Source organism: Salvelinus alpinus, chromosome 25, assembly GCF_045679555.1.
Source record: "Salvelinus alpinus chromosome 25, SLU_Salpinus.1, whole genome shotgun sequence".
NCBI classification, from domain to species: domain Eukaryota; kingdom Metazoa; phylum Chordata; class Actinopteri; order Salmoniformes; family Salmonidae; genus Salvelinus; species Salvelinus alpinus.
The window spans coordinates 24,920,737-24,992,825 of record NC_092110.1 but is presented as its reverse complement, the minus strand read 5'-3'; the positions used below and the strand labels follow the sequence as shown (position 1 = coordinate 24,992,825).

Here is a 72,089-nt window from a genome sequence, read left to right as displayed (position 1 = left end):
TAGGGGAGGGTTTGGCCGGGATTTCCTTGTCCCATCGCGCTCTATTGACTCCTTGTGGCGGACCGGGCACCTGCAAGCTGACTTCGGTGTTTCCTGGTGTGTCTGGCTTACGGGTTAAACGAGCAGTGTCAAGAAGCAGTGCGGCTTGGCAGGGTCATGTTTCGGAATACTCATAGCTCTCGACCTTCGCCTCTCCCGAGTCCATAGGGGAGTTGCAGCGTTAGGACAAGACTGTAACTACCAATTGGATATCAAGAAATTGGGGAGAAAAAAGGTCAAAGTAAAAAATAAAAAAAATAAGTGCAACACAATATTTATTATTGAATTACCTTTGATGTAGTTCAGTCTTATTAATCACTTAAACATATTTAATAATGATCTCTTACCTAGCTTGATGACGGCATACTGGATTGTGTAAAAATGCAGGAATTTATCTTTAGATGGCCCAAAAGATTCTGGGGGAGGACCCGTAGATCCATCGCCAAGTTATGTCCCCCCCCACTTCTCAAACCAAATTTGCACCCCTTGTGTATAGTGTTGAGTCGTAGGCAAAATACGTTGATAATTTTTATCACAGCAGGAACATTTGATTTAAGAATGAGATTATTTTGAAAACCTGAACAAACAATGATAGCTACAGTGCATTCGGAAAGTATTCAGCCTAGTGTTTGGCCAGTAACCGAAAGGTTGCTAGATCGAATCCCCGAGCTGACAAGGTAAAAATCTGTCGTTCTGCCCCTGAACAAGGCAGTTAACCCACTGTTCCTATGCCGTCATTGTAAATAAGAATTTGTTCTGAACTGACTTGCCTAGTTAAATTGAAAAATAATAATAATAATGCTAATTTCTTTCTTCATCAATCTACACACAATACCCCATAATGACAAAGCGAAAACAGGTTTTTTGAAAATTTAGCACATTTATAAAAAGTTCTAAACAGAAATACCTTATTTACATAAGTATTCAGACCCTTTGCTATGACATGCTGATCAGACCTCTCGCACACATGCGAATGTTGATTTTGTCCACCCACCCCAGATGCGATCAGGACACACAGGTTGAAATATCAAAATGAACTCTGAACCAACTATATTAATTTGGGGACAGGTCGAAGAGCATTAAACATTTAAGGCAATTTAACTAGCTAGCTTGCTGTTCCTAGCTAATTTGTCCTGGGATATAAACATTGGATTGTTATTTGACCTGAAATGCACAAGGTCCTCTACTCCGACAATTCATCCACAGATAAATGTGAAAAACCAAGTTTGTTTCTAGTAATTTCTCCTCCTTCAGGCTTCTTCATCTTCTTTGGACTTTATATGGCGGTTGGCAACCAACTTTAAGCTGCATTACCACCACCAACTGGGTATATGCTCCTAAAAACCAATGAGGAGTTGAGAGAGACAGGACTTGCAGCGCATCAAGCATCACAAATAGAACGAAGTTCTTAGCGCCTGGCTACGCAGACGCTTGTGAGCAGTGTCGGTGCAATGATTGAATAACATGTACGTGTACATTTACGTGTACATGTGCTCGCGACGCGAGCAGTGTGGTCAGCATGCATGACTCGAAATTGAGCTCAGGTGCATCCTGTTTCCATTGATCATCCTTAGGAGGTTTCTTCAACTTGATTCACCTGTGGTAAATTTAATTGATCGGATATGATTTGGAAAGGCACAAACCTGTCTATATAAGGTCCCACAGTTGACAGTGCATGTCAGAGCAAAAACCAAGCCATGAGGTCGAAGGAATTGTCCGTAGAGCTCCGAGACAGGATTGTGTCGAGGCACAGATCTGGGGAAAAGTACCAAAAAATGTATGCAGCATTGAAGGTCCCCAAGAACACAGTGGCCTCCATCATTCTTAAATGGAAGAAGTTTGGAACCACCAAGACTCTTCCTAGAGCTGGCCGCCCAGCCAAACTGAGCAATCGGGGGAGAAGGGCATTGGTCAGGAAGGAAACCAAGAACCGAATGGTCACTCTGACAGAGCTCCAAAGTTCCTCTGTGGAGATGGCAGAACCTTCCAGAGGGACAACCATCTCAGCAGCACTCCACCAATCAGGCCTTTATGGTAGAGTGGTCAGATGGAAGTCACTCCTCAGTAAAAGGCACATGACAGCCCCCTTGGAGTTTGTCAAAAGGGACCTAAAGGACTCTGGTCTGATGAAACCAAGATTTAACTATTTGGCCTGAATGCCATACGTCACGTCTGGAGGAAACTAGGCACTGCTCATCACCCGGCCAATACCATCCCTATGCATTGTGGTGGCAGCATCATGCTGTGGGGATGTTTTCAGTGGAAGGCACTGGGAGACTCATCAGGATCGAGGGAAAGATGAATGGAGCAAAGTATAGAGAGATCCTTGATGAAAACCTGCTCCAGATCGCTCAGGACCCCAGACTGGGCCGAAGGTTCACCTTCCAATAGGAGAACGACCTTAAGCACACAGCCAAGACAACGCAGGAGTGGCTTCGGGACAAGTCTCTGAATGTCCTTGAGTGGCCCAGCCAGAACCCAGACTTGAACCCGATTAAACATCTCTGGAGAGTACTGAAAATAGCTGTGTATTGACACCCCTCCAACCTGACAGAGCTTGAGAGGATCTGTAGAGAAGAATGGGAGAAACTCCCCAAATACAGGTGTGCCAATCTTGTACCGTCAAACCCAAGACTCGAGGCTGTAATCGCTGCCAAAGGTGCTTCAAAAAAGTACTGAGTAAAGGGTCTGAATACTTATGTAAATGTAATATTTCCGTTTTTTTATTATTATACATTTGCTCAAATTGCTCAAACTGTTTTTGCTTTGCCATTTTGGGTTATTGTTTGTAGGTTGATGAGGGGGGGAAACGATTTAATCCATTTTAGAATAAGGCTGTAACGTAACAAAATGTGGAAAAGTGAAGGGGTCTGAATACTTTCCGAATGCACTGTATGCCATCATATTGTTAGTCAAATTGAGATGGAAACTAATGTATTTTTGTCATGGTCTACTCCTAACAACCTGTATGCTCTCGTTGGCTGGTCCTGGCTTCATATTTGTCGCCAAACCCACTGGCTCCAGGTCATCTATAAGTCTTTGCAAGGTAAAGCCCCAACTTATCTCAGCTCACTGGTCACCATAGCAGCACCCAATCGTAGCACGCGCTCCAGCAGGTATATTTCACTGGTCATCCCCAAAGCCAACTCCTGCTTTGGCCGCCTTTCCTTCCAGTTCTCCGCTGCCAATGACTGGAACGAATTGCAAAAATCACTGAAGCTGGAGTTGTCACACCCTGGCCATAGAGAGGTTTTTATTCTCTATTTTGGTTAGGCCATGGTGTGACTAGGATGGGCATTCTAGTTCCTTTATTTCTATGTTTCCTATTTCTTTGTTTTCTTTGTTTGTGGTTCCCAATCAGAGGCAGCTGTCTATCGTTGTCTCTGATTGGGAATCATACTTAGGCAGTCCTTTTTCCCTCTTTCAGTTGTGGGTTCTTATTTTTGCATTGGTTGTTATTTTACCTTGCAGAACGTCACGTTTCGTATTTTGTTTTGTTTGTCGGTGTTCATTAATTAAATAAATAGAATGAACACGTACCACGCTGCGCTTTGGTCCACTTCTTCCCATGACGATCGTGACAGGAGTCTTATATCTCCCTCACTAACTTTAAGCATCAGCTGTCAGAGCAGCTTACCGATCATTGCACCTGTACACAGCCCATCTGTAAATAACCCACCCAACTACCTCATCCCCATATTGTCATTTATTTTTTTGCTCATTTGCACCCCAGTATCTCTACTTGCACATTCATCTTCTGCACATCTATCACTCCAGTGTTTAATTGCTAAATTGTAATTATTTCACCACTATGGCCTATTTATTGTCTTACCTCCCTAATCTTACTACCTTTGCACACACTGTATATAGATTTTTCTATTGTGTTATTGACTGTGCGTTTGTTAATCCCATATACAACTCTGTGTTGTTTGTGTCACACTGTTTTGCTTTGTCTTGGCCAGGTTGCATTTGTAAATGAGAACTTGTTCTCAACTGGCCACAGTCAAGATTCTGCATTCGCTCTTTTTCAATGCTCAACTATTCAACCAAAAAGCTGAATTGTTTTTTTATTGATTTTTTTTACATAATTTGCCTGCAACAAAGCCTTGTCTGGCTGAATATTCTGCTGCATTCTTCATCCCTCAAAGGACTGCAGATTTTACACACAAAACATTCAGTATTGTGAGATAATGAAAGAACATTGTATTAAAATGATTTTCTTCAGGTAAAAGACATCTTCACATTTGGGTTGTGTGTGAGAAATGCCATCCTCTTAACAGGCAAAACAAATATTGAATTATGTCTGCAGGTGTAGAAAAACCATTGGCAGTTAGATTTGAATATTCAATATGTTTCTTCAAATGAAAATACAGTGACAGTGCTTTCCCTGGTGGGGAGAATACTACCAGAGGATGCAATACCTATTTACATGTTTGAAGTCATGAAAAAGCTTTGAGAGAGCACTTCAGACCGAAGCCATTACCAAAGTGACAAACTAAAAACGTCCTTCATGTTTCCTTCAGATACTATACATAAGGAGTGTGCAGGTAAAATAAATAACCCAGTGAGCAAAATGACATATTTTAGACGTCAGCGTCAGATATCATACAGGGGAAACCAAAGCATAGAGCTTCTTTAGAATATACAGGACAGTCTGCTCCAAGAGGGAACTCTTTTGAGATTGTCGTGGGAGTGTGAATTTTTCATTTCTACAGCTCTTTCACCTGAGGGTGCCACAAAGTCATATGGGGGCATTTTCAACAGGAACATAGGCCTACAGGGTGTTGCCAATAGAATTGCAAGACGCAAAAATCTAGTCATTCCATTTCTATCTGCACCCTGCTGAAGGCAGGTGTCTTTAACAACGGTGATCTACTCAATACTTGATGTTCAATAGATGCAATTCAAAGCTACTCTTGGTGTAAATGTACAAAATTGCAACAGAAAGAGAACGGTGCTTGACCTATATTGAGAGCAGTTGGCACATAGGAAAGTACAGTGTACGTCTGATGACAGCCATGTCAAGAAATGACTCATATGCTTATATACTACCACAGACTTGATCATTGGATTGCCATTGTTATGGGAACACACACTCTATTGAAAGTGCGTAAGTGCTGGTTAAATGGTTTGTCATATTGAGTGCATTCTGCATGGCCACACAAACATCAGAGGGCTGTAGATAGATAAAAAAATAAAATGGTAGACATATCTATTGTAATACGAACCACACGTTCTATGGCATGTATTCAATCCCATCCAAAAGAGACTCTGGCTTTGTAATTGGGAGTGATGATCGTATGTAAAATGACCCATATAGCAAGTAGCCCATGTTTCATGCTTCAACAACAGAACTCATATTATACACTACCGTTCAAACGTCAACAGTGAAGATGCGACTCCAGGATGCTGGCCTTCTAGGCAGAGTTGCAAAGAAAAAGCCATATATCAGACAGGCCAATAAAAAGAAAAGATTAAGATGGGCAAAAGAACACAGACACTGGACAGAGGAACTCTGCCTAGAAGGCCAGCATCCCGGAGTCGCCTCTTCTCTGTTGACGCTGAGACTGGTGTTTTGCGGGTACTATTTAATGAAGCTGCCAGTTAAGGACTTGTGAGGCATCTGTTTCTCAAACTAGACACTCTAATGTACTTGTCCTCTTGCTCAGTTGTGCACCGGGGCCTCACACTCTTTCTATTCTTGTTTGAGCCAGTTTGTGCTGTTCTGTAAAGGGAGTAGTACACAGCTTTGTACGAGATCTTCAGTATCTTGGCAATTTCACGCATGGAATAGCCTTCATTTCTCAGAACAAGAATAGACTGACGAGTTTCAGAAGAAAGTTCTTTGTTTCTTGCCATTTTGAGCCTGTAATCGAACCCACAAATGCTGATGCTCCAGATACTCAACTAGTCTAAAGAAAGCCAGTTTTATTGCTTCTTTAATCAGAACAACAGTTCTCAGTTGTGCTAACATAATTGCAAAAGGTTTTTCTAATGATCAACTAGCCTTAGCCTTTTAAAATGATAAACTTGGATTAGCTAACACAACGTGCCATTGGAACACATGAGTGATGGTTGCTGATATTGGGCCTCTGTAAGCCTATGTAGTGACCCCAAACCTTTGAACGGTAGTGTATGTTCAAAGAGCTGATGGTCTAATATTTTCTGTACTATCCATTAAGTATGTACATTGTAAGAGGTCTTTGAATCTTGAATCACAATCTCCCCTGACATGTCATGATTCACAGCCTGCTACCATAGTGATTCACAGCCTGCTACCATAGTGTTAAAAGCTAAGAGTTAAACGTGGCGTACAGGCACTGCCTCTCACAGAAGAGTAAATCAGGAAAAGTTCTCTTTAGAAATGTTTGTGTTGTTACATATTAGTACAATATACCTCCACTCTCACAGAGCTATCTGCCGTATCTGTTGACCTGCTCCTTAACATGGATATTATGTTAGGCAGCCTTTTAGCAAACTCCACATTATTCTGCCATGTTCCCTTTCTGCGTGAGGCCAGGGCTGGCTGCAACCATTACTGGTAATGAGTGTGGAGTCCTGCTTCAGAAGGTTCAGGCATATAAAGTCACCTAAAAGCTGACTAATGGAATCCTACTGATGTACTAAATGCCATGGGCTTTTACAATATTACAACATAACATGGCTTTGCAAATGTTCAATATTCTACAGACATGATACAGATGAACTTTCATGTACGATTCAGAAAGACAACCTCCCACAAGATAGGAGTAACAGGATATTTTTAGAACTGGAGAACGGGTTGAGGGCCAGTCTGTGGAGATGCCACACTGATTAGGTGACTTCCAAGGTGACTTCCAACGTATGTTAACTAGTGTAATGAATTTTCAAATCAAATTTTATTCGTCACATGCTTCGTAAACAACAGGTGTAGACTAACAGTGAAATGGGTACTTACAGGACCTTCCCAACAATGCAGAGAGAAAGGAAATAGATAAATAATAGAAAAGTAAAACATGTAATAATAAAAGTAATAATTAATACAAAATGAGTAACAATAACTTGGCTATATACACAGGGTACCAGTACCAAGTTGACGTGCAGGGGTATGATGTAATTGAGGTATTTACATATAACTAGGAATAAAGTGACAGAAAATAAACAGTAGCAGCAGTGTATGTGATGAGTCAAAAAAGTTGGTGGGAAAAAGGGTTAATGCAGATAGTTAAATAGTTAACCAAATAGCTACCTGGACTAACTATTTAGCAGTGTTATGGCTTGGGAGTAGAAGATGTTCAGGGTCCTGTTGATTCCAGACTTGCTGCATCAGAACCGCTAGCCGTGCGGTAGCAGAGAGAACAATCTATAACTTGGGTGGCTGGAGTCTTTGATACTTTTTAGGGCTGTCCTCTGACACAGCATGTATAGAGGTCCTAGATGGCAGGGAGCATGGCCCCAGTGATGTACTGTGCCGTACACGCTACCCTCTGTAGCGCCTTGCGGTTGGAAGCCAAGCAGTTGCCATACCAAGAGGTGACGCAGTCAGTCTAGATGCTCTCAATGTTGCAGCTGTAGACATTTTTGAGGATGAGGACAAATCTTTTCAGCCTCCAGAGGGGGAAGAGCCGTTATCTTTCCCTCTTTACGACTGTGTTCGTGTGTGGACCATGATAGATCCTTAGTGATCTAGACAACGAGGAACTTGAAGCTCTCGACCCGCTCCACTACTTGAATTTGTTCTGGTTTTGGGGACCGTGAAAAGACCCCTGGTGGCATGTCTGGTGGGGTAAGTGTATGTCAGCTGTGTGTAAGTTTACTATGCAAACAATTTGGAATTTTCAACACTTCATGACTTTCATCAAATTTCCATGGCCAACAATTGGCGGCGTGTCCATGTATGTATAAAAAAGTAAACATAACGTGGAATCAACACTGGGAGGCTGCTCTCTGATCCCATGTACCGTCTCCTGTCACTGAGCAAGGAACTTAACCCCACCCCTAAGTAGAATACCTGTTACGCAACTGTATAAAACACATGTGGTCAACACTCAGTCTGGAGAACTACTGTGTGCAGGCTTTTGATCAAGCCCTGCTCAAACACTTCAGAGACAGTTTATCAAGGTCTGGTTGAGCAGTTCAATTCTAAAATGTGGTTTGTTAGAGGGGGACTGGAATAAAACTCTCCTGGAGGATAGTTGACCACCCTTGATGTAAAACATTGCAACATTACGACAAAATACATTTTATGCCTTTTGAAATAATTAACTCATTCAATATATCAAAGATCAAATGGCTATGGAATGCTACAAATATTTTGTTCAGCTGAAGCAAGCCCACAACTTTTCTTTGGGAAATGTACCTTTTCTAGTTTAGTTATATATATCTTAACTACCTTAGAAGTGTTTACTTTGCAAGCTGACTAGCATCTATTGAGTTGCAATGTTCCATACATAGGAAGCCCAAATAAACACGTTTTGTAGCCACATAAACCAAAAGAAAGGCTACATCTAATCTATTTTCCTAAAATGTATGTTCGCGATAAGGGGAAAAGTATTATTTTGATTCACATGGTTCGATTCATCGCAATTGAACCAAATCCCAACTAATACAATGGTAGAGTGAATCGTACATTTCATCAAAAATAATATTTTTAATTAACTTTGTATGGCCTTATTCGCTCGTGTTGGTGGAAAGTTTTTTGGGACATGACGAAAACATTAATACATGGTAATAATAGCTAAACAGTTAACTAGAGGGTACAATATGTGTTTTAAATTGGCTCCTTAGTTAGTCTGTTCTCTATCATATATTATAGGCCTACCTGCTGCTGCAATGTCCGACTGTCTCTCTCTCCTTGAGCAAAGGCACACATGCAGGTGAAGCGTGCAAACACATACCTGCTAAAGTGTCATTCTGATCCTGGCTGATATGTTGGTTGTTATTAAATAAGTTACATTATCAGAAATTATTACATTCATTTTCATGACTTTTTAATGTAATAATTGTCAAAAACTTTTCCAGACCTGGAAAACACCATTTAAAAATTCCATGACTTCTCCAGGATTTTCATGAACATAAGAACCATGTGATGAACTTGGAGGGCAGTATGGTGTTTTCGCTAAGCTGTAGTCAATGAACAGCATTCTCACATAGGTGTTCCTCTTGTCCAGGTGGGAAAGGGCAGTGTGGAGTGCAATAGAGATTGCTTCAACTGTGGATCAGTATGTGATTTGGAGTGGGTCCAGGGTGTCTGGGATGTGAACCATGACCAGCCTTTCAAAGCATTTCATGGCTACAGATGTGAGTGCTCCGTGGCGAAAGTAATTTAGACAAGTTACCTTAGCATTCTTGGGCACAGGGCTATGCTGGTCTGCTTGAAACATGTAGGTATTACAGACTGGGCCAGGGGGAAGTTGGAAAATATCAGTAAAGACACTTGTCAGCTGGTCAACGCATGCTCGGAGTACACGTCCTGGTAATCTGTCTTGCCCTGCGGCCTTGTGAATGTTAACCTGTTTAAAGGTCTTACTCCCATTGGCTACGGAGAGCGTGATCACACAGTCGTCTGGAACAGCTGGTGCTCTAATGTCTGGTTCAGTGTTGCTTGCCTCGAAGAGAGCATAGAAGGCATTTAGCTCATCTGGTAGGCTCGCGTCACTGGGCAGCTCGCGGCTGGTTTTTCCTTTGTAATCTGTGATAGTTTGCAAGCCCTGCCACATCCTACGAGCGTCAGAGCTGGTAAAATAGGATTCAATCTTAGTCCTGTATTGACACTTTGTCTGTTTAATGGTTCGTCGGAGGGCGTAGCGGGAATTTCTTATAAGAGTCCGGATTAGTGTCCCGTTTCTTGAAAGTGGCACCTCTAGCCTTTAGCTCAGCGCGGATGTTGACCATAATCCATGGTTTCTGTTTGGGAAATGTATGTATGGTCACAGTGGGGACGACATTGTCGATGTACTTAATAATGAAGCTGGTGATTGATGTGGTCAACTCCTCAATGCCATCGGATGAATGCCGAAACATATTCCAGTCTACACTAGTGAAACAGCATCCGTCTTCATCGGACCACTTCTGTATTGAACCCGTCACTGGTACTTCCTGTTAGAGTTTTTGTTTGTAAACTGTAATTAGGAAGATAGAGTTATGGTCAGATTTCCCAAATGTAGTGCAAGGGAGTGCTTTGTACGCATTTCTGTGTGTGGAGTAAATATTAATTGAGATTGTTTGACATTGCAGCTGACAGTGCAGGCAACTGCCGACTGACTGATCTACATAGAATATTGCATTATAAATAACAAATCATTATTATTTGTAGATCAGTCAGTCAGTCACAATTTACCCATGACACATTACGGTTTTGCTCCTCTCGAACACAGCCACCGTCACTGAGAGGTACTGTTAAGAGTGAAAAGGAAAAGGGTAGATGGGAGGGAGGGCAGGTTGAGGGGTTTAACAAAGTGAACCAACAAAGACCACATCTTTTTTTTCCTATCAAATGTAATTATGTTTCTGAGTACTGCATGTCTACTCAAATAATAATTGGATCACAAAGCATTATACAAAAATAAAACATGAAAACATGACTGTACTAAAACATTCCTTACAGCAATAAGATATTAGGGAGTTCGAAACGTCATAGAAAATGAAAAGGCACATGTGAAATGAAAAAGAAAACTAATACAGGTCTGATATCATCTTTGTACATAACTACAACTTCACTAAACAGTTCCAAAAACATACATTGTGATCCGTTGTTTCTATTGTGGGTCTGTAAACACGACGACACATCTTTGAGATACCATGAAAAGTGCTATAGAAATGTAATAAATTATATATTATTATTATCTTGTCCTGGGCGATGGGCCACTTCAACAGGTCTGCAGGTCGTTTGGTAACATCCAGAGTGGCCATTGTTCTTTGTCATTTCACAGGTGACTCACATCACTACACTCAAGCATGCTAGATGCAGACCACTCGGAGATGCTAGCAGCATTCAAAATGCATGATTTCCAGCCTAGTTCAAACAAATCGCTTTAAAAGACCAGATTAATCTATTTCAAGCTGTTATTATGAGTTGTAAGAGTCGTTCAGATAAAGAGACTGAAGCAGGGTTAACATCAGCGTGTTTAAAAAAAACGCTTCATATACTTTATCCACAGTAAGAGGCATCAGGTTTATTATTATTATTTTTGTATGATACAGTATGCATACATTTTACAACGTTAAAATAATCTAGCCAGATAAGGGTAATGGATGGAAGAAAAAATAACAGTATGGTGACATTCTCTAATGCGTTCTCAGCAGCTTCTGTTTAGAATCCCTTTTCTCTAGCCTCCTGAGTGGCGCTGCGGTCTAAGGCACTGCATCGCAGTGCTAGAGACCCGGGTTCAATCCCGGGCTGTATCACAAGCGGCCGTGATCGGGAGTCCAATAGGGTGGCGCACAATTGGTCCTGCGTCATCCGGGTTAGGGAAGGATTTGGCCGGTGGGGCTTTACTTGGCTCTACGTGCTTTAGCGACTCCTTGTGGCGGGCGCCTGCAGGCTGACCTCGGTCGTCAGTTGAACGGTGTTTCTTCCGACAGATTGGTGCGGGTGGGTGTTAAGAACTGCAGTTTGGCGGGTCATGTTTCGGAGGACGCATGACTCGACCGTCCCTCCTGAGCCCATTGGAGTTGCAGCGATGAGACAAGATCGAAATTAGGGAGAAAAGGGGGTTTAAATAATAAATACATTTAATTAATAAAATCCCTTTACTCAGGTAGTCAGTCATAATAATCCTAAGAGTTGTCATTGTTCGTATTGTAGGGCTGACGACGTAAGGCAGCATCTATCTTGGAGTTGCTGTCGTCTGAATCTCCCCAAAAATATAAATAATTAATATCACAGAACCAACGACAATGACATTCATAAAAGCAGAGATGGGGGTATTCAAATCCAAACAAGAACTGATATGATCATTGTGAAATCTATACCAATTACAGATGTAGCACCGCTATAACAGAGAGCAAGATCTTGAATAATTGTCCATGTGCCCTTTTCACACCCATTTGTGATCCATGTATAGATGGATGATTCTGTCGTTAGCATAACATCTCAAGTGGTTCATAATATTGTTAACAACTAGCTTACTTCATGATGAGAAACAGAGATAGAGACAGCATTATTTAGGATGGATGTGGCTACATTCCTAACTAACCTTTAGACTGTACTGCAGAGTAGGTTTTCAGTTTTTGTCAATAACCTTGTTAAAAGCATAATTTCAAAAAGCAATAGTCATTGTGACAGTGATCTTTGACATTGAGAACACTTACGACTTAAATAGAGTATGGCAGTTGTGTCCAATAAGTCAGGCACATAGTAAGTAAATGGCCTTCAAGGATAAAACGGATATCATTGTCACAGTCAGTGAAATCACACAAACACCATGAATAAAGGCAGCAGAGATGGAGGACCATTCTAGCTCTATGCATGTCCCATCAATCAAACGTACAACTCACACCATCAAACGCCTAGTTTCTTGTACCAGTGCCTTTACCAAAATGTGTATGTAACACGCATGTTACAAGGATGCCTATCAGGAACTTGAGGAGCCAGACTTCCAAGCCTAAGCCTGTTTTAAAGGGAAGGAACACCAAAGGGAACTTCCTTGACTCCTGTTCTAATCACGTTGAAGGACTTCCACAAGCCCCCTCTTTATTCAGAAGTGGTCCAAAGACAGGGTTGCTGGGTTCCCATAGCATCAGTGATATCGCTATGTAAATGTGTGACCCCTGAAAGGGCTTTGATGTGCCTTGATGCATATGCAGTAGGCTGTTCTACTTTTAAAGGCCTCCTCTTCAATTTACATCATCACAGGGCCTATTCACAACCACCATAATATATCCCCATTATCTGTCGTGGTTATCGTACATCCATATGGCTGTTGTATATACTTTTATGTCCAACAGTTAAAATATTTTATTTGAGATGGAACAAAAATAGAACAGTTTGCACACACACACACACACACACACACACACACACACACACACACACACACACACACACACACACACACACACACACACACACACACACACACACACACACACACACACACACACACACACACACACACACGGTGTTCATCCATCTGCATCCGTGTCCCTCAATTCAAACGCATGACCCCTTTGATTGCCATCCTCACAATTACCCCCTTCTCTCCAAGCCCAGCCAAATGTGACTGCTGTACACTGAGTATATGAACTCAATTATGTTGGCTCTGATCCTATTGAAAGCCACTCCATCTTACAAACTACGTTTCTGCTTTTGCCACACCACCCTAAAAAACAACAAAAAGAAACACTCCCTACACATTTCCAACAGTGAGAAGATTGCTTTCCAATACATGCATTCAATTACATAGCTGGCATTACCATTATATTGCAACCATTACATTGACATATCAATAAGCTTCCCGGCAGATATTTGGATTATGTCTACCTCTATGCCTCAAGGCAAGAAAAGAGAGTATACCGCTGAAAACCTTTGACACTCAGAGCAGGCAAATCAAAACAGAGCCAGTCAAGAAACCAAGGTAAAAAAAAGGGGGAATTGGGGGACGAAGCAAGGATGTAATCACAAATAATCAGCCTGTCTGTCTGCATTTGAAAGGGCACCTTGCATACAGTATGTCCTCCTGAAACCGAGAGCAAGCGTTTTAGATAACACATTTTTTGTTCAAAGGGTACACATTCAGATATGATTAAATGAGATATGCTCTATGCAAGAAAATTCCTATATTTATTTAAAATAATTTGTATTGGGACTTTAGACAAATATAAGTCAAATTCAACAAATTCAAAAAGGTAGAACTTTGCTACAGATATGAAATAATATTCACAGCCCTGAGCCAATTTGTCAACGTGATAGAGGAAGCTGATTGTAATCTTGCAGTGAACATCTTTAAAATCAAAATGTTTTAGGCTTCATTACAGGCTAAAAACAACCTTGTAAGATTGTCTTAGCAGCTATTAAGCCACCTTTAAAATCTGTCCCTTTAGTAATGTTCAAGTCCCCTTTACGTCTGAGAAATTCTTGGCATAAGGGAACTTCAACATCTATAAGATTAGATTAAGTCTCATTAACCTGTTTCCAGAAATCCACTATGATCAAACACTCCAGCAACATTCTTTGCTTTTCATTGAAAGGGTGTTTCATTTAAGGAATACCAGACAGACAAAACATGATCAATAGTTACACGGTCAAGTCATACATTTGTGCAACCTTGTAGCTAGTCCTGACTGAATCGGTTTTCATAAGAACATCCATGAGGTTGTCTTAGTGCAAGTTGAGCTTCAAATCAAATGTTTTTTTTAAATTGTCTGTACTTTTCGAAAAAAGTTCCCGGACATTTCTGGGGGGAATGGCCCTCACCCTCCGATACAACATGTCCCAGACGTGCTCAATGGGATTGAGATCCGGGCTCTGCGCTGGCCATGGCAGAACACTGACATTCCTGTCTTGCAGGAAATCATGCACAGAACAAGCAGTATGGCTGGTGGCAGTCATGCTGGAGGGTCATGTCAGGATGAGCCTGCAGGAAGGGTACCACATGAGGGAGGAGGATGTCTTCCCTGTAACACACAGCGTTGAGATTGCTTGCAATGACAACAAGCTCAATCCGATGATGCTGTGACACACTGCCCCAGACCATGACTGACCCTCCACCTCCAAATCGATCCCGCTCCAGAGTGCAGGCCTCGGTGTAACGCTCATTCCTTCGATGACAAACACGAATCCGACCATCACCCTCGGGTGAGACAAAACCGCGACTCATCAGTGAAGAGCACTTTTTGCCAGTCCTGTCTGGTCCAGCGACGGTGGGTTTGTGCCCATAGGTGACATTGTTGCCGGTGATGTCTGGTGAGGACCTGCCTACAACAGGCCTACAAGCCCTCAGTCCAGCCTCTCTCAGCCTATTGCGGACAGTCTGAGCACTGATGGAGGGATTGCACGTTCCTGGTGTAACTCAGGCAGTTGTTGTTGCCATCCTGTACCTGCTCCGCAGGTGTGATGTTCGGATGTACCGATCCTGTGCAGGTGTTGTTATACGTGGTCTGCCACTGCGGGGACGATCAGCTGTCCGTCCTGTCTCCCTGTAGCGCTGTCTTAGGCATCTCACAGTACGGACATTGCAATTTATTGCCCTGGCCACATCTGCAGTCCTCATGACTCGTGCCTCATGCCACGTTCACGTAGATGAGCAGGGACGCTGGGAATCTTTCTTTTGGTGTTTTTCAGAGTCAGTAGAAAGGCCTCTTTAGTGTCCTAAGTTTCATAACTGTGACCTTAATTGCTGTTAGTGTCTTAACAACCCTTCCACAGGTGCATGTTCATTAATTGTTTATGGTTCATTGAACAAGCATGGGAAACAGTGTTTAAACCCTTTGCAATGAAGATCTGTGAAGTGTTTGGGATTTTTACGAATTATCTTTGAAAAAGGGAGGTTTCTTTTTTTGCTCAGTTTATACAGTGGGGAGAACAAGTATTTGATACACTGCCGATTTTGAAGGTTTTTCTACTTACAAAGCATGTAGAGGTCTGTAATTTTTATCATAGGTACACTTCAACTGTGAGAGACGGAATCTAAAACAAAAATCCAAAAAATCACATTGTATGATTTTTAAGTAATTAATTTGCATTTTATTGCATGACATAAGTATTTGATCACCTACCAACCAGTAAGAATTCCGGCTCTCACAGACCTGTTAGTTTTTCTTTAAGAAGCCCTCCTGTTCTCCACTCATTACCTGTATTAACTGCACCTGTTTGAACTTGTTACCTGTATAAAAGACACCTGTACACACACTCAATCAAACAGACTCCAATCTCTCCACAATGGCCAAGACCAGAGAGCTGTGTAAGGACATCAGGGATAAAATTGTAGACCTGCACAAGGCTGGGATGGGCTACAGGACAATAGGCAAGCAGCTTGGTGAGAAGGCAACAACTGTTGGCGCAATTATTAGAAAATGGAAGAAGTTGAAGATGACGGTCAACCACCCTCGGTCTGGGGCTCCATGCAAGATCTCACCTCGTGGGGCATCAATGATCATGAGAAAGGTGAGGGATCAGCCCATAACTACACGGCAGGACCTGGTCAATGACCTGAAGAGAGCTGGGACCACAGTCTCAAAGAAAACCATTAGTAACACACTACACCGTCATGGATTGAAATCCTGCAGCGCATGCAAGGTCCCCCTGCTCAAGCCAGCGCATTTCCAGGCCCGTCTGAAGTTTGCCAATGACCATCTGGATGATCCAGAGGAGGAATGGGAGAAGGTCATGTGGTCTGATGAGACAAAAATAGAGCTTTTTGGTCTAAACTCCACTCGCCGTGTTTGGAGGAAGAAGAAGGTTGAGTACAACCCCAAGAACACCCTCCCAACCGTGAAGCATGGAGGTGGAAACATCATTCTTTGGGGATGCTTTTCTGCAAAGGGGACAGGACGACTGCACCATATTGAGGGGAGGATGGATGGGGCCATGTATCGCGAGATCTTGGCCAAAAACCTCCCTCCCTCAGTAAGAGCATTGAAGATGGGTCGTGGCTGGATCTTCCAGCATGACAACAACCCGAAACACACAGCCAGGGCAACTAAGGAGTGGCTCCGTAAGAAGCATCTCAAGGTCCTGGAGTGGCCTAGCCAGTCTCCAGACCTGAACCCAATAGAAAATCTTTGGAGGGAGCTGAAAGTCCGTATTGCCCAGCGACAGCCCCGAAACCTGAAGGATCTGGAGAAGGTCTGTATGGAGGAGTGGGCCAAAATCCCTGCTGCAGTGTGTGAAAACCTGGTCAATAACTACAGGAAACGTATGATCTTTGTAATTGCAAACAAAGGTTTCTGTACCAAATATTAAGTTCTGCTTTTCTGATGTATCAAATACTTATGTCATGCAATAAAATGCAAATTAATTACTTAAAAATCATACAATGTGATTTTCTGGATTTTTGTTTTAGATTCCGTCTCTCACAGTTGAAGTGTACCTATGATAAAAATTACAGACCTCTACATGCTTTGTAAGTTGGAAAACCTGCAAAATCGGCAGTGTATCAAATACTTGTTCTCCCCACTGTATATATAGACACTATATCTCTCTTTTAGAGTTGAATTCCGGAGATGGTAACTCTAATAACAACTTCTTCCATGGTGCCCCAAATCCTAATGAGTTAATTATTACATGATTAATTTGATCGGATAACAATTAAACATATTCAATAAATAACAGTCATCAGATTAATGTAAGTCACATCACAACAGTGTTGTATCTGCAGAAATTCAACTCCGCCCGTCACAGACTTTGAAAGACAGGGTCCTGAAAAAGGGACGTTTCTTTTTTTGCTGAGTTTATATTCAATGTGCGGGACAAAATCGAGGCTATGATTAAGAAGCTGGAGCTCTTCTCGGTCTGCATTAACAAGGACAACACACAGGTCTTTCCATCATTGTATGATTTTTTTGTGTGCAAATGAACTCAAGCTTACGGACAATGTCAAATGTGATGTAGCGAAGCACCTGCGTGAGTTGGGTGCGCAATTACGCAGGTACTTTCCCAAAATGGATGACACAAACAACTGGATTCGTTATCCCTTTCCCTTATCCCTCCAATCCACTTACCGATATCTGAACAAGAGCCTCATCAAAATTGCAACAAGCAGTTCTGTGAAAATGTAATTTAATCAGAAGCCACTGCCAGATTTCTGGATTGGGCTGCGCTCAGAGTATCCTGCCTTGGCAAATTGCACTGTTAAGACACTGATGCCCTTTGCAACCATGTACCTATGTGAGAGTGGATTCTCGGCCCTCACTAGCATGAAAACTAAATACAGGCACAGACTGTGTGGAAAATGATTTAAGACTGAGACTCTCTCCAATACAACCCAACATTGCAGAGTTATGTGCATCCTTTCAAGCATACCCTTCTCATTAACCTGTGGTGTTATTCACAATTTTCGATTAACAAATAAAGTTTTATATGTTAGATGGCTAAATAAAGAGCAAACTTAATGATTATTATTTGTGCCCTGGTTCTATAAGAGCTCTTTGTCACTTCCCACGAGCCGGGTTTTATGTTTTATGTTTAATAAATGTATCGTATAGTGTGTGTGTGGCAGGCTTACAATGATGGCAAAAAACAACATTTGAGAGTGCGCTTACCCTGGTTCTAGAGGGGGTACGCAGCTGGAGGTTGAATGTTTGAAGGGATACGGGACTATAAAAAGTTTGGGAACCACTGCTTTAGATGAAGTGAAGATGGAACAGAAAAGAGTGAGACAAGGATGTCTGGTCTGATACTTCTCATTTAGCCTGCTTCTACACTAACATAGCCTGTCAAACACTGTTCCTTTTCATCCATATAGGGACTTATTTTACATAATTCACCATCAGCTGTTACGGCATAGCAATCTAGGCTACGATATTTTAACCACACTGAATTTACAACAGTTGGGTAACACAAGGAAGTGAAAACACAGACATGGTCAATATGTTTATATATTCACATTCCCTCTTTAATATCCAGCCATTTACAGCAACATGTTACTTCTTCTCCCGCCACTGTAATGATGGTTAAAAATCATGTTTCCAGGAATAAATTGGACTATTCTTTTATATAACTTCCCAAAGCAGCATTGGGGTTGATCTATCAGTTGTTCCACTTCAGACAGGGACTGGCTGATTTTCAAGACTGGGCCATTACCATAGTGGGCCCAGGACGCCGCTGACCTTCAATCTAGTATTCCATTTCCATAAACATTTATGTCAGTTCATCTTATGCGGAGTTTGCCTTAATTGAGGCAATGATCTGAATATGTAAGACAGACTGGGCCAGCCACTGTTTAGCAGACTCTGGTAGGCCGGGTTGAATGTAATGTGGAAAATTATAGCTAGCACTGAAATGCCTCCTTTTTGGAGTCTCCTTCCTGGTTTTTGTGATTGTTACATATTACTGTTTACCTTATGTTATATCTACATTACAATAAGGTTTGTGAGCAGGACTGCCATCGTTCAATCACAGCTTCATGCTTTTTTCTCACATTTGATTATTATCTATCATTATGTTATATGCCTTAAAAAAATGGAGAAATGTTGTACGAAACTTTGGCACAAATGATACAAAACAAGTATATATTAATATAACCCATCATGTCTACCCCTTATATGAGAATTCCACAATAACACAAATAAACACCCGTATTATCCTTCTGCATTTCAAAAATACGATTTTATTCTCCGCAATTAGACATACTTATTGCTAGTCTCTATGGTAAAGGAGACATAGGCTTATGACTCTATCCTTTACTTATCATATGCTATCCATCCAAACTGCACTATATAATGATTGTGAATTTGGACTGTTGTTTTGTTTTTGTAATGAGTTAATTGGAATTAAATTTGATGATGTGCTTAAATAATCGAAAAGCTATACAGGGTTGATTCTATCTGGGAAAATGATGCTTACCTGGTATTTAATATACTGTTGGCACAGGCTGGTAGAGAATGCTGCCTTAATTTACCCTGTCTTTTTAAAGCTCCTAACACCCACAAAGAAATGCTAATAGCACAGGCACTCTAGCACAGCGTTAGTCTAAAGGAAAAGGGTAAAAAGAGGGAGACCCATCACCCCATCAACTCCTACTCCCTTCCCAGCTATGACCCATAGCTAAATTGTTTAGGTCTGTTTAGACGTTTAAAACAGCAGAGTACTATAGTAGGATGTAGCTAGCACTCAGAGGGCCAACAGTGTGAGGCAACCCTGGGCATTCACTGCTTCCATTCTGTGCTCTCTAACATGTGAGTGCTCTCTGCTGGCCATAAAGAGGAACTGCAGAGCTGTAAAAATGGTGCCACAGATTCACACTCAATTACATTCATTGAAAGCAGGCAGCTCCTTCATTGGAATCACAGCTGCTTGACAGAACAGAACACAACAATGATTGACAGAAATAAAATGGAATAGCCTAAATATATTCAATTGAATTCTAGACCATTTCAAATTATTCACAAGTTTACACTACATTATCAAATTGTTTTAAACTACCTCAGTTAGACAAATTACTTATCGGAATGTGACAAATTATTTTCTAATAAAATGTTCCTCTTATCAAAAACAAAAAACTCATGAATAGAAATTAAAAGACATGATATTGTGTGATTAACCAGGTATTAGACAGATGGATACTTGATGGTGCATGTTAGGCATGGTGCGAATGAAGAGGAACCCAATGCAGGAGAGTGACCTCCTCTGGCAGTAGCCTCTCAATGCTGCCTGCTATTCTGTCGTTCTCTGTCTATCACTGCCTATTTCTCTTCTCTGGTCCCAAATCAAATCATAGACCATTGCAGTGGGTTACAGTATATGGAGTTACACCCATATTGCTTACACAATGTCGATGCTTTCAGATCTACAAATGAAGGGCCAGTAATAAGTGCCTAGGGGTAGGAGCAAGTTTTGTTTTCAGACTGGGTGTTTGTCTAACTTTGCCAGGAATTTGCACTGAAATAAAGCAGTTTGTCCCTGTGCGTCTTTCACTGCCAAAAGTCCTTTACCACATATCTGTCTAATCTGTCTCTGTTTGTTTGTCTGCATGTTCGTCGGTCTCTTTACCTGCCTCTTTCTGGGGCAATCTCTCTATTTTTCTCCCTCCTGCTCTCCCTCCCTGTGTTCTGCGAGAGCCACACACATCGTTTCCTCTTGCCTCTCTTCGACAGAGGGCTAACTTCTGATTATGACACTTTGTATGAGTGATTGGGGGGTGAATGCCTGAGCACATACTGTTGTCCAAGAGAACGTTCCACACACGAATTGTCAAGTAAAGGTTTTTGTCAAGCAGGGACGCGGCATCACAAACATAGCAGCCACTGATGACTGGAGAGGGAGAGATAAATCAAATCAAATTTTATTGGTCACATACACATATTTAGCAGATGTTATTGCAGGTGTAGCGAAATGCGTGTGTTCCTAGCTCCAACAGTGCAGTAGTATCTAACAGCGCAGTAGTATCTAAAAACAAATCTAAAAGTTAAAAAAGCAATGTCGGAGTGGCATTGCCTAAAATACAGTAGAATAGAATACAGTATATACACATATGAGATGAGTAAAGCAGTATGTAAACATTATTAAAGTGACTAGTGTTTACAAGTCTATGTATATGGGGTAGCAGCCTCTATGGTGCAGGGTTGCGTAAAAGGGTGGAAGCCGGCTAGTGATGGCTATTTAACAGTCTGATGGCCTTAAGATAGAAGCTGTTTTTCAGTCTCTCGTACCAACTTTGATGCACCTGTACTGACCTCGCCTTCTGGATGATAGCGGGATGAACAGGTAGTTGTTCCCCGTTGGAGAGCCCTGCGGTTGCAGGCGGTGCAGTTGCTGTACCAGGCGGTGATACAGCACGACAGGATGTTCTCAATTGTGCATCTGTAAAAGTTTGTGAGGGTTTTAGGGGCCAAGCCAAATCTCTTCAGCCTCCTGAGGTTGAAGAGGCGCTGTTGCACCTTCTTCACCACACTGTCTGTGTGGGTGAACCTACGTTTTCTGTTGCTTTTTTAGTGAGATCATTTCTTCCTAAAATCAAGGCCAGGCCAAAAAAATGAGGAAAAAACTGAATAAAAAATAAAAGAGAAAAGAAACACCATCTGAAATGCCTACAGTAAAGGAAGAAAAACAGCACAAAGATTCTTGCAGAAGAGGAAGCAGAGGCATGCACCCGCAGACAAAGGGGAACAAGTGGTCTTTACATGGAGTGCAGCTGCTTATTAAGTCTCACTCCTTCCTGCATTATTCCTTTCAGCCCCACTCAACCACAAAGTGATTTTGCTTTACCACTCACAATGGCAGCAAAAGATTTTTAATGGATGAATCCTTAAAAAAACTGTTGCAGATCTGTCTGCTTGGCCGTGATTCATAATACAATAAAACAGCACATTCTATAAAGTGTCTTACTGAAAAACATTGTGTGGAGGCGAGAGAAAAAAAACGGAATATGAAAGAGCTCAATTCTCTCCAATGCCATAATAGTGAAATGAGCACATATAAATGTGTTAAGAGTATCTCTTTGTATCTTGTATAGACTGCATATATTTAATCTTTAAAGTGTATTAAGGCAGAGTCATTGCTATGCAAAGCAGCACCCAGCGCTTTTCTCTTGCTTTTCAGCCGAGTGTAGTGCTTGGCCAATAGGACTGGCCCCCGCCTCTCATTCTGCATTCATAACATGCAACATTTGCACAATGTATCTCTCAAAGGCTCCTGAATAGAGAGCCTTAATACTCATGTAAACAACTGCAAACCAATTACTTAATGAATCGGGCCCACACATAATGAGGAGCCACACAAAGGGCTATAAATGCATTTTTTTCACCAAAGCCTCTGCTTTAAACTACAATCCCTCAGCTGTAGTCTAGGCTTAACTGGCAAATCATAATTATTGTCTAAGACAACAGAGTGGAGGCCGTTTTTTATTTTGATTCCAGCCAGAGTATTTTGATGGCATTTGTCGGCTCACTGACAAAATAAAGCAAATAATGAAAAAGGGAGAAGAAAGGAAAATACATAAGGAGATGGTAAGAGAAGGAGTGACAGAGACGAATAGAGGAAGGGGAAAAGAGATGGGGAGAGAGAGACATTGAGATAGAACAAGAGAGAGAGAAAGAGAAGGGCAGAGCATCCTGCAGTGTTATGTTTCCGTTCAAGTGCAGGACTTCGAGACCACTTGTTGAAGCAATAAAGCGCAAGAAGTGACTGTGGTAAGTGGAATGCTTAAAACATAAGCATCCAGGGGGGGGGGGGGGGACATCACAGAGGAGCAGGAAAGAGGTATGATGGTGACCACTCTTAGTAATCGCCCTACAACAGCTCACTCTTTCCCTGACCAGATTAGATGTCAAGCATGCAAAACTACTCATTAGTCCCATTTCAATCATTTATGCACAGGACCACCACGACCCCAGTGGCCAATCAGAGCTGTGATTCTTGCTATTTCCTCTACATTTACACTTGTTTTATCGCCTTAGATTTGGGCTTAACATGCGCCTTAATGACGGTGGAGACGGAGCCATCTGAGAGGGTCTGGAGTCTGAAATTGGCTCATGTTTATTAAAGAGGTTCAGTCATTGGGCTGGCACTGGCAGACAGCAGCGCCTCAATAGAGCTGGGCCATTATGTCTTTTCCTCTGCTAATAGGTAGACTGGGAGAGCCCGCTGGCCTGGACAGGGAGACGAACACATTGGGCCCTTGTGTCAGCGTGGTGCCCAGTAATCACATGAAATCAGAGAAGATTATTCCTCATAACGTTTACGCAGCCATTACCTTCCCAAATGGGCTCCCGGTGAAGAGGCGCTCTGGGGACCGCACAATTGCAGATTTTGATGAAGTCATGTTGATATTCAGATGTGTGAAAACATGGAGCTATTTAGATGTTCTTTTCCTACCACTCAAAGCTTTGATTTGAACAGCCTAAATGCTATTCAGGACGTGTGGAAGCTCTGGAAATTAAAAGGATGTGTCACCTTAAAACTAATCCTTGTGAGTCTTCCTTTAAAAACAGTTATTATTATAATATACTTGATTTTATATTTGTATAAACACAATTTGTACACGTAGTACCACAACGGTCTGCTTTTAAAGCTAGCCTCCTGAAACATGAACCCTATAGTGAGAGCAGACTTTAGGCTTGATAACAGTCTGGCCTTTTGTTTTCATGCACAAGTTAATGGGTGGCATACCGTTGATCTAATGGAAATGAACTGGGAATTATTAGAGCCACATGCAAATGTACATCATCCACTTTGGTGTCTGGTGGCCTATTTCCCATAAAGGGAGTGAAGGAGAATAATAATGTTCTTACCAAGGGGGTCTTGATGAGAGTACTCAACTCTCCCACTATCCACTTCATAGCCATCATTTATTCCTTAAAGAGCAAACAAGACAGATCAAACATTTTGATTTGTGCATCTATCTTCGTAACTAAATTTTAAAAAGAATGTCAAAAGTTGGCTAATGATCGAGCAATATAACAACTTTTTTCATGTCTGTATGTAATGTATCGGTATCTATGTAGTCTAAATGTTGTAATGTTTTTGCACCATGGAATTTAGGGAGTGTTTTGTAATATCCCGGTCACATTTTTAAAATGTATGTAATGTGTATACAGTATATGTGTTTTTTTAACTGGCAAATTAAATCAATCAATCAATAAATCTATTACATGATAAGCTGTGTTGTGTATTCTCATACAGTACCAGTCAAAAGTTTGGACATACCTACTCATTCAAGTAGTTTGGACATACCTACTAATTTTCTTTATTTTTACTATTTTCTACATTGTAGAATAATAGTGAAGACATCAAAACTATGAAATAATACATATGGAATCATGTAGTAACCAAAAAGGTGTTAAACAAATCTAAATATATTTTATATTCAAAAGTAGCCACTCTTTGCCTTGATGACAGCTTTGCACACTCTTGGCATTTTCTCAACCAGCTCCATGAGGTAGTCACCTGGAAGGTATTTCAATTAACAGGTGTGCCTTGTTAAAAGTTCATTTGGGGAAATTGTTTCCATCAAAATGCGTTTGAGCCAATCAGTTGTGTTGTGACATGGTAGGGGTGGTATACAGAAGCTAGCCATATTTGGGAAAAGACCAAGTCCATATTATGGCAAGAACAGCTCAAATAAGCAAAGAGAACAGTCCATCATTACTTTAAGACATGAAGGTCAGTCAATCTGGAAGATTTCAAGAACTTTTAAAGTTTCTTCAAGTGCAGTCGCAAAAACCATCAAGCGCTATGATGAAACCTGCTCTCATGAGGACCGCCACAGGAAAGGAAGACCCAGAGTTACTTCTGCTGCAGAGGATATGTTCATTAGAGTTAACTGCACTTCAGATTGCAGCCCAAATAAATACTTCACAAAGTTCAAGTAACAAAGACATCTCAACATCAACTGTTCAGAGGAGACTGCGTGAATCAGGCCTTCATGGTCAAATTGCTGCAACGAAACCACTACTAAAAGGACACCAATAGGAAGAAGAGACTTGCTTGGTTCAAGAAACACGAGCAATGGACATTAGACCGGTGGAAATATGTCCTTTGATCTGATGAGTCCAAATTTGAGATTGTTGGTTCCAACCGCCGTGTCTTTGTGAAACGCAGAATAGGTGAACGGGTTATCTCTGCATATGTGGTTCCCGCCGTGAAGCACGGAGAATGTGTGAGCTTTGCTGGTGACACTGTCAGTGATCTATTTAGAATTGAAGGCATACTTAACCAGCATGGCTAACACAGAATTCTTCAGCGACACACCATCCCATCTGGTTTGCGCTTAGTGGGACTATAAGACATTTTTCAACAGCACAATGACCCAAAACACACCTCCAGGCTGTGTAAGGGCTATTTGACCAAGAAGGAGAGTGATGGAGTGCTGCATCAGATGACCTGGCCTCCACAATCACCCAACCTCAACCCAATTGAGGGTTGCCAAGATTGTGCAAAGCTGTCATCAAGGCAACGGGTGGCAATTTTGAAGAAATATTTGAATTTGTTAAACACTTTTTTGGTTACTACATGATTCCAAGTGTTATTTCATAGTTTTGATGTCTTCACTCTTATTCTACAGTGCAGAAAATAGTAAAAATAAAGAAAAACCCTTGAATGAGTAGGTGTGTCCAAACTTCTGACTGGTACTGTATATGAAAATGGATGAAGAGGAAAAGCACAGATGAAAGCTGTGTCCTTTGACTTACTCGAAAAAATCTGTACACACGGTGGGTATATTCTCTATACGACACTAGTAACAATTCTTTACGGGACGGTGAGCCATATGGTCAGTGTTGACCGATGATTAGGCCACAGTGGAGTAGTAGTGTGGGGTGGTATGGGCGACGATTCCCCTTATCTGACAGATCCTCCTCCTCGTCTCCAGAGCTCTGCTGCCTCTCCTGCGTGGCAGACTGTTTAAGCAGCTGATATGCTTTTGTCGTCTCTGTTCAAAAAACACAAAATGCCCCACTTAAATATTGACTCAAGACCCAAGTTTCCAACTTTCAGAGGCTGTGTGTTTGATGAGACAACACGCACCGATGGCTGGCTCTTTGGGTCTTCAGAGCAGGGCAGGCTAAACTGTGTATGTAAGTAGTGTACATGGGCACGCCAAGAGGAGAAACAGTTTCCACGACACCATATTCACCCTCCATATTATTGCTGTATCAGGTTGGCAGGCCCCCCTACTCAGAAGAGATTGATTGATTTTCTTTAAATAAAACACTAACTACTTCCATATACAGTGGATTAGGTATCATATTTGACAACTACACAGGCTTTAAAATCAATAGAGAAGCTGAAAGGTCGTAAAATTTGTCCACCATGGTAATGGTAATGGTAATATAGTTGTTTTAATCACAGTTTCAGGCTAGGAATGTCAAAAGTTGGCTAATGATCGAATACTTTGGACTCTGTGGGCAACAAATGAATGTTTGGCCTTACAGAATTGATTAAACAATGTAACATTTATGTTACAAATACAGTGCATTCGGAAAGTATTCAGACCCTATGACCTTTTCCACATTTTGTTACGTTACAGCCTTATTCTAAAATGGATTCAATCATTTTTAATCTCTCCACATCAATCTACACACAATACCCCAAAATAACAAAGCAAAAACAGGTTGACATTTTTGCAAATGTATAAAAAAAAAATGTTTTAACACATTTACATAAGTATTCAGACCCTTTACTCAGTACTTTGTAGCAGCAGACCCAAGAAGACTTGAGGCGGCTTCAACAAGCTTGGCACACCTGTATTTGGGGAGTTTCTCCCATTCTTCTTTGTAGATCCTCTCAAGCTCTGTCAGGTTGGATGGGGAGCGTCAGTACACAGCTATTTTCATGTCTCTCCAAAGATGTTTGATCAAGTTCAAGTCCGGGCATTCAGAGACTTGTCCCAAAGCCACTCCTGCGTTGTCTTGACTGTGTACTTAGGGTCGTTGTCCTGTTGGAAGGTGAACCTTTGCCCCAGTCTGACGTCCTGGGCGCTCTGGGGCAGGTTTTCATCAAGGATCGCTCTGTACTTTATTCAATTCATCTTTCCCTTGATCCAGACTAGTCTCCCAGTCCCTGCCGCAGAAAAACATCCCCACAGCATGATGCTGCCACCACCATGCTTCACCGTAGGGATGGTGCCAGGTTTCTTCCAGACGGGACGCTTGGCATTAAGGCCAACGAGTTCAATCTCGATTTCATCAGAGCAGAGAATCTTGTTTCTCATAGTCAGAGTCCTTTAGGTGCCTTTTGGCAAACTCCAAGCTGGCTGTCATGTGCCTTTTACTGAGTGGCTTCCGTCTGGCCACTCTACCATAAAGGCCTGATTGGTGGAGTGCTGCAGAGATGGTTGTCTTTCAGGAAGGTTCTCCTATCTCCACAGAGGAACTCAAGAGCTCTGTCAGAGTGACAACACCTCCCTGACCAAGGCCCTTCTCCCCCAATTGTTCAGTTTGGTCGGGTGGCCAACTCTAGGAAGAGTCTTGGTGGTTCCAAACTTCTTCCATTTAAGGATGATGGAAGCCACTGTGTTCTTGGGGACCTTAAATGCTGCAGACATTTTTTGGTACCCTTCCCAGATCTGTCCCTCCGCAGATCTGTGCTCTCCGGACAATTCCTTTGACCTCATGGCTTGGTTTTTGCTCTGACATGCACTGTCAACTGTGGGACCTTATATAGACAGGTGTGTGCCTTTCCAAATCATGTCCAATCAATTGAATTTACCACAGGTGGACTCAAATCAAGTTGTAGAAACATTTCAAGGATGATCAATGGAAACAGGAGGCACCTGACCTCAATTTCGAGTCTCATAGCAAAAGGGTTTGAATACTTATTTAAATAAGACATTTCAGTTTTTTATTTTTAATACTTTTGCAAAAAAATCTAAAAACCTGTTTCGCTTTGTCATTATGGGGTATTGTGTGTAGATTGATGAGTATTTTTTTATTTATTTAATCCCTTCTAGAATAAGGCTGTAACGTAACAAAATGTGGAAAAAGTCAAGGGGTCTGAATACTTTCCGAAGGCACTGTATATCTAAGTATCTGTCCATTGTAGTTGTTTTGTCTGTAGAAATAACAAATGCATGTCACTTTAAGCATATACAGCCACACATTCTTAACTCATTACCTTCCGTTTGTGCTGACAGTGTGTGGTAACAGATAGACAACACTCACTGTTGCCCAGCAGTGGCTCTGGACTGGTTCTGTGGGCTTGCGCCCTTGGAGATGCTCACAGATGAAATGCTCAGTATGAAATCTATGCTAGCCAAGTGTTTCTGAGATTCTGGTGTGAACTGGAACCCAGGCCGCTTTCAGCATACCTTCACATCTCGCCTTTTCAAGTATGCTGCTGCATAGCATTGTTTAGAAGATAATGAGAACCAATGGCCGATCTCTAGCTACACCCCGGTGTCCTGACAATGGAACCGCTGCATTATATGGGTGTGAATGATCAATTTGGCCACGCCTCTGCTCTGGCCGGCTGAAAACATGCACTGTTTCTCCAAGATAATTAGAGGAATTGCACAGCTCTTCAGGTGGGACTCTAACCCCAGTTTGACCTTGATCATCCTGCCACAGCCATCCATTTAAAAGAGCCCATTATCAGCGGCTGTGAGAGCAAAACAAACGCCACACAAGAACTCTGAATGCAGGGCTCAGCACTGCCTTTTTACCTCCAATAGGAATACTTTCCACGGGGCTCTCGTCCTGGCTGTCCTCTTCACCACTTTGTAGTCCTGTAAGAAAGGGAGCCCCACACAGAGCTCAGAGACAGGGGGAGGCTGGGACTCTGGGTTTCCCTTTGTCTTAATAGAGGGCCCTATGAAGACAGGCTGCCAGGGATTCAGAAAGAGGCCTACGTTAAAAGTGTTGTGATTCTTTGTCATATGAGGGAAGTTTAATTTCAGTATAGCGATTGCTCATACTTAACAGAAATGGCACCATTCTACCATTGCTCACATCCCGACCCTCTATGTCTCGCTGGGCAATTACTGACTTTTTTCTGTTTGTGATGTTGTGAAAACTAAACTTGCAACATCTGCAAATTGCTTCTGATTGAAATAGTTCTAGTCTAAAAACACAGGCATCATTAGACAGGGTCATACTCCCAACTTCCCTCATTAGTTTTAGTCTTGACTGGTTACACAGTTCACTATCATAACCTGGAGAGTGATGCATCACTACTTGGACTAGCACATGAGTTACTGTACCAAGTGGCCAGCCAGACATGGGGAGAGAACAATAATGACCTTGCATTCCTGCGGCGCGGTGCTCCTGAGCAGGTCTGACTGTGCGGACCTCCACAGCACTGTCGTAGGGGAATGAGGGAAGGCCACAGGATGACGACTCACGCGCCACCTCCACCGAGGGGCACTCCTCACTGGAACGGGACAAAAGTGTCCTCAGCAGCACTTTGGCCTGCAACCATGGCAAATTAAAACCACATTCTAATTGCTTCCACATTGTGAAGGGAGAGTCAAATTGAACTACTACCAATTAAACAAGTAATCTACCAGGCCTGGCTGTGGTACAGAGCACTGCACACATCCTGACAGAGCACTGCACAGCTCTCTCTCTCTCCCCCTCCCATGAGATTAGACAAGCGCCTAAAGAATGCAATCATCCTCACATTAATGTGAAATACGTTAAGATATCTCCACTTGGCAGAGGATAGAGACAAACTGCTCTCTTCCTTCCTCTCCACTTATCTCCTGGGAGACGAGGATACTGCGTGATGACATACAGATTCCTTTCACCGTATCAAACCAGCCATCATCATCTGAGAGATAGGCCCTCTCTTGTCTTCAAAGGCTGCCTCTCAGCTCAGAGGCTGTTCACAACTTTTAATGAGCACTAATATGAAGGGGATGATCAGGAGGATTTTAGACACAGACAAACTTTAAGTACATGTACAATATTAGTTGTTATAGGCAGGTCATTGGGAGACTGACAGTGTGTACAGGCTTTCATATCCTGAGAGGGGAACAAACACCAACTCCAATCTGATCTCCTCTTCAACACTGACAATCAAAAATGTCCTGATCCCTATTCCTGATATTTCTCTTTTTAAATATAGTCAAATGTACCACGGAGCAGAGAGAGCTCTCACAAACCCAAACCACTGCATTTTAAATATCAATGAATGCAACTGTTGGCCCTTGAATACTCAAAGGGCCTCCGAGTGTGCATGCGAGCTGCATGCTCCCGTTTGTTAGAGTGGTGAAGGCTGTGTGGCAAGACGTGAATAGAAATTCAGTTTGCTCTCGTGTATGAGAGTGAAGGAGAATAAGCTGCTGTGTGTGTTTGTGAGAGAGAGAGAAAGAGAGAGAGCGAGAGAGAGACTATTTGCACATCATTACCACACTGTGCATATATACACACATAATATGACATTTGAAATGTCTTTATTATTTTGGAACTTTTGTAAGTGTAATGTTTACTGTTCAGAGAGAGAGAGAAAAAGAGAGAAAAAGAGAGAGAGAGAGAGAGAGAGACTCAAGCTCTTCCTGGTGCACTTGGACATGATGATCAGGATGGCGGCACCTCCCTTCTCTTTGTCAGTTCATATTTTCAAGAGCCAGGAAATTTAATACAAATAAGATAGTTATTTTTCAAAACTGATTATATTACAAGAAATAAACTTATCCTTTGTTGTGAAGACCAAATATTTCCCACTCCTTCATCAAATGTTAAGAGATTAATCTGTATAGACCTACACATTGATTTGGTTTGTGATACAGTTACATGTGTCTCAGTTACAATGAAAACCCTAAGCACACAAACAAAGAAAGTAACAGAGACGATTCAGGAAGGAAGATGAGATGCTCTTATCTCGATATTTCAGCCTCTGTGGGCCTGGTGAATAGTCACTGTAATTTCATCGGCCGTTTAATTAGGCATACTCTGTTGCAAGGTCAATGAGTAGCGACTTTCAAAGACTCCCGCCTCGGTTGTGAAGAAGGTCTAATGCCTGCCTCATTCACACGGGCCTAGGCCACAGCAATACTTCAGCTAATAACAAATTAAAGGCCTGTGTTTTCAGGAGAATAAGCCACAGGATGAAAGGAGTCTGGGCAGAGCCTGTTATTTGCGATTAGTGCATGGGTCAGAGTCTCCCTTCGGTCAAGGTCACCCTGTGTAGTAATCTGATGAATGGGAATCACTATGTTTCACACCCACAGAGACAAAGAGGCCCAAAGTGCGATCGCCTTCTTAACACCGATTGTCCATACAATGGCTGCTATCTTTGAAAGACAACTAACATACGAAAGCCCCTGATATCGTGTTGTCTGAGGTTTAACACTGTATGTGTCGCTAAATTTTTTAAAGATATCCTTGTAATGCATGACATGTGCTTGCAGGGCTCTAAATGAACCTTTTCATTGGTAGCAATGGTGTCCTAACGTATAAAATGTAGGAGTACCAGAATTCTTTACTTCTATCGATTGAGATATGGCCTATATATATCACTTAGAAATGTCCTTGTTTTTTAAATAAAAGCAAATATTTTGTACATTAAAATAACATAAATTTGATCAGAAATACAGTGTAGACATTGTTAATGTTGTAAATGACTATTGTAGCTGGAAACGGCAGATTTTTTTATGGAATATCTACATAGGTGTACAGAGGCCCATTATCAGCAACCATCACTCCTGTGTTCCAATGGCACGTTGTGTTAGCTAATCCAAGCTTATCATTTTAAAAGGCAAATTGATCATTAGAAAACCCTTTTGCAATTATGTTAGCACAGCTGAAAATTGTTGTTCTGATTAAAGAAGCAATAACACTGGCCTTCTTTAGACTAGTTGAGTATCTGGAGCATCAGCATTTGTGGATTTGATTACAGGCTCAGTAACCATTAATTGTAACTTTATTCTCAGTTTCAACTTTATCCTTGTATTTCAAGTTTTCAAAGTACTATACGTGCAAAAAACCTAAAAACTGGTACCACCACCTATCCCTTTTTTTCATCACTTGGCCCTAATACTCTTCCGTACAACCATGATGCTAACGAATATGCGCTCGCTTTTGTCTTTAGGGCACTGGTGCTCCCAAATAAAAATTCCAGGTCGCAAAACAACATTTTTAGAGCATATGCAACCAAATCGGTAGCACTTTAGAGCCCTATGTGCTTGCAGTGCATGATGACTGCTTCAGTAACAAGCCAGAAGTGGAAAAAAACTGGGATTCAACCCCCTGGAGTCTGTACTGTATGTAACAGAAACTGTACTAGTGTATTGTGAGATGCATACCGTGGTGCTATAGGAGGCATTGTGCGGCAGTAGCAGTGGAGTGAACAGCTGGACGAGGCGCTCGGTGGTGAGGACATGGTGGTCCTTCAGCAGAAGGGTGTGCTTGAACCAGGGATCCCACAGAGGAGCAGCGTCAGGTGGGAGACAGGAGCTGCAGTGTGGAGGACAGGGGTGGAGACACACAGCATCGTGAGGAACACAGGCCTGTCGTCTGAATGGATATGTAACATAGTAAGATACAACATAAACATCTTTCCTTACAGTGAGAAAATGTACTTATACTGTCTTATCTATATACTGTAAACACTTCACAAACCATCATGTTCTTCATGTTTTTTGCTCATTCATGCATGTATGGTGAAAAACCTTGTAGATGGAAAGAAAAACACATGGTACACACAAATAAAAAGTGGTATAGTTTGACATCTTGATATATTGACAAGAATTGGAACTTAACTGATATTTGTGAATGGAAGTTAACCTAACGACACATAAGTTGGCTACATACTGAGAAAAAGTCAAGCGACCACAGTAGGGTATAAAACATATCAGGATACTTTATTTAGCAGACCATAGCAGAGCTTGGAGCTATGGTTCAATGTGGAGCTCCTGATTATCAAAAGAAACCAAAGTCACAGATAGAGTTTAATTTGCTCATCACATTCACACACACAGAGTTAGGCTTCTGCTGGAGGTTACACAAATTTCCGTTACATTTGTGGAGGATGGAGGCCAGTTCACGGCCATTCGATCCAATCTCAACCTGTTCTAAATGTGTTCTCACCCCCGACATCTAAACTCCACTCTAACTACCAAGAAAAACACACAGGAACTAATCTGCTCTTTGTCTGGAATTCCTCTTTGAATCAGTTCACTTTTCATTTCGACGGTAAGATTGGTCTATTGAACTCGGTCACTTGTAGAGCACTGATATCTCTGGTCTGAATGACTCAATTATAGCTCACATTTATTACAGGAACAGAGAGTTCAAAATATCCCCATCTTGACTCACTCAGGCTAGTTGCAAGATTTAGCAAATATAACACTGAGGGACCCTGAAACAGCAAGACCAATTAAAACAGTTTTCTACCTGTGATCTTATTGCACATATTTGCATATTATTGCACATATCTGGTGCAGAGTTCACAGAAGCCTTACCTTATTTTCTTGGGCTCGGTGGTCAATAAGTTAAAGCTAACTATCTCTTCAGGTAACAGGCAACCAACCCTTTGACGTGGTCTTTGACAACCTCTGAAGCTGGTGAAGGACGACTGCTCCACATGTATCAAGGTCCTCTCCATTCAAGCCTTCCCTGGCGTTACAAAGGCTGCCGAACAGATAGAGCGGAGTGAGCCATCGCCATGACCCCGGGGCTCAGTCCAGCAGCCCAAAAGGTCAGGGGTATAGAGCACAGCAGCTGTTCTCAGTACACTCCACAGTAGGGATGAGCCACACCACACACAGTAAACACATGGCAAAGGCCATGGCAGAACTAACACTCACAACTCACAAGCTGACAACTAGGTGACAGTAGTTCTGATCAATCTGGCAAAAAGGACATAATTGGACAAGATGTTATTCCCTTTCCTGCTTTCGATGGCAAACACTTATTGACACATGTTTTTAGATCTTTATAGTGTACACAAATGGAACATCACAAGACAAGTGGTCACTTTAGTTCCAAATGCCACATAGCCGTTGAATTTACCTGACTCTCAAAAGCTAGAACAACCATGATTCAGCTGCAAAGTGTGGTTATTATGACAATCCAGTCTTTCAAAAACCCTTAGAAACCAAGATGTGCTGCAATGACACTTAAATGAATGACACTTAATTTAAAAGTGAGAGCCCTTGGCGGCAGGATAATACATTTTCCTCCAGCTCCACAAACACTGGTTGATAATGAAAAGAATTGCAGCCAAACTTAAGACCAATATAATTTCTAATGAAGGAAACAGCTTACCTGACCACTTTTTTACGTTTGCTATCACCAACTAATGAGACCCAGTACACATTTCTTTATCTTCTGTGGAATAGTTCTTCGATGCTCTCCAGTAGAAGGAAGAACACCTGGATTGACAGCCTAAAATAACACATAGGTCAAATGAACACACAGAGACAAAAGTGGCTGATGGATTTCACAGATTTTTTCAGTTAATTTGATTTCAATTTGGTACTCAAGGTATGCTTGTACTTGAGGTGTAGGTGTTACAGGAATGTCCTAATGTACAGTGGGGCAAAAAAGTATTTAGTCAGCCACCAATTGTGCAAGTTCTCCCACTTAAAAAGATGAGAGAGGCCTGTAATTTTCATCATAGGTACACTTCAACTATGACAGACAAAATGAGAAAAAAAATCCAGAAAATCACATTGTAGGATTTTTAATGAATTTATTTGCAAATTATGGTGGAAAATAAGTATTTGGTCACCTACAAACAAGCAAGATTTCTGGCTCTCACAGACCTGTAACTTCTTCTTTAAGAGGCTCCTCTGTCCTCCACTCGTTACCTGTATTAATGGCACCTGTTTGAACTTGTTATCAGTATAAAAGACACCTGTCCACAACCTCAAACAGTCACACTCCAAACTCCACTATGACCAAGACCAAAGAGCTGTCAAAGGACACCAGAAACAAAATTGTAGACCTGCACCAGGCTGGGAAGACTGAATCTGCAATAGGTAAGCAGCTTGGTTTGAAGAAATCAACTGTGGGAGCAATTATTAGGAAATGGAAGATATAGAAGACCACTGATAATCTCCCTCGATCTGGGGCTCCACGCAAGATCTCACCCCGTGGGGTCAAAATTATCACAAGAACGGTGAGCAAAAATCCCAGAACCACACGGGGGGACCTAGTGAATGACCTGCAGAGAGCTGGGACCAAAGTAACAAAGCCTACCATCAGTAACACACTACGCTGCCAGGGACTCAAATTCTGCAGTGCCAGACGTGTCCCCCTGCTTAAGCCAGTACATGTCCAGGCCCGTCTGAAGTTTGCTAGAGAGCATTTGGATGATCCAGAAGAAGATTGGGAGAATGTCATATGGTCAGATGAAACCAAAATAGAACTTTTTGGTAAAAACTCAACTCGTCGTGTTTGGAGGACAAAGAATGCTGAGTTGCATCCAAAGAACACCATAGCTACTGTGAAGCATGGGGGTGGAAACATCATGCTTTGGGGCTGTTTTTCTGCAAAGGGACTAGGACGACTGATCCATGTAAAGGAAAGAATGAATGGGGCCATGTATCGTGAGATTTTGAGTGAAAACCTCCTTCCATCAGCAAGGGCATTGAAGATGAAACGTGGCTGGGTCTTTCAGCATGACAATGATCCCAAACACACCGCCCGGGCAACGAAGGAGTGGCTTCGTAAGAAGCATTTCAAGGTCCTGGAGTGGCCTAGCCAGTCTCCAGATCTCAACCCCATAGAAAATCTTTGGAGGGAGTTGAAAGTCCGTGTTGCCTAGCAACAGCCCCAAAACATCACTGCTCTAGAGGAGATCTGCATGGAGGAATGGGCCAAAATACCAGCAACAGTGTGTGAAAACCTTGTGAAGACTTACAGAAAACGTTTGACCTCTGTCATTGCCAACAAAGGGTATATAACAAAGTATTGAGATAAACTTTTGTTATTGACTAAATACTTATTTTCCACCATAATTTGCAAATAAATTCATAAAAAATCCTACAATGTGATTTTCTGGATTTTCCTTTCTAACTTTGTCTGTCATAGTTGAATTGTACCTATGATGAAAATTACAGGCCTCTCTCATCTTTTTAAGTGGGAGAACTTGCACAATTGGTGGCTGACTAAATACTTTTTTGCCCCACTGTATGTGTAAGAGATCAAGGTACTATGGTAGCATTTGAATTGATTGACATGTTAACCAATGTTAACCAATTAACCAACCATTCAATTCAATGTCAATTTATGCAGAGTACCAGGCAGGAAAATAAAGTGCCTCAGCACTGGAAACATTAAAATGTCAACTAATAAACAAACAGAGGGGTTTATAAACAGAGCAAAACTGGTTCATAACTTACATAAAAGTCATACCACTATGACACAAGGTGGCTGCCTAAAAATCTACTTTAGGGCCTAGAAAAAACACAGACTCATAAAACTATTATAAAAAATACCAGTTTCAACCAAATTCGGACAGCTAACATAGCCCAACCCCCGAGTGCCATCAAGAAATTACCCAAAGATGATTTATTTTGGTGGGAGATTTACACTTTAATCTGTCCATGTGAGGTTATGAGAAAAGGGTGCCTAATGCATGTGGATTTTGGGAATCCATTTCTTTCCTGAGCATTAAGCTCTGGGTGTCCCTCATTGAATTCCCCAGAAACCCCAGCAGAAATCCTGAGCCACCCAACATAAAAGGGGCAAAAATAATTTATGACAATCTATAATGGGCTTTGGGGTTAGGGGTCAGCAAACAATTGCTCCTTCCTTTTTGCAGGTTGTTTCCTGGTAACATCCTGATTAAGCTGGCAGCTTGAATTATATCCATGACATTCTGTAGTGCACCATCCATCTGCACTAAGTCCTCTTCAATGCAACTGAAGTAGCTTGGGCATAGTTATCATCTTTCTCTCCACGTTATTTGTCAGTGCTCTTCAAAAAAGGGACCTTTTTACAAAAGAAAAGAGAATTGTTGTGTGCACCAAACCTCTCCATATTGTTGTGAGAGCTTCATCGCGAGGTCTCAAACCACACGTTTGGTGTGGCTGTGTGTGTCTTGGAGTCTCGACATCATCATGAGTGCATTGTTAGTAGGGATGAAAGAGTCAGACTCTTGGGAGCAATATTACACTGCATACAGTGGATATTTAACCATGATTTCCCGCATGTAATGGTCTCACATGAGTGATTGGTGTCTTTCAGGGTATTTCTTTTCACACACAAAGAAAATGGAAAATACTACTAGTTGTATCAATGGTTTTGACCTGGTGGAGCAAATAACACTACAATAAATATAACAATAAACTGTTGTAAGTAAGAACACACAATAACTGTGACCTGACCTGACACCACAAGAACAGTATATACTGTGCCGCTAGGAGAATTTAAAATATTGATTGGGGACTTTCTTACTAAGGAATGTAATTTTTCAAATCAAATCAAAGATTGTCACGTGCACCGAATAGAACAGGTGTAGACTTTACAGTGAAATGCTTACTTACAGGCTCTAACCACTAGTGCAAAAAAGGTATTAGGTGAACAATAGGTAAGTAAAGAAATAAAACACCAGTAAAAAGACAGGCTATATACTGTAGCAAAACTACATACAGACACCGGTTAGTCAGGCTGATTGAGGTAGTATGTACATGTAGATATGGTTAAAGTGACTATGCATCTATGATGAACAGAAAGTAGCATTAGCGTAAAAGAGGGCTTGGCGGGTGGTGGGTGGCGGGACACAATGCAGATAGCCTGGTTAGCCAATGTGCGGGAGCACTGGTTGGTCGGCCCAAATGAGGTAGTATGTACATGAATGTATAGTTAAAGTGACTATGCATATATGATAAACAGAGAGTAGCAGCAGCATAAAAAAAGGGGTTGGGGGGGCACACAATGCAAATAGGGTAGCCATTTGATTAGGGTAGGGTAGTCAATCCGACCACAACTCTATCCTCCTGATTCCTGCTTACAAGCCAGAATTAAAGCAGGAAGCACCAGAGACTCGGTCTATAAAAAAGTGGTCAGATGAAGCAGATGCTAAACTACAGGACTGTTTTGCTGGCACAGACTGGAACATGTTCTGGGATTCTTCCGATGGCATTGAGGAGTAAACCACATCAGTCACTGGCTTTATCAATAAGTGCATCGAGGACGTCGTCCCCACCGTGACTGTACGTACATACCCCAACCAGAAGCCATGGATTACAGAATATTTGTGTTGTGCTGTATTTTACTGGTTTTGTATTTGAAATTGCATAAGCTGGGATACTTTGTGAAAAGAGACCCTGGGCTCAATGGGGACTCCCTGCTTAAATAAAGGTTAATATACAGTACCAGTCAAAAGTTTGGACACACCTACTCATTTCAAAGGTTTTTCTATATTTTTACTATTTTCTACATTGTAGAATAATAGTGGAAACAATCAAAACTATGAAAGAACAAATATGTAGTAACCAAAAATGTGTTATACAAATCAAAATATATTTTATATTCTTCAAAGTAGACACCTTTTGCCTTGATGACAGCTTTGCACAATCTTGGCATTCTATCAACCAGCTTCACCTGGAATGCTTTTCCAACAGTCTTGAAGGAGTTCCCACATATGCTGAGCACTTGTTGGCTGCTTTTCCTTCACTCTGCGGTCCAACTCATCCCAAACCCTCTCAATTGGGTTAAGATCAGGTGATTGTGGAGGCCAGGTCATCTGATGCAGCATTCCATCACTCTCCTTCTTCCTTCCTGTGGTGGTCCTCATGAGAGCCAGTTTCATCATAGCGATTGATGGTTTTTGAGACTGCATTTGAAGAAACATTAAAACTTCTTGAAATTTTCCTTGATTGACTGACCTTCATGTCTCAAAGTAATGATCGACTGTCGTTTCTCTTTGTGTTCTTGAGCTGTTCTTGACATAATATGGAGTTGGTCTTTTACCAAATAGTGCTACCTTGTCACAACACAACTGATTGGCTCAAATGCATTAATGAAAGAAATTCCACAAATTCACTTTTAACAAGGCACACCTGTTTATTGAAATGTATTCCAGGTGACTACCTCATGAAGCTGGTTGAGAGAATGCCAAGAGTGTGCAAAGCTATCATCAAGGCAAAGGGTAGCTACTTTGAAGAATCTCAAATATAAAATATATTTTGATTTGTTTTAACACTTTTTTGGTTACTACATGATTCCATGTGTCATTTCATTATTTTGATGTATTCGTTATTATTCTACAATAATAGCTGTGCTCAAACTTTTTACTGGTACTGTAAAATCTATAGCAAGACCTGAAAATAGTTGTCTAGCCATGATCAACAACCAATTTGACAGAGCATGAAGAATTTTGAAAACGGTATAATCGCCGCCACAGGTGCTTCTACAAAGTATTGACTCAGGAGTGTGAATACTTCTGTAAATGAAATATTTATGCATTTCATTTTTTATAAATTTGCCAAAAATTCTAAAAACATGTTTTCCCTTTGTCACTATGGGGTGTTGTGTGTAGATGGATGAGAAAAAAATAGAAATGTAATCCATCAGGCTGTAATACAACATGTGGAACAAGGGGTATGAATACTTTCTGAAGGCACTGTATATGTTGACTTTTCCCACATTTTGTTACGTTACAGCCTTCTTCTAAAAATTGATTCAATAGATAAAAATCCTCAGCAAACTACACACAATACCCCATAACGATAAAGCGAAAACAGGTTTAAAGAAATGTTTGCAAATGTATTTATAAACAGAAATACCTTTTTTTGCATTAGTATTCAGACCCTTTGCTATGAGACTTGAAATTGAGATCAGGTACATCCTGTTTTCACTGATCATCCTTGAGATGTTTCTATAACTTTATTGCAGTCCAACGGTGGTAAATTCAATTGATTCGACATGATTTGGAAAGGCACTAACCTGTCTATATAAGGTTCCACAGTTGGCAGTGCATGTCAGAGCAAAAACCAAGCCAGGTCAAACGAATTGTCCGTAGAGCTCCGAGACAGGATTGTGTCGAGGCACAGATCTGGGGAAGGGTACCAAAACATTTCCTTGATGAAAACCTGCTCCAGAGCGCTCAGTACCTCAGACTGGGGCAAAGGTTCACCTTCCAACAGGACAATGATGCTAAGCACACAGCCAAGACAATGCAGGAGTGGCTTTGGGACAAGTCTCTGAATGTCCTTGAGTGGCCCAGCCAGAATCCAGACTTGAATCCGATCGAACATCTCTGGAGAGACCTGAAAATAGCTGTGCAGCGACACTCCCCATCCAACCTGACAGAGCTTGAGAGGATCTGCAGAGAAGAACGGGAAAAACTCCCCAAATACAGATGTGCCAAGCTTGTAGCGTCATACCCAAGAAGACTCGAGGCTGTAATCACTGCCAAAGGTTCTTCAACAAAGTAGAGTAAAGGGTCTGAATACTTTTTAAATAAATTTGCAAAGATTTGCAAAGAATTTTAAAACACGTTTTTGCTTTGTCATTATGGGGTATTGTGTGTAGATTGATGAGGCAAAAAAACTATTATTGTTTTTTTAGAATAAGGCTGTAACGTAACAAAAGTGGTAAAAGTCAAGAGGTCTGAATACTTTCCGAATGCACTGTATTCTTATTGTGTACATATTTAAATCGTCACTATTTTTTTTTTAACTAATTTGTATTACTTATTTTTTAATACTGAGAATTATACTGCTCCATTGTAATACATTGAGGAGAGCTTGCAAGTAAGCATTTCACTCTACCCTTTACATCAATATCCTGTGCACGTGACGAATAAACATTGATTTGATGAGTACAACACGACATCCCTGTTTGAAAGCCTAGACTCCAGCCGTTATTAGGAGTACTGAAGAAAACCAAGTGTGTATTTCTGTTCTCTACTCGCTTACCCAGGAGGAAATAAAATGGAATAATGGAATGAATTGCCACGGCTTGTTTTCCTGCCTGTGAGCTGAATGGGTAGAGCGATATAAACTCTGACCTTGACGTTGAGTGAGGTGGCCTGGCGCTGGAGACAGGCTGCTCTGAGCTTTACATCAAAGCCTTGTTTTTCCCCTCATACACAGGGCTCCATGTTAACAATGGAGAGCTCAGATTCTCCCCTCCCCATCACCACCACCACAAGCAAACTCCCTACAGATTCTCTAAAGGGCACAGTGGAACAATTCAATAGAGTACACAATACCAAAACACAAACATGAATTGTTCAGTTTCTGGGTAGAATAATTTGTTAGTTTGATTTATGTTCCATCCAAATAATGAATTTATCTGCCACAAAAATAAAAAATACATGTTAAAATAGTTGGGACTATCAAAAATGCCTGTATTTGTGTGGCCTTGGAAAACATTTGTAAAATACAAGATAATATAAGGCCTATGCAATGAGGAATCTACACAATGCATTGCAAAATCCAAATCACTTACAAGCTACAGTTGTTTATAATACTGTACATATACATTTGAGTTTCACCCCCCCAACAGTTACTAGTCTACCAACACATACAGTATACTGAGAACTATCATAACACATATAGAGGAAAGCTGTATATTACAGCTAGGTCTATAGACTACAATCAGACTTTTTCAGAGGACAGTAAAGGTCTGGATTGATGGACGGAAATGCACACCCCCTTCACAGTGAAATCCATCCCAGTATACGTCATTAAAATGAATGTTCTTGATCCTTAAAATCAGAGGAAACCAAGTGCTGGATTTCTTAGTGTGAGTGCCAGTCCACATGCCCACCCTCCAGAACACTCTATGGAGCCACAAATATCCTCCTCCACTCGGACTTCCTAAGGTCTCTCAAGCAGAAAATTGCTTGGTTACAGCATTATCTTGGATTATGGCAATAATGTTTGTCACGGGTCCTAAACCCTCCCTATAAGTTGGGCTGAGGCTAAGGCCCGTGCTGTTGAGCTGCACTGAGTGAGGTGGGTCGCGTGGAGCGTGACTCCCATCATCCTCTCTGTCAGCTGCAGATGTGGCACAAGTCAACAGTCTTGAGCATAATCCCCAGTACAGCCTACTTATGCAGCCCAATTCAGTTTGGCCACTTTGGAACATCCTAAAGTAGAGCTGTAGCTTTGCTGCTTTAGCTTGCCCCTCTGTTTAATTCACTCAACAATAAACTGCCCAAATTAAACAGATAGTTAGACTGGGAAGAAAATGTAGCAAAATGTATCAACAATGAAAAGAACAGTGTTTGTTATGATGGCTGATATAAGGGGTTGCCTCAATTGAATTTCATCAAATTAATTGACAGCTCACGTTATTTCCAGTATAAGGCAAAACTTGCAACGTAATGTAACTCATACATACCTCTCCGATGGTATTTCTTAAGACGTGGATTCTCTACTTGGTTCAGATCTGTTCCTAGGCTCTGGAGTGTCAAGTGATTCTTGACTGTGTATGCTGATGCTGTGGAGATCCCTGTCCCTGGGTGTAGCACTCCTCTGGCGGGCTGTCTGTCCTCCTGCTATGGCCGTCTACATAGACGACATTCTGTGGCACCTTTGGTACCTCAGCCAGGTCAGACTCCGTCGGGGAGATTGACAGGTCACTGCCAGCCCCCCTGGAACTGGATATACCGAGGTGTTCACTCCTCTCTGAAAACCCATACACAACAGGCTATTTAAATCACTGTGTGTATACATAGCATTATTACTAGAATATAATACAAATTATTTTAGCAATTTCTTAAAAAAGAACACATTTCAATCAAATTGCTAATAAATAAAGTACTATAGAGTACAGTGAAACAATGGAGAACATACAGTCTGGATATCTTCTAGTATGTAATCTAACCTAGCACATCTTGAGATTATTTTCCCAAGTCAGTTTGAGTCGGTGATATTTGCAAGACTCTCTCCAACTTCTTTTTTTATGCTGTCCTGGTGGGCAGACCCTCTACCGAGTGTATTCTGCAGGTGAATTCCTGTCAGACATATGGCTGATACTGCTGGGATGACAGTCTATTCTTCTCAGGCCTCGTCAAGGTCACTCGAGGTGTAGGAGGTTGTTAATCACCTCCAAAAGGCACACCGGCGCTGGCTGTTAAGCTGGATGGAACCACTGCCGCCATCCTTTCATGTTTGTCACTCAAATTACAGCCGTCGGGGGAATCGTTTGAGTCTGAAATGTCATCTGATAAACGCGCTCCGCTGTCGGCAACAACCTCTCTGGAAACTTTGGAGTCCTTCAAAAGGCCACTTTGCCGGTGTTCCGAGGCACGTGAGCGATGATTGGGGCGAATGATGCTCGGCTTCTTGTAAGTGTACACTTATGGTGGCATCTTCAGCCGTGGACTCTCTGGAAGTCTGCCGACCCATGAAGATTACAGATGGTTGGTATAAACCCCTGGCATGTGGAAAGGGGGAATCACCCCGAGGATGGCCATGTAATACATCTCCCTGAAAAACAGGAAATAACCAGGTGCATACAGGTAGATTCATGGTTACTCAATGTCAAATAACAAAATGCTAATAAATAGCAAGGCATTGTTGGAGATCCTTTGTTAGGGATGCAAGTGTATTGTGTGACTCGGATTAAAGTGAAAATTGACTGCTACTTGATATCATTATGCTCAAATAAAATCCTCAAGAGCAAAATGTTTCTAGTCACAGCACCCCTTCCAATTTCAGCTATGCAAATTCCAATGGCCATGGTATTATAATTAAATTGGGATATAATCAAAATACCATATGAAGTACTATTAACAATTAGACAAGATTGGCAAAATAGCATCAAATGGTCAAGGATACCCTCCACAAGCAGCTGCTCTTACAATTTTCTGCCTGTATTATTCAGTTTATTCTCCTTAAATGCAACACTTGCAAATCTGGATATAAGGGCTTTTTCAAAACAAAAACAAAAAACAACTCTGAGTGTTTTAAAAGTATCACTTGTTCTGTTAAAACATTGTTTATTTGGATCAAGGTCATATTTATTTTCAAATCCCTAATTGAGAAGAATGTTACATGATCCATGTTTTAACTTTAATCTTATAAGTAATCCTCTGCGCAAGTTGCGATTCCTGTCTGCTATGGCACTGAGGGGGGAAGAGAAAGCTAAAAAAAAATCTCCCTCCAAACATAATAAAAAGCATGGCTTCTGTTTCTTTTCTGATAAGAGTCTTAAATACCAAACAGTTAGCTGCTTAATAACATTCACTGTAAACCATGCAGCTCTGCCCAGCAGATCCACAAAGCAGGTAAAAAAGAAGAAAAGTTCATTTCTTGGCTGAGTGATTCCATCGGTAGCTGCAGGGCAAAGTAGAAAGTGTTTCACTAAAGTAGCAATTGATTCTTCTATCAATCTGCGGCACGCGCGTGCTCTTCCAAGGAATGTATTAAATATGAAAATCATATCCCGTTATCACATGTCTCCAGCTTTCAGCCCGGTAAGCTTCCCTTAATGAATGCTGTAGCCTGAGGGACATGCACACTGCCAGCAATGGCTTGTATGCATAATGGAGTGACGGTACCATTTTGCTCATTACAATATCGCCAAGCTGAGGGGGGGTTTGCACATAGTCACAAGTGACTGCTCTAGACAGCATGCTCCAAGTTATTATGAGATGTCTTAGACATTTCATCTGAAAGAGCATTACTGCATTAAGTGAAGGAAAGCAGCTATGGGCTTGAACTACATGGCTTGTACCAAGGAACAAGCCACGATTAGACACCTTGCATATACACAGTTAAATGTATACTGCTCTACAGATTTGCTCGGCATAATGTCTACTTTTCTTTGTTGTTCCAAAGCTGAAAAAACAGTTTGATAGAGCTAAGATGTGCATTGAGAAGAGCATACTGTGTGAGTAAAATATGTTTGGGGAAATCTTCAGATATTATACACTATCTGGTATACATTTCCCTAAGTCTATTTTACACTGTTAAACTGTTTATTCATATAAACAGGCGTCCATTATATAAAATAAATTGTACAGAACATAGGGCACCCTGCAATAACAAAACTACTACAACAGCCAGAATTAAACATAGCCTAGACGCAAGTCATGTCTGTTCCTTTATTCATGAGTCAACTTATTCTAATCAAAGGTTAGGCCTAGATGTATTTTCGAATGTACTATTTTATAATTTCCAGAGATTATTTAATTACTATGTTACCTCGTCAATACCTTTTTTCCGCCTCGCTGCCATGAATCTGGAAATTCTATTCAAGCATCGAACCTGTGAAAAACAGGAAAAACACGGTCAATAGATCAATATTCATTTAGAAAATGTCCTTCTCAAAGTGAGCAATTATCCTAACTATTGAACCGTTGCTCAATGCAAAGTTCAACAATATCCAAAATCATAGGATATGGTCCCTATCAGAAAAATTCACATAGTGCACGTCATTTCATATTATCTTGGTAATTGTATACATAGGATATTTCTTCAGTGCGATAAAACTGATTAAACATGCTCTGCAAACACAGGCAGGCATGGAAATAAGAGCTTGTGAGATCCAAAGTGTCCAAACACAAGAAAGTCAGTCACCACATGTATTCTGCCTGCAAACACTTTTAATCAATTATCTGGGTAGCCAGACTGTTTAATTGGAGTTGAGATTAGGGCAGTCAGTCTAATGGTGCAGTTAAGGGCACTGGGTTGAACTCTAACATCCCAGGCCTTTTCTTCAAAACAATACCAATTGCCACACAAAAAGGCTACTTTTTGTTGATCAACATTGCTAAATAAACTTTATCTATTTGCACTGATTCTACATTCAAAGATAATAATGAAGTCACAAATTATCATGATTACAGTAATATATGATAGCATCGTTTGTAAGGGTGTGTGGTCGTATTGTTTTCTGCTCATTGGAAAAACAGGCTGCATTTTGCTACAAAATACAAACAACAAATTGGTCTAGTAAAATGTTCACATCTGAATGTAAATGGCACATTTTCATAGTTGGTGTACTGCTTAACAATTAAGTCTTAGCACACTAGATGAATGAAACACAGTAGTTTTTACAAATGAACTAAACTCAGCAAAAAAAGAAACGTCCCTTTTTCAGGACCCTGTCTTTCAAAGATAATTCGTAAAAATCCAAATAACTTCACAGATCTTCATTGTAAAGGGTTTAAACACTGTTTTCCCATGCTTGTTCAATGAATCATAAACAATTAATGAACATGCACCTGTGGAACGGTCGTTAAGACACTAACAGTTTACAGACGGTAGGCAATTAAGATCACAGTTATGCCTTTCTACTGACTCTGAAAAACACCAAAAGAAAGATGCCCAGGGTCCCTGCTCATCTGCGTGAACATGCCTTAGGCATGCTGCAAGGAGGCATGAGGACTGCAGATGTGACCAGGGCAATAACTTGCAATGTCCGTACTGCGAGACGCCTAAGACAGCGCTACAGGGAGACAGGACAGACAGCTGATCGTCCTCACAGTGGCAGACCAAGTGTAACACCTGCACAGGATCGGAACAGCCGAACATTACACCTGCGGGACAGGTACAGGATGGCAACAACAACTGACCGAGTTATACCAGGAACGCACAGTCCCTCCATCAGTGCTCAGACTGTCCGCAATAGGATGAGAGAGGCTGGACTGAGGGCTTGTAGGACAGTTCCTCACCGGCAACAAAGTCACCTATGGGCACAAACCCACAGTTTTGTCTCAGTAGGGGTGATAGTTGGATTCGCGTTTATCGTCGAAGGAATGAGCGTTACACCGAGGTCTGTACTCTGGAGTGGGATCGATTTGGAGGTGGAGGGTCCGTCATGGTCTGGGGCGGTGTGTCACAGCATCATCGGACTAAGCTTGTTGTCATTGCAAGCAATCTCAACACTGTGCTTTACAGGGAAGACATCCTCCTCTCTCATGTGGTACCCTTCCTGCAGGCTCATCCTGACATGACCCTCCAGCATGACAATGCCACCAGCCATACTGCTCGTTCTGTTCGTGATTTCCTGCAAGACAGGAATGTCAGTGTTCTACCATGGCCAGCGAAGAGCCCGGATCTCAATCCTATTGAGCACGTCTGGGACCTGTTGGATCGGACGTTGAGGGCTAGGGCCATTCCCCCCAAAATGTCCGGGAACTTGCAGGTGCCTTGGTGGAAGAGTGGGGTAACATTGCACAGCAAGAACTGGCAAATCTGGTGCAGTCCATGAGGAGGAGATGCACTGCAGTATTTAATGCAGCTGGTGGCCACAGCAGATACTGACTGTTACTTTTGATTATTTTGACCCCCCTTTTGTTCAGGGACACATTATTCCATTTATGTTAGTCACATATCTGTGGAACTTGTTCAGTTTATGTCTCAGTTGTTGAATCTTGTTATGTTCATACAAATATTTACACATGTTAAGTTTGCTGAAAATAAACGCAGTTGACAGTGAGAGGACGTTTCTTTTTTTGCTGAGTTTACAAACATTTCTGACTAATACAAAGCATAAAAAAGAAACAAGGCAACTGCTTGGAGGGGGAGGGGGGGTATATAAACCTCTGGAGCACTTCACTGTCTCAATATTGGTAAATTAATTTAACGAGTCATAATTAACCAATTTAGTTAGATATTAAGCTGTTGAGCACTGTTGTTGACTTTTAAGTGATAATCTGACCCACTCATTGTTTTCTCTCTTGCTCATTTGGCTGTGGTGATAAACTGCAGTGTTACAATATGTACTATTGTTACATCAAGCAAATTAGTGTAAATATTCCTACAGTGTTTGTGGCAATTAGAGCAATATACTAAGGCAATTGAATAAGAACGCCATTGAAGTGCATGCATCATATTTTAGAAATTCCCCCCAAAATGGTCTTGTGAAATGGCCTTGTAAATCAAGAACACGCACGCACATTAACTAGCCTTCAGTACATAAGGGACATTATAAACTGGGTGGTTCAAGCCCTGAATTCTGATTGGCTGACAGCGGTGGTATTTCAGACAGTATACCACAGGTATGACAAAAAATGACTTTTTACTGTTCTAATTAAGTTGGTAACCTGTTTATAATAGCAATAAGGCACCTCGGGGGTTTGTGGTATATGGCCAATGTACCACAGTTAAGGGCTGTATCGAGGCACTCCGCGTTGCATAGTGCTTAAGAATAGGCCTTAGCCGTGGTATATTGGCCATATACAACACCCCCTCGGGCATTATTGCTCAATTAGAGGATGAGCATCAACCATATATTTACTGTACAGTGATATTTGCTGAATCATATAAAAATAGTTCAATAAAATGTGCTCTCGATCTCAATAATGCACAATTTTTAAATGTATGTATACATTTTTCTGAGCCTACAGAGAATCATACTCCTTTTAAATGAACAATGCCCAATACCAACTCTGCAGCTGTGGCTACACTGACAGATGACACACTGTACGGTCTCAGTCGTACCATCTGTTGATGCAGAGGGCCACGGTCAGGATAGTGTTCTTCATGCTAATTTCTATGCACTCCACATCTCAAGGTTCCTAATTTTCACTTGTTTTTCTCTCTCACATATTTCCTTGAGATAACCACAGAGTTTTGCACACTTTATCTGAAAACTTAAGGCAATAAATATATCTATTATTTAAGGACACCCTTGCAAATAAATGGTTACTATGGAGTAGGCCTATCACCATGTTGTCTTTTCACTGGTGTTACGCATAAATAGCTGAACAGTTTAGAACTTCAGTAAAAATGACTATTTACATTGTATAGGCCTAATTCATATCAGAGTGACTACCAGTGAAATAACTACTGTAGTATAACTGTGGTACTATGTAGTATAACTGTCTGTACTTACAGAACCACTACAATGTAATGCCTACACAGGTTATACCTAGCTACCATGGAATGATGTGTTGGTGTGCTGTGCACATATAAAGGAAATACAGCATTACATTAGAGATAAAAAGTAATATGTGGATAATGGCTGAACTGTTATTAGGATTAAGGACTTGATGAACAATGCACATCAAGCTAAGTTGTTAGCTAGGTAGCTACATTGTTTATTGTTGGACAAACTTACAAAAGCATAACAAAGCATAACACTGAACTGTCATAGCAGTGCAGTGTCCCGATCAGTGGCAACACGTCATTCAGGGCAGGTGGGGCTGAGCATTTTAGCCTGTTTTACATGTTATTTTGGCATTAATACGTGTCACATATCAGTTTGCAAACAATGTAAAAAATATATATCTATCATTCAGTTAACTTCTAATTGGTCCCAATCCCGGATCCGGGAGCACCCCCCACAGTAAAAAAGCTGACTAGCATAGCCTAGCATAGCGTCACAAGTAAATACTAGCATCTAAATATCATTAAATCACAAGTCCAAGACACCAGATGAAAGATACACATCTTGTGAATCCAGCCATCATTTCTGATTTTCAAAATGTTTTACAGGGAAGACACAATATGTAAATCTATTAGCTAACCACGATAGCAAAAGACAAAACTTTTTTTCCCCACCATTTTTTTCCTGCATAGGTAGCTATCACAATTTCGACCAAATAAAGATATATATAGCCACTAACCAAGAAACAACTTCATCAGATGACAGTCTGATAACATATTTATTGTATAGCATATGTTTTTTTAGAAAAATGTGCATATTTCAGGTATAAATCACAGTTCTACATTGCAGCTGCAATCTGAAATAGTGCCGAAGCAGCCAGAATAATTACAGAGACCAACGTCAAATACCGAAATACTCATCATAAAACATTTCTGAAAAATACACAGCGTACAGCAAATGAAAGACCAACATCTTATGAATCCAGCCAATATTTCAGATTGTTTAAGTGTTTTACAGCGAAAACACAATTTAGCATTATATTAGCTTACCACAATAGCCGGAAACACAAGCCGTTTACCAGTAGCAAAGGTTAGCGATCGTAACAATCCAGCAAAAGATATATAATTTTTGACTAACCTTGATATACTTCATCAGATGACAGTCCTGTAACATCATATTACACAATGCATATAGGTTTTGTTCGAAAATGTGCATATTTAGCAGCACAAATCGTGGTTATACAATGTGATTAGTAGCAACATTTCAGGCAATCTCTCCGGCGCCATCTTGGAGAGGCACCTAATCTAATCGATAACTAATCGTAAACGTGACAAAAAAATACAGGTTGGACAGCAAATGAAAGACACATTAGTTCTTAATGCAACCGCTGTGTTAGATTTTTTAAATTAACGTTACTCGACATTCAGCGTGCGTTACAGCGAGACCATGCCTAAATCAATGGCGAACTAATAATTTTACATCTTTCCACAGATATACGAATTAACATCATAAATAGCTCTTACTTTTGGATGATCTTCCATCAGAATCTTGGGCAAGTGGTCCTTTGTCCAGAACAATCGTCTTTTGGTTGAAAGATGTCCTCTACTCCTGTAGAAATTAGCTGCTAACGCCGATGTACCGGAGAGGTGCCCAACTCGTGATAACGCCTGACAAAGAAACTCCAGAAAATCGCAATAAACTGCTATAAACTGCTATAAGTCGGTTTAAATTAACTACCTTATGAAGTTTTTAAGACAAAAAACAAATTAAATCAGAGCCGGAGATAAAGAACTGCTAAACCGAAAGCTTTTGAAGACGCCATGCCGGTTTCCCTCCTGCGTCAGGCGCCTCGTCGAAAAGGTCGGTACTTCCGTTCCAAGAGGTTTTATACTCCCCCAGATGGTGCTATCCGCTCCATTCAAAGTCTCACCGCTTACTGACATCTAGGGGAAGGCGTATGCAGTGCATGTAGCCCCATAGCTTATAAGGGAATTTATAAACCGACCCTGGAACAGAGACCTCAATTTCAGAAATCTCACTTCTTGACAGGAAGTGAGCTGCAGAATGAGTTCTGTTTCACTCAGAGAAATAATTCAAACGGTTTTAGAAACTAGAGAGTGTTTTCTATCCAATAGTAATAATAATATGCATATTGTACGAGCAAGAATTGAGTACGAGGCAGTTTAATCTGGGAACGAAAAATCTTCAAAGTGTAAACAGCACCCCCTATTGAGAAAAGGTAATAAAGCCGGATACAAACATGGTCTCTTTTTTGTTTTCTTGAGTAAGGCAGCTCCAAAATGCTTTCTGTGGTGGTGGGGCAAGCCGGCAGAAAATACGGAGCGCTGCGTCGTGATTGACTCAGTGTTCTGTCACTCATGGGGAAACTACGTCACTGCCAAGTCTAAGGGTAGAGCTTGAACATTCTAGCCCCTTGGGTGCTGCCATAGAGTTACATTAGAAGTGCCCCATCCAAGAAGGCTCAAGGTCATTGGCCACAGATAAAATGACGTCAAATCACGCTATATGTACAGTAGCTTTGATTGGATTGATAATGTCAACATCATAACTTTCAGAATCTTTGCTAGCAGTCATCATCATGAATCAAGTCGACAATCTACTGGCAAATCCTTTTCAATCCTTGTCATATGAAGAGAAATAATTAAGAGAAATTATAGATAAAACGTATCGGTGCTCATTGGCCATTGGACATAAACATTAGAGGTCGACCGATTAAGATTTTTCACCGCCGTTACCGATTATTGGAGGACCAAAAAAGCTGATACCAATTAATCGGCCGATTTTTATATATATAATTATAAATACTGAATGAACACTTTAATTTTAACTTAATATAATAAATAAATAAAATCAATTTAGTCTCAAATAAATAATGAAACATTTTCAATTTGGTTTAAATAATGCAAAAACAGTGTTGGAGAAGAAAGTAAAAGTGCAATATGTGCCATGTAAAAAAGCTAACGTTTAAATTCCTTGCTCAGAACATGAGAACATATGAAAGCTGGTGGTTCCTTTTAACTGGGAATATTGAAGACTCATGTTAAGAAGTTTTAGGTTGTAGTTATTATAGAAATAATAGGACTATTTCTCTCTATACCATTTGTATTTCATATACCTTTGACTATTGGATGTTCTTATAGGCACTATAGTATTGCCAGCCTAATCTCGGGAGTTGATAGGCTTGAAGTCATAAACAGCGCTGTGCTTCAAGCACTGCGAAGAGTTGCTGGCAAACGCAAAAAAGTGCTGTTTGAATGAATGCTTACGAGCCTGCTGCTGCCTACCACCGCTCAGTCAGACTGCTCTATCAAATCATAGACTTAATTATAATAAACACACAGAAATACGAGCCTTAGGTCATTAATATAGTCAAATCCAGAAACGATAATTTCGAAAACAAAACATTTATTCTTTCAGTGAAATATGGAACCGTTCCGTATTTTATCGAACGGGTGGTAACCCTAAGTCTAAATATTTCTATTACATTGCACAACCTTCAATGTTATGTCATAATTATGTGTAAAATTCTGGCAAATTAATTACGGGCTTTGTTAGGAAGAAATGGTCTTCACACAGTTCGCGACGAGCCAGGCGGCCCAAACAGCTGCATATACCCTGACTTTACTTGCACTGAACACAAGAGAAGTGACACAATTTCCCTAGTTAATATTGCCTGCTAACATGCATTTCTTTTAACTAAATATGCAGGTTTAAAAAATATATACTTGTGTATTGATTTTAAGAAAGGCATTGATGTTTATGGTTAGGTACATTGGTGCAACGATTGTGATTTTTGCGAATGCGCTTTTGTTAAATCATAATCCGTTTGGCGAAGTAGGCCTTGATTCGATGATAAATTAACAGGCACTGCATTGATTATATGCAACGCAGGACAAGCTAGATAAACTAGTAATATCATCAACCTTGTGTAGTTAACTAGTGATTATGTTAAGATTGATTGCTTTTTATAAGATAAGTTTAATGCTAGCTAGCAACTTACCTTGGCTCCTTGCTGCACTCGCGTAACAGGTGGTCAGCCTGCCACGCAGTCTCCTCGTGGATTGTAATGTAATCGGCCATAATCGTCGTCAAAAATGCAGATTACCGATTGTTATGAAAACTTGAAATCGGCCGACCACTAACAAACATTACACAACAAGTTGGAAATCGAAAATTCAACAATGAGTGGTTTGGAAGGAATCAGTGACAGTGGCTAACTACAAGCATTGCAAAGCAATCACTAGCCTGCTATTCAGTGGAGTGGCTATGTGGTCCCAAATCTGGGATTAAGGGGCTCTTTTCCAAGTTTAAAATGATAAACATTCAACATTGGCCATGCTGTCAATGAAGCATAATTTGTGCCGTGCTCTAACAACTGTTAACTTGGAACTTCGAAAACTTGACTTCAGTGAGTTCAAGACAACTGGGAAGTCAGGAATAAATTAGTTCTGACTGGGAAAATACATTTTGAACGGTCATCCAACTTGGAATTGTAAATCCGGACTCTTTCTAGACCTACGACCTGAAGATCAATGACGTCATCATGATTCGACCTTGTTTATTTCCGGAGTTCCCAGTTGTTTCGAAAGCACCATAAATCCAGAAAAATGTCAGACTTTGATGACAAAATATGCCCACGAATGACCACAGAACACCTTCCTGTTCAAGTGAGCACAGTACAACAAGGTGAGTCCAAAAATGTATTGTATGCTGCTGCATAAATGATGTAATATGCCAGGTTAATATGTATACTGTAGCTAAGAAAGTTATACTAAGTGTATGTTGTGTAGTAAGATGTTAGAAGCCCATGTGCCTCACCCTAATAATTTGGTCTATTTACCCCTCTTAATTTCACCTACTGTTCTGACTTGCTGTAGCCTATCAGTGACCTTTCTCTTGCATTTCAAAGATGGTGATAAAAAACACTGGTTGTTTTTTTCTTTGTATTTTCTTCTACCAGATCTATTGTGTTATATTCTCCTACATTCAATTCACATTTCCACAAACTTCAAAGTGTTTCCTTTCAAATGGTACCAAGAATATGCATATCCTTGTTTCAGGGCCTGAGCTACAGGCAGTTAGATTTGGGTATGTCATTTAGGCGAAAATTGAGGGGGAAAAATGAAAAAAAGGGAGGCTATCCCTATCCTGTTTTAGAGAAATTGTAAGAGCTTTCATTGTCTGCTTATTACCCACTTTATTTATCCTACGGTTCTGAATTGGTGTACAGGGAGAACACTGTAAGAACTGTCGCTGTACATTTCAAAAGTGCTAAACAAATAGTTATGACATATAGTCAATATGACTACGTCCGTTCTAGCTCGCTCATTAATGTCTTAATCGAAATTACGGATTGCCTCTTATCCGCTTGTCCTCCCTTTATTCCATTCCATAGTTTGTACATCTAAACTGTCATTAGAAACCACATTTGTTTAAGCAAGTCAGCCGTATCAGCTATGCTTTTTTAAAAGGCAGTAAATGAGGCTGAATTAACTGTTTCGCTGCCAGACAAGGCTTCCACATACACGTGTTTAGCAGATGTTATTGCGGGTGTAGCGAAATGCTACATGGCTCTGCTGATAGCCAGGTGTAGCAGTGGTAAGATGTTGGGACAGCTTTACGTAGGCCCAACAGTTTGTTGTCACAGTTATAGTGCTATTCATGTATTGTTTAGTGGCTTTGCTAGCATGCATCCCACTTTAAAAAATGTTTTGCCCCACCGAGATTTACGGGCTAAAATTGCCACTGGTCCCGATACCATATTAACTATATTTCTTATAGCAGTGTCCCAATCCCCCCTGTATGCCCACAATAGTTGTGTGCATATAAAGGTCCAGATAGTAGTGCAGAGCTAACGTACTGTCAACAGGATAGCTAGCTAATAATTCGACTTAAACCACTGATTAGTCAGCTTCTCTAACGTTGCAGCAATTCTTGTAAGAATGCAATGTTTTATTTATTCGTATGAACCCAGTATTGCATGCATACGCAGTGACACAGCTTACTCTCTAGCTAGCTAGTGCTAGCAAACCCCCTGTTAAGTTAGTCAACGTTAGCTAGCATAGCGACAACAATATACACTAGCTAGGTATTGTTATAAAAATTATTTACTGCCATATCTTTTTCAATAAATGGTTGCTTTCTAGCGTCAACCTACAAAATAGCTAGCTAGCCACTTATCCAAGCAATGAAGCATGGCGGGAGGCAGCAGCAGTTTCGAGAGAGTCCCCAGCTCCAACTAACTCGTGGTATCAAAGGGGCCTGTGCCAAAATGGAAAAGAGTTCAAGTCTTACCTTTCGTCCATGCTTTGTTAAATAGATCCAATTATTTCATAGTACTGGTCCCCACAGAAAGCAATGACAGCAGCTTTCCTTGGGTTTGGCACCCCGTTTTGTGAAACCAACGCATAAATATAGCTACTGAAACTTGTTTATGTTGGTTGTCATGAGCACCGCTTCCCAGAGATCCCCTCTGCTCTGGTAAAAGGACAAAGCAGGAAAATAGAGAGAACGAACTAATGTTTTGCTCTTAACGCGGGTCCAGGATCAGCTTTCGGACGGTACATTCATATACATATTTTTTTTACTTGGAATACAAATAATAGTTGCACAGGCATTACATTGTAGTGGTAAAGTACATAAAGTTATACCACATATACCTGTTCCACTGTGACAGAATTGTGCTGAGAATCATATATACCAAACAAAAAACATCTCTGCACAATGACCATTTTTTTACAATTTACAGTGGAAATTTTACCAAAACACATTTAATGGAAGAACTGTGCAGATCCAAAGTTTGGTAACAGGATTTCGGTAAAATCTCATTCAGTTTTTATGTCCACATTTCCCCAAATACTTTTAAAAATCTGCTCCGAATTCAAATTCAAAGATGTCTGCAGAAAGAATGGGGTGTCAGCTATGACATGACACATTGACTTTGAAAAAATCTATTTTGGCTATTGAACTACATTATGTGAAGTGGATTTACACCCGGTAACGTAATTTCTTCATGAGTCCCTGATCTGTACTACACAGACATGCATAATTATGTATATGAATGTCATTCTCTTCTTGGTGATGTATCCTAAATAGTTACACAAAGGTATAAATATGCAATATCCTCCTTTGCTTATTTGGGTATTATTCTACATGCTGGTTATTATTTTAATGAGCTCTGCCCTCAAACAAGACCAAATTTGGTTGGTCCAGACCAAATCTGAACCAATCATAGATGTCTTTGTTTCACAAGTTTGGACATCAACGTACAGCACAGTAGAGCTCAGTATATTATAGTACACCACAGTACAGTAGAATAGAGTTCAGTACAGTAGAGTACAGTAGAGTATAGAACAGTACAGTAGAGTTCAGTACATTACAATACAGGACATTAGGGTACTCAACTCTAGTGTGCTCTACTGTGCACTGTACTATACTCTACGGCACTGTACTATACTCTACTTTTCTTTACTGAACTCTACTCTACTATACTCTATTGAACTATGCTCTACTTTTCTTTGCTGTACTGAACTCTACTGTACATTACGCTACTGAACTATACTCTACTTTTCTTTACTGCACTGTACTCTACTGTGCTGTGCTGTACTGTACTGTACTGAACTGAACTGAACTGAACTATACTTTTCTTTACCCTACTCTACTGTGCTGTACTGTGCTGTACTGTGCTGTCCCAACTGTGGTTTGTGACTACTAGGATTTCCCATTGTAGCCAATTCAATTGAAGAAATTCCATTAACGATTTTCCGAAATTCCGTTATCGATTTGGTAACGGAATTTTGACATTTAATCACTTCACAATTCATAAACAAAATTATATCAGTAAAAACACTATAACTAATTGATAGGTCTACCTTGTTACTTCTGTGAACTTTTATTATCGTCCCTACTCATGAGGGAGAGAAATTAGAAAATATCTTCAAGATATGTGTGTTTTTGGTAACGGAATATCAAGGCAAAAGGCAATGTTTAATAAACTTATAGAAGGCAGAACATTTTATACAAAACGAAATATGTGTTGATATTAGTTGGCCAGGGTTTTACTTCAACATTATTGTATTTTGATGTATTTTTAATATCTTTTAAGACCTTTTTCTGGTATTTGTTTTCCAAGACCCCTTTTCCATCTGTTTGACCAGAAATGAAAGCCTTCATTTGCTTATTCCTAATTTTTTTAATGGAAAATGGTTGAAAAAATAAAGAAAAATATATGACTTAATTTCTTAGAAATATAGACTTTTAGCTTTAATTTGAAACCCAATTTGATATGCTCCTATGAACTTCACGTTGATGCTCATGGGTCCTTTTACATGGGAATGACCATAGGCCACATACAGGGAGAGTGAGGTATGAAACTCTCATGACTGATGGAAAATAATAAATGTGAGAGATGGAGGAATTTTCACAAGCCATGGAGATATGTAGACTGCTGATATATTGATTTGCATTGGAAATACACTTGTAAAATATTTGAAAATACTCAAATACACTGACTCAAATAAACTCCCATGCATTTAACCCAGGTATTTGAAAATAGTATTTGAATGAAGTGTTTGAACATAGTTTCAAATAGTAGCCTATTTATAGGAAATTATTAGAAAATATTTTCAAATACTTACAATAGAAGTAGTTGATTCAGGCCACATTATTTGGAAATACTCAAATACACAGAGCTAATAAGATAAGATAAGTATTTAAATAACAAATACTCAGTACTTGGGGTGGCAGGTAGCCTAGTGGTTAGAGTGTTGGGCCAGTAACCAAAAGGTTGCTAGATCAAATCTCCAAGCTGACAAGGTAAAAATCAGTTGTTCTGCTCCTGAATTGTTAGGTTAGATTACTCGTTGGTTATTACTGCACTGTCGGAACTAGAAGCACAAGCATTTCGCTACACTCGCATTAACATCTGCTAACCATGTGTATGTGACAAATAACATTTGATTTGATTTGAAAAGGCAGTTAACCCACTGTCCCTAGGCCATCATTGTAAATATGAATTTGTTCTTAACTGACTTGCCTAGTTAAATAAAAATACATATAGAATTTGAGCCCAGGTCTGCCATTTTCTACGAAGGGATGTATAGCCTATTTGTGTTGACCTGGCTTGATGTCATTGCAGTCCTACAGAGAGTCAAAGTGGGCAGAGGATGTGGCTGCTTCAACAAGCGGGTAAGCCCCATATGCCTACATCTCATCTCTGATTTCAATCAATATCAGGTAGAGACTCAGAAACTAGAATAACTAGGGCATGTTTCTTAGGCCGCAACCCCTTCAGGCCAACAGAACATGCCTCCAAACTTGATAACAGTCTTCTGTATGTTTTTGTTGAAGGTCTGAGGCTGAAGCCATACGTGACTAATACATGAGTGAACAGATAAGCTGGCCCTGTCCTCTGTTCATGGTCCTGATGCAGCAGGCTGCCTTTTTCTCCACTACCCACAGTATCACCACTGATCTTGCTTTGCATTTCAGAAGTTCATTGTTGACAGCTCTCTAATGTCATGTCATGTTCTGACTGATGCTACAATAGCGGTACATCAGTTTTGTGTCTCGCTACCGACACGTCTCCCACAGTAGTAGTAATTGTCAGCCCCTCCAAATGCAAACCCAGCCTAATCAAGCAATTTTCCCCATTCCAGCCCCATCACTTTGCTCTTTAGCTGTTGAACTGGGGAGTTTTGCTGTCCTTTTCACATGCTAATCGCCACTATTCAGCATTTCTCTGTGAGGCTATTTGTTGTGGAATAAATCCCCTTGTTTGCCTCTGCATGTATAATTGCATTGTTGCGGGCTCTTTGTTTGTGCTGCACAGAGCTGAAAGGCAATACTTTGGAGGTGATAAAGAAAGTAAGACTCGCAACATCACTCTTTTTTTATTTTGTTTAACCATTATTTAACTAGGCAAGTCAGTTAAGAACAAATTCTTATTTACAATGACGTCCTACCTCGGCCATACCCTAACGACGCTGGGCCAATTGTGCGCTGCCCTATGGGACTCCCAATCACAGCCAGTTGTGATACAGCCTGGAACCAAACCAGGGTCTGTAGTGATGCCTCTAGCGCTGAGATGCAGTTCCTTAGACCACTGCGCCAATCGGGAGCCCAGCTCTTTTGCTGGGGCCCAGCAGAGGTTGTGATCAAGTGATCAATCCTCCGATTAGATTGTAACATTACAACAGTGTAAGGGATGTTTCTGTTGATATCATGTACAGTCAGCTATAACTTCACATCTGTATATGAGCAACCTTGAAACACTATCTGCAGTAGAAAGAAGCCCTATGTAGAGTCTATTTTGACAATTATAGTCAGTCAGCATGTACTTGTGCAATGCCAACAACAACCTGCCTAAGGGTTATCCATGTAAACAAAAATACATCCTAATGTTTTTATCTTGACTTATACTATCTAGTGACGTACATACAGTATCCAGTCTGTGCTTCACCTAAGTTAAATCTCTTATATGACTCTTGAATCTTGAGTGACATGGCAGTCTCAAGAGGTAAATAAGCCTACATATTCCATAAGATCCCAATACATCAAAACATACATTCCCATCCATCATATTTCAGTTTTACTGAGAGAAATGATTGAAAATAAAACCATGCATGTCTGTTTTTCCTGGGAGACTATGTGGAATATAAACAGCACAATAGGCCTATATACTAACAGTAGTAGTCATATACATATTGGGGGAAAGCCAGCATGTTATGTTTTATCAGTTGACGCTTAATGGGAAAATGCGGCTTTATTTTAATTATAATATATGCAATTATTCATTATTGGCCTCTTTCTTCCTGCCCATCTTCTTGTAGAATAGATACAGTATGTAGGGTAATTGACATGCCTTCACAGAGGTCATCATTTGCATGAGAATTAACGGCAGTAAATTAAATTGATATTCTGTGCATATCTCAAATAATTCCTTCAGACCTTTGTTTCCCTGCTTGGCAGAGCCAGAGCTCAGCTGCTAACCAGTAAGAAACACCTGGGTGGTTAATAATTTGATAAACAGCTTATAGAAATTCTCCCCAAATAATTTTCTATGAACACCCAGCTCTTTTCTCGTGTCAAACTTGGAACAGTTGGCTAAGGCTGGGCTTTCTGTAATGCTGGGCTCATCGTATTTTGTAGCTATTCTTACATATCCTAGGTATTCATGGCTAGGATATGGAAGCAGTGTTTGCGGTTAATTCAGCCCCCCAGTCCATCTAACGGTGAGAGTTCAAGGAAATATTTTAAAGGTTGGCTATTATGGCAAACCTAGAAAGGATCTAAAACTGCATTTAATATTCATTCAAAACATTGAATACGTACTAAGACATTGAGATGAACAATAAATAAGCGACATATTCTAATGGTAATAATAGTAAGGGAAGGAATAGCATTTAGTACTCAATAAACCTAATATTTATAATATACTCAATAAACCTAATATTTCTACTGTGTCTAAGGGTAGGCCATTGTTTGGCGGGAGTCCCATTGAAAGTGCGAATAAGGTGATTCCCCATACAGAGTGTATTCTACATCAGAATATAAAAGCTTTCAAGTTCTAGGTATGGACTAATTCAATGGTCACTTGTTTCTATAATTGGCTTATGCCATCAGCAAATGTGATTTGACACAAGCTTTTATCATTGTTTCAACAATTGTGCACTTGAAGTTGACATAGCTATGGTTTGATTTTCACACAGTCATATTAAAAAGATTAAATGTTGCTCGATAATGATAGGAGTTATGTCTGTGAAAAAACTGTCCACCTTCAACAAATATGTTTGTTTATTATTGCCAATAATCACATAGGTGTCAAATTCAGTTCGTTTGTTAATTAATTGTATGTTACAACATTTCATTGTGGATCCAAAGAAATACATAAACATTTCTATGTGTGTCTGGATGTGAGTGTGCGGTATACGTTTGTGTGTGTTTGTTAGTGTTTGTGTGTGAGGCTGTGAATTAGTTAAGTGCTGTCAAGTGGATAAAAAGGTGCAAAAAAGCCCCTCTTCTAAATTTTATGACCAGCAAAGTTAACAAAGTAACATGGAGGGGGGATGATGATACAGTTTCTCTGAAAGCTTTTCTTCACGGATGACGATTAAGAGGGAATTGGAGACAGAGCGTCTAATGTCAAGATACTGTGTCATCGCTGCCAGTGACTATAATTGTCCTACTACTCCAGAAGACATCTGCAGTAAGAAGTAGTCCTCACTCACTCACACACACACACACACACACACACACACACACACACACACACACACACACACACACACACACACACACACACACACACACACACACACACACACACACACACACACACACACACACACACACACACACACACACACACACACACACACACACACACACACACTTTGAATTGGTGTGGTTTGAAGCTAATCTGAAAACAAAGCATGCTGTAGAATGGCCATCTCATCAGGCTAATTATGAAGCATAATTCATGCTTCATGGTCGGTCACATGCTCGAGTTAATGTAAAGCAGTTTAATTGTGCCAAACTGATCTGAATTGAAAGTACCCTGTTAAAAGCAAGAGATGTCACCGGGATGTAACCTACCTTTGAAAAGAAGGTGAAAGGTGTCCATTATTAATGCAATAGAATAAAAATGATTCAAGGTAGACCATTTACAGACTACTACAAAACAAAACAAATCTCTGTGTTCTATGGATGACAGGTAGCCTAGCGGTTAGGAGTGTTGGGTCAGTAACCGAAAGGTTGCTGGTTTGAATCTCTGAGCCGACTTTGTGAAATACATAGTGCCTTCGGAAAGTATTCAGACCCCTTGATTCTTTCCACAATTTGTTACGTTACAGCCTTTTTCTAAAAAAAATATATACTATAAATAATCAGCAATCTACACACAATACCCCATAATGACAAAGCAAAAAACATTTTTTGACATTTTGCAAATATATAAAAATGTTAAAGCAGAGATACCTTATTCACATAAGCATTCAGACCCTTTGCTATGAGACTTGAAATTGAGCTCAGATGCATCCTGTTTCCATTGATCATCCTTGAGATGTTTCTACAACTTGATTGGAGTCCACCTGTGGTAAATTCAATTGAATGGACATGTTTTGGAAAGGCACACACCTGTCTATATAAGGTCCCACAGTTGACAGTGCATATCAGAGCAAAAACCAAGCCATGAGGTTGAAGAAATTGTCCGTATAGCCCTGAGACAGGATTGTGTTGAGGCACAGATCTGGGGAAGGGTACCAAAACATTTCTGCAGCATTGAAGGTCCCCAAGAACACAGTGGCCTCCATCATTCTTAAATGGAAGAAGTTTGGAACCACCAAGACTCTTCCTAGAGCTGGCCACTCGGCCAAACTGAGCAATTGGGGGAGAAGGGCCGTGGTCGGGGGGTGACCAAAAACCCGATGGTCACTCTAACAGAGCTCTAGAATTCCTCTGTGTAGATGGGAGAACCTTCAAGAAGGACAACCATCTCTGCAGCACTCCATCAATCAGGCATTTATGGTAGAATGGCCAGACGGAAGCCACTCCTCAGTAAAAGGCACATGACAGCCTGCTTGGAGTTTGCCAAAGGGAACCTAAAGACTCTCAGACCATGAACAACAAGATTCTCTGGTCGGATGAAACCAAGATTAAACTCCTTGGCCTGAAAACCAACGGTGAAGCATGGTGATGGCAGCATCATGCTGTGGGGAAGTTTTTCAGCGGCAGGGACTGGGAGACTAGTCAGGATCAAGGCAAAGATAAACGGAGTAAAGTACAGAGAGATCCTTGATGAAAACCTTCTCCAGAGCGCTCAGGACCTCAGACAGGGGTGAAGGTTCACCTTCCAACAGGACAACGACCCTAAGCACACAGACAAGACAACTCAGAAGTGGCTTCGGGACAAGTCTCTGAATGTCCTTGAGTGGCCCAGCCAGAGGCCGGACTTGAACCCGATCGAATATCCCCGGAGAGACCTAAAAATAGCAGCCACGCTCCCCATCCAACTTGACAGAGCTTGAGAGGATCTGCAGAGAGGAATGGGAGAAACTCCCCAAATACAGGTGTGCCAAGCTTGTAGCATCATACCAAAGAAGACTTGAGGCTGTAATTTACTGCCAAAGGTGCTTCAACAAAGTACTGAGTAAAGGGTCTGAATACTTATGTAAATGTGATATTTCAGTTTAATCTTTTTTTTATACATTTGCAAAACTTTATAAAAAACTGTTTTTGCTTCGTCATTATGGGGTATTGTGTGTAGATTGATGAGGGGGAAAAAAACAATTTAACCCATGTTAGAATAAGGCTTTAATGTAACAAAATGTGGAAAAAGTCAAGGGGTCTGAATACTTTCCAAATGCACTGTATGTCTGTGCCCTTGAGCAAGGCAACCCTAATTGCTCCTGTAAATCGCTCTGGATAAGAGCATCTGCTAAATGACAAAAATGTTTAAAAAATGTACAACTTCAGGCATTACATTGACCATGATGTTGCATTTGTTGGTGATCTGAATAAGCATCAGCAAAGTCTCGAGTGCTGTCTGAGAAGACAATGGATACAGTATAGTTGAAACAAGGCCTCGTGGAGAAGGACAGTACACACTTGTTTGTTTGTTGCTCCGGTCATGTAGATCTTGTGATGTCACAGGTTGATGAGTGGATTCATTCTCCATTCCCTTTCTGTCCTCTGGTGCCTTGGCACAGGCTCTGAGAGTTAGAGCGAGAGAGAGAGAGGGGAAGCAGAGTATCGTCATGCACTCAGACATGAGGCACTAAGTCTGGTGTTTTAGTGACAGACCGCTGACAGCAGTATCAGTGTCAGTGTGGAGGGCAATGGATGAGGCCAGTGTGTATGTGGCTGGCGGGCTGGCTGATGAGATCCATGGTGTCAGGGCCGAGGGTGGTATCCAGGGCCTTTCTGAGCTCTCGCATGAGGTTATAGGTCTATGTCAACTCATTAAAGCTGCAGCATGTGGAAATGCACCTCTATGTTAACCAGCTCTCTGTCTGTAAAGGACAGGTAAACCATCTGTCATTTGATGGGCCAGAGCTCTGGAGTGAGCCCATTACAGATGCTAAGCTGGTGCTGGGCTCACTGCAGCTTCCTTACTCTCTCTCTGGACTTCAGATGGATTTATGAGGAATGTTCTGGTATTCCTTGGTAGTAGCATTGCTAATACTGCCACTGCTACTGCTACTAATATTTAGTAGTAGTATGACAACAGCAAATAACAATATTTTTATTTATTTTTATTTCTCGTGTTTTGTTCTACCGTATGCTATTTTTAGTATTACATTGTTGATTACTGCGTTGTTGGGTTTAGAGCCTGCAAGAAAAGCATTTCACTGTACTTGTGCATGTGACATTAAAACTTGAAACTTGATATTAGTAATACAATGATGGTGATATAACCATGGCGATAATTAGGTCAATACTGATATAAAGCATCAAATCCATTGACATGGACTGCTCATTATCTGGAAACCTCTACCCACATTGAAAGAGACAATCCATCCCTGGATTCATTGGACATTTGACCTCCTCTTCTAGCAAAGAGGCCAGGGCACATGTCACATCAACATCAGGGCATTAGAGAGTGTTTATTTGTTGTGTGAGGGAGAGGGAACCATCGCTCGCATTCTCACTCTACAGGGTCACACTCGGTTGTGTTTATGTGGGTTTAGTATTAATGTGGGTTTAGAGGTCAAATTATCCTTCAATTTAGAATGAAATTGGGAATAGTGGAGGCAAGGATCAGCCCTGAGCCTCTGCTCTGATCTGCTCTGTATTAAGCCATCACAGTGATGTAAGGCAAGCTCATATAATGAACCCTATCACTGCTACGACTGCACCAATATCCCTACAACACAGCATGCATATTGATTGCAGATTGTGAGTGTGTGAAAGTGTTAGTGTGTGTGATTGTCTGTGAGTTTAGTGTGTGGCGTGCGTGCACCCATGCGCATGTATGAGTGTTGTGTGTGTGTGTGGGTGTGTGTGTGTGTGTGTGTGTGTGTGTGTGTGTGTGTGTGTGTGTGTGTGTGTGTGTGTGTGTGTGTGTGTGTGTGTGTGTGTGTGTGTGTGTGTGTGTGTGTGTGTGTGTGTGTGTGTGTGTGTGTGTGCGAGTGTGTGTGTGCAAGTGTATGCAAGTGCATGAAAGTGTGTGTGAGGCTTGTCTTCTCCCTGCGAGGAGCTGGGGAATCGTATTACTCTCCAACTGATTAGAAAGCTCATGCATAGGAAATCACGACAGAGACGCTGGTCCCCATCTGCCCACCGTGCAGGTGAAAACAATTTACACATCGGCAGGCTAATGGATACATTCATAGGGAGCAGAGAGAGAGAGGGAGTAAAGGGCAGAGGGGAGGAAAGAGAGAGAGGGGAGCGGTAATGGGCCTGGGCCAATGCAGGTCAGTGTCCCTGGTCAAACAGTCAAGCCAGATAGCAGCGTATCAGATAACACATAATCGTTGGCTCATGGACTAATGAGTGTGGTCGCGCCCTGGCGGCACAAGCTTTTGCCCGTGGTAAAGACACTTGTAAACAATTCTGTGCGTGAAACATGGCAATAATATGTTGATTCAGGTAACGATGTGCTCCCAGAATCAATAACCCTGTCACCCCCTCCTAGCCAGATCAGTGGAGAGCAGCAAGGCAGGTTGCTGAGTGCCTTTGCGGATGACCTTTCCACTGCAGTAAGGACACAGTGCAGTCTGAAGAGGACTATTCTCATATTGCCGAAGGCGCTGAGTGTCAGAACTTTCGTTCGCAGCAAGCAAATGAACAGGCAGTCCCTGCATGCTAATGAGCGGCAGGCTATTTTCCACCTTTTTTATCTGCACATTATGCTCTTGACTTTGGAGAAGGTGGGAATTAGGTTGGACCTCCGTGTCAGACTGCCTGATGGCTCTGCTCAGGAAAACTGGTAATTGAAGCCAATGGCTGCCGCGGAGGAGGTCTGAATTTGGAAATAAACAGTTTCAAGCACTGCGCGTCATTTCTAGTGAGACGACAGGGGGAATGGAAATAAGCTGTGTGGATCTAATGTGGTTTCACAGCAGGGAAAAAAAGGGGCCATCTTTTAGATAACAATTCCACTCATTGGGACTTCAATGCAGCCATAATGACGGCAGCCCGAGTTGCTAAATTCAGAGAGGGCAATTAGGGAACGTCCGCGCCCAAATAACCCAAATAAATGCAGATGCGTCACACTGAATTCTGTATGTTGTTGTTATTTGACATTGTGAGATACATCTAATTGCATTGAAGGGGAATGAAAAAAGAAGTGTGAAATGGCCTCCTACTGAGTGATTCTTATCAGCATGGCAACTTTGTCATTATTGCTTGTTTATTAGTATAATGGGAAGTAGACCAATTATTTCTCCTCTCATTGGCAAAGTGACTCATTTGTGTTTGTTTCTCAGCTTATTAAGTGCGAGGCTCGTTTAAGCATCTTCATCTGTTTGTGTGTGTATATATGTGTGAGTGAGTGAGTGAGTGTGTGTGTGTGTGTGTGTGTTGATGCCTGCCAGCGTGATACCACACTTATTGTTTACACCTGTTATGTAACATTGCACAGATTTCAGGATCATAATAAAAAAAAATAATTGTTGCAATTATCATAGTATAGCTATAATTACTGGAGCAGAAGCGCCAACTGACTGCCTCTGTTTATTTAAGCAGAACTGCCATATGCTGCAGCAGCTATGAGAAGGGGGACTTCGTAAAGTGCATTTTTTCTGCTGCATATTACACAGCAATTTCTGGAGATGTGGCCTATTCACCTTGTTTCCACTCGGCCTCAATCTTCAGAACTCCCTGTGGCGATCTCCAAACTTCTCTGTGGTTCAGACGCTGGAGCCTGGCGGTAAGCTGTGTGTCTACTGCATCGTCCCCTCTTAGGAGACGTTGCATCTCTCTTTCAATTTCCAAAGGATTATCAACAACAATGCATTTCTTCAGCAGATGTGCAAACTTTCTCTCTCCCGTTCTCCAACCCTCCTTCTCCCCCTCACAAAGCCCCCTAACCCCTAAAATGTAACTTGGATGACATTTTGAGAAGCATTCCATGAGTTGAATGATGCTTCTCTCATTATGACTAGTCACAACATGGTCACTTCCTTGGTGTCTTACAGTATCATACACAACTTGTTGATACATCCACAAATGGCTTGGTCGATTAATCCTTGTTGGTTTTTATTGTAGTGTTATTGAGTGATTCCTCACGAAACCCGCAGAACAAGGAAAGGCTCGGTTTTGCTGTTTTGAAAAAGTTTGTTGTTTTGAAAGTGTATTGGAAAGTTCTTAGTAGCTAGCTAACTTTATCAAGCTAGCGGGGTTTTCTTGATGGCTTGAATGCAGCCTGTGACGGGCTTAGCCATTGTGGCTGGGACAGCGGATTGTCCCGGGTTTGTAGCTGTCTAGATCCCTGTTGTTTGTTGTTTTCAATCTTCCCTGTGACCTGCCCTGTCTGGAACTGTGAGGAGTAACAGCGTAACCTACGTTGCTAGCTACGATGGCAAAGACCAGAGCCGACGGGAGTACTGTTGAGGACAGCGGTGTCTCTCTATCACACGTGAAGGATCTTTTAAACAAACAAAAAGAGTTCTACAAGCAGTTGTTACAACAACAAGAAAATAGCTTTTGTCCTTCATGTGTTTTGTGTGTTTTGTCCAAATACTGTACAGACGTCCAGGACCTGGACCTGAAGAACAGTTTGCAGTTCTCCCAGGGTTAGCTCAATGAGTTGAAACAGGAGAACGGCAAGATGACAGCAACCTGTAAGTCATTGAGAGGGGACATCCGTTCTGTATGTGAATCCATGAAAACAATGACGGATAAATCAGACTCTAGGGACAATCAAGGCGGAACAACATGGTTGTGGACGGAATTGCAGAATCTCCACATGAGACCTGGACGGAGTCTGAGGACAAAGTGAGGGAAATTATCTTGAAATTGAAGATGGACCACAGGAAGATTGAGGTGGAGCGCGCCCACAGGAAGGGAAAACCCACCACCAGCGTAAGTGACAGGCCCAGGCTGAGAGTGGTCAAGTTCCTGAGGTTCAAGGACAAGGCAGCTGTTCTGGAAAGAGCCAAGAACTTGAGAGGAATGTACATCTTCCTCAACGAGGACTATCCTGAAGCTCTGCGCCAGAAGAGGAAAGAAGTGATCCCAGCCATGAAAGCTGCCAAAGTGCGTGGGGACATTGCTTACATCCGCTATGACAGGCTCATTGTCCACTCTCCCTCCCAGAAGCCTGGAGGGGATGAGAGAGCCAAGCCAATGGGTTTGTAGCTTCAACCACACCTCACACACACACACACCAATTGATTAATGGACTGCTGAATGTATATTTTTGCTTTGTTTGATTATTTCTGATAAGCTACCCAGGAATGGGCTGAAAATAGCCCAGATTAATATATGTAGCCTTAGAAATAAGGTTCATGAAATCAATAACTTATTAACGTCAGATAATATTAATATATTATTTCTGAGACTCACTTAGATAATTCATTTGATGATACAGCAGTAGCAATACAAGGATATAACATCTATAGAAAAGACAGAAATGCTTATGGGGGAGGTGTTGCTGTATATATTCAGAGGCATATCCCTGTAATGCTTAGAGAATATCTTGTGTCAAATGTTATTGAAGTGTTGTGGTTGCAGGTTCACTTGGCACATCTAAAGCCTTTTCTTTGGGGTGTTGCTATAGGCCACCAAGTGCGAACAGTCAGTATCTAGATCATCCACATGTATCGCTCACATTTTTACTAATAATGTAAAACTTTGTTCTAAAGCTGTATCTGTACCCATTGGATGCAGTGATCACAACATAGTGGCTATATCCAGGAAAGCCAAAGTTCTAACAGCTGGGCCTAAAATAGTGTATACAAAAGATTTTGCTGTGACTCTTATGTGGATGATGTTAAAAATATTTGTTGGTCTGATGTGATTTAACGAGGAGCATCCAGACGCTCACTTGATGAATTTACAAAATGGCTTCTTCCAATTATTGATAAACATGCACCTGTTAAGAAACTGACTGTTTGAACTGTTCAGGCTCCATGGATTGATAAGGAATTTATAAACTGCATGGTTGAAAGAGACAGGGGAAAAGGAGTGGCTAATAAGTCCACATCTGACTGGCTGAAAATTGAGAAATGATGTGACTAAACTCAACAAAAAGAAGAAGAAACTGTATTATGAATCCAAAATCAATTATATAAAGAATGATGGGAAAAAAATTGAGTATTTTAAATGAAATGATGTGCAGAAAGACAAAATCAACTCCATCTTTCATCAAATCACATGGCTTGTTCATCACAAAACCATTTAATGATGCCAATTATTTTAATGATTACTTCATTGGCAAAGTGGGCAAACTTAGGCAGGAAATGCCAACAACGAACAGTGAGCCATCGTATTCATGAATAAAAAAACAAATAATGAAAGAAAAGCTTTACAAGTTTGAATTCTGTAAAGTTAGTGTGGAACAATTATTGTTATCGATCGATAATGATAAACCTCCTGGCATTGACAACTTAGATGGAAAGCTACAGAGGATGGTGGCTGACTCTATAGCCACTCCTATCTGTCATATCTTTAATCTGAGCCTAGAGGAAAGTCTTTGTCCTCAGCCCTGGAGGGAAGCCAAAGTAATTCTGCTACCCAAGAGTGGTAAAGCGGCCTTTACTGGTTTTAACAGCAGACCTATAAGCTTGCTGCCAGCTCTTAGCAAGCTGTTAGAAAAAATTGTGTTTGACCAAATACAATGCTATTTCTCTGTAAACAAATTAACAACAGACTTTCAGCATGCTTATAGAGAAGGCCACTCAACATGTTCTGCACTGGCACAAATGACTGATGATTGGTTGAAAGAAATTGATAATAGGAAGATTGTGGGAGCTGTTAGATTTCAGTGCAGCCTTTGATATTATTGATATTAATGATATTAATGGAAGCTTCTCTAATGTCAAACATGTAAAGTGTGGTGTAGCGCAGGGCAGCTCTCTAGGCCCTCTACTCTTTCGTATTTTTACCAATGACCTGCCACTGGCATTAAACAAAGCATGTGTGTCCATGTATGCTGATGATTCAACCATATACGCATCAGCAACCACAGCTAATGAAGTCACTGAAACCCTTAACAAAGAGTTGCAGTCTGTTTTGGATCATTGTATTTGGTACAAATCATTCCCTAAGTTCTAGACCTCAGCTGAATCTCGTAATGAGTGGTGTGGCTAGTTGAGGAGACTAAATTACTTGGCATTACCTTAAATTGTAAACTGTCATGGAAAAAACATATAGATTCAATGGTTGTAAAGATGGGGAGAGGTCTGTCCGTAATGAAGAGATGCTCTGATTTTTTGACACAACACTCCAAAAAGCAAGTCCTGAGGCTCTAGTTTTGTCTAATCTTGATTATTGTCCATTCGTGTGGTCCAGTGCTGCAAGGAAAGACCTAGTTAAGCTGCAGCTGGCCTAGAACAGTGGCACTTCTTGCTTTTCATTGTAATCAGAGGGCTGATATAAATACCATGCATGCCAGTCTCTCTTGGCTAAGAGTTGAGGAGAGACTTCCTGCATCACTTCTTTCTATAAGAAACATTAATGTGTTGAAAATTCCAAATTGTTTGCATAGTAAACTTACACACAGCTGACACACACACTTCCCCCCCAGACATGCCACCAGGAGTCTTTTCACAGTCCCCAAATCCAGAACAAATTCAAGAAAGCATACAGTATTATATAGAGCCATTATTGCATGGAACTCTGTTCCATCTCATATTGCTCAAATAAACATCAAACCCAGTTTTAAAAAACAGATAAAGCAACACCTCTCCCCTATTTGACCTAGATAGTTTGTGTGTATGCATTGATATGTAGGCTATTGGTGCCTTTTACATTTTCTTTATGTCGTTTTTTTGAGAAACAGATGCCTCACAAGTTCTTAACTGGCAGCTTCATTAAATAGTACCCCAAAAACACCAGTCTCAACGTCAACAGTGAAGAGGCGACTCCGGGATGCTGGCCTTGTAGGCAGAGTTCCTCTGTCCAGTGTCTGTGTTCTTTTGCCCATCTTAATCTTTTATTTTTATTGGCCAGTCTGAGATATGGATTTTTCTTTGCAACTCTGCCAAGAAGTCCAGCATCCCGGAGTCTCCTCTTCACTGTTGACGTTGAGACTGGTGTTTTGCGGGTACGATTTAATGAAGCTGCCAGTTGAGGACTTGTGAGGCATCTGTTTCTCAAACTAGACACTCTAATGTACTTGTCCTTATGCTCAGTTGTGCACCGGGGCCTCCCACTCCTCTTTCTATTCTGTTTAGAGACAGTTTGCACTGTTCTGTGAAGGGAGTAGTACACAACGTTGTACGAGATCTTCAGTTTCTTGACAATTTCTCGCATGGAATAGCCTTTTCTCAGAACAAGAATAGACTGATGAGTTTCAGAAGAAAGTTCTTTGTTTCTGGACATTTTGAGCCTGTAATTGAACCCACTAATGCTGATGCTCCAGATACTCAACTAGTCTAAAGAAGGCCAGTTTTATTGCCTCTTTAATCAGAACAATATATTTCAGCTGTGTTAACATAATTGCAAAAGGGTTTTCTAATGATCAATTTAAAATGATGAACTTGGATTAGCTAACACAACGTACCATTGGAACACAGGAGTGATGGTTGCTGATAATGGGCCTCTGTACGACTACATTATGTAGATATTCCATAAGAAATTTGCTGTTTACAGCTGCAATAGTCATTTACAACATTAACAATGTCTACACTGTATTTCTGATCAATTTGATGTTTTTTTAATGGACAAAAAAAATTGCTTTTCTTTCAAAAACAAGGACATTTCTAAGTGACCCCAAACTTTTGAACGGTAGTGTATATTTATTTATGTGTATATATTGTTGAACATAATATACTCTATGGTTATATCAAAGTTTCAGAATGGGATCTCGCTAGTTTTAAAGTTATGGCCCATTTTATACAGAGGAATTGGCATGGTAAATAATAAATGCAACCAATACAGCCCTCCTTTTACTTGAATCATTTCACATTCTGCAAATCACCAGCTAAGGGCGACCATTTTGAATCAATTTTCACGTTCAATCTGTTGGTAATGCTTACAAATTGGATCATAACCTTAAAGTAACAGAGATTCCACTCTGATTTTTCCGTAGAGTATATTTTGTTCAACAATGTATAGAAACATTTGCCAAATCAAAAATGTTATATTTTCAATATTCATGTTAATAT

General features: G+C 40.9%; 1 pseudogene; it reads right to left on the bottom strand.

Annotated features, from left to right (window-relative positions):
* Positions 1 to 19,263: 19,263 nt before the first annotated feature.
* On the bottom strand, positions 19,264 to 55,283 carry LOC139553717 (centrosomal protein kizuna-like; annotated as a pseudogene).
* Positions 55,284 to 72,089: the final 16,806 nt, after the last annotated feature.